Source organism: Hibiscus syriacus, unplaced genomic scaffold (assembly GCF_006381635.1).
Source record: "Hibiscus syriacus cultivar Baekdansim isolate YM2019G1 unplaced genomic scaffold, ASM638163v2 tig00110198_pilon, whole genome shotgun sequence".
Lineage (NCBI taxonomy): Eukaryota > Viridiplantae > Streptophyta > Magnoliopsida > Malvales > Malvaceae > Hibiscus > Hibiscus syriacus.
This window is the reverse complement of record NW_024062623.1, coordinates 1,026,548-1,084,693: the sequence shown is the minus strand read 5'-3', so window position 1 is coordinate 1,084,693 and position 58,146 is coordinate 1,026,548. Positions and strand designations below refer to the sequence as shown.

Sequence of the window (58,146 nt, the reverse complement as noted above, 5' to 3'; positions counted from 1 at the left end):
TGCACAATTTCAAACCAAATTTCTCTGATCCAAAATATTACAATAATATTTCCAACCATTATATAACATCCTTCAAATTTTTGTAAAATTCTGATTCGATCAGAATTTACCGATTCCTTACCGGCTTTAACTCTTTCTTTACTAAATTTCAAATCCAACAATATGATTTCCATAAAACTCTAATCTCAAGAGTAAACCATATATTTATGGAATAAAAATCTTTTTAAGAAATTTATCACTTAATTCCCTAAACTTTTCCCAAGTTTTATACTTTGACCATCAAACTTTTAAAATTTTCATTTTAGTCATTGTCTAAATTTTTTGGGGTATTACACGATCCCAATTTTTTTTAAAAAAAATCCGACACGAATACCAAAAAATTGATGAAGGTAGTATGGTCAAATTTCACATTCCCTCCTCCAAATGATTCTAATTTCATCATGTTATAAATGGAATTTACTTTCCCTCCCTTGAAGGAATTGAATTTCAGTTCCCCCTTTGAAAACTTAAACCAAACATGGGAAAGTGGTGGAATTGGATTCCATTAATTTTTTTAACGACGGTGAACGTAACGTTAAATTATAATTTTAAAAAACAAATGGTTTGATGACTAAAACAAAATCACGAGAATAATTGAATCATTAGATACATAATTTATCCTTAAAAAATTAAAATACACACAACATAATATATAATAAATATATTAAAAATATTTTATAATACTATAACACTTTAAAGAGAATTAAAAAAATATTTTTAAAAAAATTCTCCTCTTCCCACGGATCGTCCCGCCTCCCACCCCAGGAAATTTGCTGTAAATTCCCTTCGCCCCCTCCTAGTGAGTGGAATTGTTGGGATTAAATCTAAGCTAAAACCCCTCTTTAAAATTCAGGGTTAATGATTTAGAGATTTATATATTTAGGGGTTTGGAATGACAATAAAGGTGATGGTCAGTTAGAGAGTAGGTGACGACAGAGTTAATGGCAGGAGTTGGTCGAAGATGGCTGAAAACAGTGTGTAAAATTATGAATTTTAGGTTTTGGCGGTTTTTAATTTTAAAGAAATTTAGGTATTTTTAATTTTAAAGACATTCAAGGCCGCCTTTCCTCTGAGATTGAGGAAGGAATAGATTTCCTCAATTTCTGCTATCGTATCTAAAGTATGCTTAATACAAATATCTAAAGTATGCTTAATAAAAAAAATAAAAAATATATATATATATATATATATATATATATAAAAACCATAAATTTTATCCTCTTTAGGTGTTTATTTTTTTCTAAGTGAATATTGATATACAATGTTATAAACGTTATCATTTTAAGTATTTCGATCGTAATAATCACACAAAATTTATCGATCATGTGTATTTTATTCTCTAATAATAATTTTGGTTATTTTATTTTAATATTATTATAAAATAACAAAAAATTATATTATAAAATATTTATATTATATGTTGACTCTTGACACCAGATCAATTAAAAACTTAATATATAATATAGATATAGACGTGAGTATGTGAAGTAGAGGGAAAAAGGGTGATTAATATGTGCACAAGATAGTGTCGGATTTGTGCATGCATTTAAAATAATAATGAAATCATACGTAATTCATAAACAACCTAATTATGAATGTAAAATATGTATGTTTGCATGTATTTGACGTGAAAAAAAATATTTGATACATTTCAACAACAAATTTAATAAAAAATATAATATATATATATTCTCATTTCTTACGATTAATCTAAATAGTCTATTTTTAATCATCCAACGGTCATAAGTGTGTGTAAAATTAAAAAGTTTTACACTGTGTAATTGGATCATATCACCGGTTGCGGATGTAAGAGGAACTTAGTGCCCATCCTAAAATTCGAATTTCTTTATTTTAGTTATTCATTTTACTAATGATACCTATCTTGAAATTTTATTTATGTCTACCCTCATATGGATTTTTTTTTGTTATTAATATATATGCTTCTACCCTAAAATTATTTATGAATATATATCGTTAAATGATGAGTACAGGTTTTTTCATCGAAACATTGTCAAATCTTTCTCATGTACCATTGAAAGTTAATTTTGGATTCTTTAAGAACTATACATACACGCACATGTGACATTGCACACCAACAACACAATAACGCTATTTACGTTATTGTCCAACTTTCATGAATATGGGGGTATATGCAGATAGTTAAAATTTTACATCTCTCTTTTCATTTCTGTTTTAATTTGCAGAAATAAAAGCAAATGTCTTACGACACGAGAGTGCAGATGGATCACCAGGAATACCAGCGAGCTGCTCGTGCGGCGGCAGACTACAACTCGCAGATGCCTTTCGCGTTCCGAGTGCAGCCGATGCAACCAAACTTACAAGAGAGGATGTAATGGAAGATTGCGAGGGAGTTGAGGACTGCTGCAGTTATCTTATAGCTAAAGTTGCCTATACAAGCTTAGGCTCGGAGCCTGAAATTCTCTAGCATGGAGGGGGTTTACGAAGAATAATAGCTTTCTAGTTTATGAATATTTCAGTGTTTGTCACAATCTTAGTACTATATATATATATATATATATATCGAATGGGAACTCGATGATCTTTATGAACAATCACTTGTCTACTTTGAGACAACTATATACGTGTCTCGATGAATTTAAGTATGTGTGCTATCAATATTAGTTTTGTTTAATGATATTTTTGGCTTTTGAACTTTTAAATATAATTTTCATTATCCGTTTTCTTTTTACCTTTGAATTTATATTTTTATTAAATTAAAGGGTAAAGTACATAAATGGTCTCCTAATTATAGGACATTGCTCTATTGAGTTCCTCGATTATTAAAAATTACAAAATGATCACTAACTATTCATATATTCCAAAATCATCATTTTCCGTTAAAAATTTGACGTTCTTCTTAGCTGAACATTAACCTGGTGATTGAGATGTGATAAAATCTCATCCCATAATTGTTTGAACCATTATAGTCGTTTAAGATTCTGTGATCAGATTTTATCATGTCTCAATCAACAAGTTAATATCTAACTCAAACACCCATCAATTTTTTAATGGAAAAGGACGAGTTTGAAATATATGAATAGTCGGGTGATCATTTTATAACTTTAATAGTTGGTGACTCAATAAAGTAATAATCTATAGTTGATGGACCATTTTATAACTTTTAATAGTTGGTGACTCAATAAAACATCACCTTCAAATAACCATTTATGTACTTTATCATAAATTAAATTAATTAACCAAAAATAACGGATTTATAATAATTTGCAACTTTTTTAATAAATTTTATACTTTTTATATATAGTTTTTACATTTTTATAAATATATTTGTATAATTAACGGATTAAGTTAAACTCCCAGTCACCTTGAATCCTCTCAACCCCTCAACCATTTACTATATCAGTGTTTGATTATTCTTGCATATTCATGGTGTATTTGTATGAGATATTATTGCTTTTTTTTTTCTGGGATAGTGTTGTGTACTTCATTCTCCTTAATTTGTTGTTCAATGAACGGACTTGCAGAATCTTTTTATTGCAAAGAGAAGAAATGCTTGCAAAATATCCCCCAAAATTAATATAGCTTATTCCATGTAGCAGACTCTATAGATATGGAGAGAACTTCAAGAAATAGGAACTGAAATTGTACCCCTCGCAAAGAGCCTCTCAAACATATGAAGCACATCTTATCGTGAAAAAGTGAGTGAGCAAACACGTACTACTGCTGCTGTAATTTGTTTCAAGAACTTCATTGCTAGTAATGAATCTTTGTGATGTTTTTTCTTCAAACTTTCAGATTGACCGTTCTGGTGTTGCTGTCGGAGAGGAGAAACATGAGGGAAACATTCATGAATTAGCTTGTAGTCTGCATTTGCATGCTTGTATCAGCATAATACATTACTCTAACTGCAAATTTCAGTTATAGGTGCATTTAACCATATGGGACATTTTGCATAAAAAATGAAATAACGTGTTAGGTAGTTTTGTGTTGGGGGGATTCTAAAAAAAGAATCTTAATTCTTAAGGTGAAAATAAGGTAAGATACTTGAACGGTTACCAAAATAGGATCTCCGCATGAGGACTGTGTGGTGTATGAGAGATTGAATGTCCCGAGGAACCTCTACGATGATGTTGCTGATGAAAATCATAGTGGAAACTGTGAAACATTTACTGACCTGGGAGAAAATTCAAACTGTAGCATTGACCAGGGGCCTCAATTGCAACGACAGAGCGAAAACCAACACAATTATAAAATTTGAGGATGTGTTGTTCAACGATAGTAGTCTTAATTTGTAATATTTTTTAATATTTTTTTATTGTCCTTTCAATTTCGAGATTTTCTTTTAAACATTTTTAATATTTTAATTAACTATCGAATAGTAAATAAAATACTAACCTTTATACTTTCTACACCACACATTTACTAATATTCTAATCCATACTCCAAAGTATTTTCATATCAACACATTTTTTTCATTTTTCATTGCCTTGTTTTCTCTCTCATATTCCTTTCCCCCAAACAGGTTTATTAAAAAAAATCCATTTTTTTAATAAAATAAAAAAATAATAAAACGACTTTTTTTTCATCCTTTCTTCAACGGCCTGGTTTATCTTCTCTCTAACAAAGTATGATGCTTTTCTTCACTTCTGTTTTGTTAAATTTATTTTTTCTTCGTGGTTAATTATTTCAATGTTTTATCCCTTTTTTAATTATGTTTTCCCCCCTATATGCATTAGTGTTTAGATTCTGAGATGAAGGGTTTTTGGATTGTGCAGAGAAAAGGGATTCTAGGGTTTTCTCCGGGGTTCTTCTCAGAGAGAACTTTGACAAGGTATGTTTTCATTTATTTATTTTATTAAGGTTTTATGGGAAACGATGTGATTTTAGGGAGATAGGGATTCGTTGGCGGTGAATTTGAGGGTGCATTGTATTAGTGAATGGGATAAGCTTGATTTTGATGATTGGGTCAATTTTCTTTTTTCCTTTTTTTTCCACTTCTTATCTAGGTTTGGAGTAATGAGTTTGCTGCATTGTTGATAATTTGTTTGGAAACAACTGGATCGGGTTCGTTTGGGAAGATGACTTTGGTTAACGAACCTTCGCTTGAAGTTGCTGCTGCGGAGCAACATTGCTGCCCCGAGTCAATGGAGAAACTTGTCTCTGAGCAACGGGACTGTGTTGTGATTGATTCTAATGGGGATTGTGCTGCTGAACCGGGTGAAGATGAAAACACTGGTTGCAGAAGCTCTGGTGATATTGATTGCAGAGTTGGAATAAAGTGTGAGGTCCAATTAGTTGGTTCGGGTATGAAGGAATTGATGGGTGGTGAATGTTGTGAAAACTCAGTCAGTTTGAAGAAAAATGGGGGTGGAAAAGCTGATGCCTTTTGTTCCAAAGAATTGATGAGTTATATGTGCAGTGATAGTTTGGTTTGTGTGGGAAATAATCAGGGTGAGCTTATGGGTGATTCTGGTTTGAAGGAATTGATGGGCAACAGAACTGGTGATACTGTGGTTTGTTTGGAAGATAAGGGCGAAAGTGTGAATGATTCAGATTACTCAATTGAAAATCAAGATGAGAAAGCGGATGCTTCTTTTCCAAAGGAGTTGAGGGGTGATACATACGGTGATAGTACAGTTTGTTCCAATGGAAATCAGAGTGAGAATTTAGATGGTGCTGGATCAAAGGAATTGATTGGTGATATTTATGGTGATACTGTGGTTTGTTTAAATGCTAATCAAGGTGAAAATCTAGATCGTTCTGGGCCAGAGAAATTAACGGGTTATTTGAATGAAATTCAGTATGGTTCAAATGAACTTAAGGGTGATAGGATTGGTGATCATGGGGTTTGTTTGAATGAAAATGTGGGGAACATTGATGTTCATGATTCAAAAACTGATGTGTGCTTGGAAAAAAGTGGATCTTCTGGAGTGGATTGTACAACTGCTATGGATGGATCGTCGGGCTTGTCTCAGGATGAGAACACTGCTTCTTTAAGCTGTGGCAATGATGAGCATATGGTTGGCTTGATGTTAGAAGAAGGTATGGGCAATAAACAAGGTGGGGTTTGTTTGACTGATAATCAGGGTATAGTTGATTATCATGACTCAGTAAATGATGTTTCAGGAGGCGGCAAAATGCCATCAGAACTGAACACTGTGTCTGCTTCACCTAGAAATTCCATTATACAGGATTATCAGAAGGATGATGAGAAGGTTAATGGTTCCATTCTGCAGGGGACTGTGGAATATAGGGAAGATAAGTGTGAAGAGAAAATTGATGCGGTAAAGAGTCAAGGGACTGATGTTCTGAACCAAATATTGCCTTCACGGAAGTTTGAAGTGCCCTTTGACTTAATGGATGCAACTAGTGAACAGAGGAGTAACGATGATACAAGTACCTATTGTTCCTCTTTGGAAGTAGCCATGGAAGAAAAACGAGAGATATTAACTGAGATTGAGACTAATATTTGCAACCAAATGCCATCTATTCAGGATAGTAACTTGGTTCCATTATCAATAGCCATTAGTGGTTGCAGGAGTGATTGTCCTGAACAAAATAACCTGAAGGATAGTAACACTATCACTGGTCCTTCTATTGATGGGGAAAGTGGTGCTTCACCCATTATAGAATCTGATTTGTGCAGCAAGATATCGTCTTCATGTTGTGCTGAGACAATTTCCAACTTACAACGAACAGGTGATTCATTGGGTAGTTATAACTGGCATAACCGGAAAGATCTGAGTAGCAGTGATATCTCATTGGTAAGTTCTACCAAACCAATGGAAATTAGAAGTAATGATGATTTATGCATTGAGTTGTTGGCTTCAAGCATATCATTGGACACACAGCAGAATGAACAAACTGATTGTGAGAATGTTAATAGTCCATCAGGAGATGGCGTTGCAGAGGTTTATGAGGGGACTGATGTCCCTGCGGCTACAAAGGTTGAGACATCCAGTGAAACAATTAATGCTAAAGGAAAGGTCTGCAACTCGAGCAGGAGTTCTTTTGAGCTAGGTGCAAACTGTCTTTCTGATAAATCAATTTCTTTGTCATGTCAACCCATTGAAGTTGGTGAAAATGGCTTGGCTGGGAGGTTGGATACACCACATCTTTTGACAAAGGAGGCTTGTGCTGCAATTAGTTCTAGCAGTTCAATTGACTGTTTTGGAAAAAGGGAAAATGAAAGAAAGGATATTAATAAGGTTGATTGTGTTTCAGAAACTAAAAATTGTCCAACTACATCTTCCTCTTCTCGAAGGAGAAAACAGAAAAGTAAATCAAGCCGAAAGGCTCCTGCAAAAAGGGGTGCTAGGAACTGCAGTAGCAAAAAGCTGCGGCTTCCACATGAAAGTATTGAATTCCATGTCAAAGCTTCAAGAAGGAAGAGAAGCTGCTTGTCAAAACCAGCTCGTTCTTCCATTTGGGGATTGTTCAATAATATTACAAAATTTCTTGAGCCATGTCCTGATCTTTTGTGTAATGAAGTGCAGAACCAAGAACCTTCCAAAGGTAGGGGTAGCAGGAAACAAAACAAAAACCGGGCTGGTCAAAAAAGAAGAGATCAAAGTGGGCTAAGTAACCCTTCAACCAGTTGCTTACGTCTGAAGATTAAAGTGGGCAAGGAAGTTGCTCCAAGTAATCTGAATACTTTGGTTGCAGAAGTGCTTAATCCGTCAGTTTCTGTTGGTGCTTTTAGTAATTATGGTAAGGAAAATGTTGTTGAAGATAAAGCAGGAGAACCGGATAGTGAAATGCAGTTTCATTCCAAGGAAGACCAGGAAATGGTGAAAACATGCTCAGGTGCTTTTATTACGGAAATAAAACTAGCAAATAAGGTTATGGGGAGTGCTGAAAAATGTTGAGAAGTTTGCTGAATATGCTGTAGATATTTCTCTTCTAAATCAGTTTGATCCAGTCAGTGAAGCATCTCAAGAAGCAATAGAGAACAAGTGCATGGATCCTGGAACTTCACCAGATTCAGAAGTGATCAATACGATTCCTGATTTACAAGTTGGTTTAATACACCAAGAAGAGTCGCATGATATGGCTTTGAATGCTTCTGGAGCTGTTGCTTCTCATGGAGGTGTTAAGACTAGTAAGGGTAGCAAGAGGGGAAAGAAAAAGGACAATCATAGATCTCCTGGTGCAGTCAGCATCAGGAAAGCTAAATCATCAAAGAGTCGCCGAGGTGGGCAAAAAACAATAGATAATGGATTTGTCTCCTGTGAGGCTGTTACTTCATCCTCTGCTGCAAATGCTTCAAGAGAGAATGGGCTTGGAGTCCCCAAAGACGTTACAGAAAGTATGGATAAAGGTTGTTTCAGTCCTGATGTTCCAGATGCAAAGAACCCTAAGCATATCTCTTCCTCTAATCACAAGCGTAATCAAATTCCCAAAAGTTCAAAATCTCAGGGAATGAGCAAGGGAAAGTCCAGAATCTCTGATTCTGCAAGGAGCAGGAAAGGAAGTGCTTCTAAGAGGAGGGAAGATGAGTCGAAGTCAGTTAGTAAGAGCGAAGTAAAGGAGAAAGGTTATGATGAAGAGATTGTAACCAGAGGAGGAAAGAGCCTAGTAACAGGTACTGGAACTTTAAGGATATATGTACCTATTTCTTCCCCTGTTCTCTGTTCTTATCCTGTTATTATTATTATATGTTATTTGTTATTATTATTAATCTATTCTTCAATTTTCACATATCAGTTGTCATTCTTATTCCGTGCCATTGGGATAAATTGATTCATGATAGAAGTTGGAGAATGTTTTAATTATTTTTGCAATAGTTGGTGCTGCAGGAAATCAGATTTCAGATGATAATAAGGACTCAAATACTGGCAACAATATTGTACATGCAGACGTGTTTAATGTTGACTTGGTACAAAAATTGTGTCATGCAGCAGTGTACACTGCTTGATAATGCTTGGGTGCGTTGTGATGATTGTCATAAATGGCGGCGAATACCAGTTTCACTTGTAAAGTCAATTGATGAGGCATGCCGTTGGTATTTATCATTTCATACATTTATCATCTTAGAATGCAATTTATGTGAATTATTTATATTAAATGCTGGTTTTTCCAAGTTTGTTTGGTTAGCTCTTAAATGTTTGAAAATAGTCAACTGCATGTCCAAACACATAATACATATTTGATACAGCCATTCAGGAAGGATTGGGTGTTTAGTTATTATCCACATATCTTATGAACTGCAACGATCAGAAGTGTGGTTTACCTATGGATCCTGCGAATTTTGATTAGTTGATTTTTACTTTTCTCAGCCTAGTTCTGGTATGATGGTATTGATGCAATTTGGTCTGGAATCTTGATTCCATCCTGGTTCTGAGTAGGTTTTGGAGGCTGTTTTGTTCCCAAGTTTAGTGAATTTATGGACATGACTGGCCATCTTATTTTCTTTCACAGAAGATTCTAGGTTCTAACTGTTGAATATTACTGCCAGAACTCTTAAGTCACATTTTAATTGAGCTAAATCAGGATGATTTTGAAATTTATGGTTGATGCATTGTTATTTATTATTAGTTTTTCTAAAAGTAAAATGAAATATGAGAACCATATCACCATTCATGGCTTTGGAGTGTTGGACCCTATGCAGTCAGGTTTTATTTTGAACTACTTTTCTATTGAAGCAATTGCCCTCTCACTGGATTTTTTCACTTCCTTTAAAACTTTTCATGGTGGAAGCTGTATGAGTAGAAGTTTCAGGTGATCTGCATCATGCTTATTGTTTGGAGTTGGAAGTTCGGATGGTTTTAGCTGACAAGACGAATTAATGTGGTGGAAAGGCGGCTATGTGCGTGTTTTTTTTGTATTCTTATCATGAGAAAGCTAAGTGGCTTTTGAGTTAGAAGTTGGCTTCTATGGTTTTAGTCAGCTGTTACCCTTGGCTTTTATTATGGTTGTTTTGTTTTGTTTGGGCGTCTATCGGGCCACGTTTAGGCTTTGAGTTGACCAGTCTGTTTTTAGGCTGTTGTTGTTGCTTTGTTCGATTAGGCTGTTCTGGTAGGATTGTTTGATGTTTGTTTTTGGTGTTGTTTTGCAATCTTCATCAACCATGGCCTCTTACTATCTGATCAAATGGTCTCTTCTGGTTGAGATATATTGTATAATATGTTCCCCATTTTAAGTGTGTTCTCATTTTGTATCTTTTTGTAAGCTTAGACAGTCTGATCCCTAATATTAATTCTGTTTTCTCATTTACTTGGAAGGGTCTGTGGCGACAACGTGGATAAAGCATTTTCTGATTGCTCAATCCCACAAGAGAAGTCCAATGCTGATATTAATGCTGAGTTGGGCATATCAGATGCTGAGGAAGATGGTTGTGATGGCTTCAATTATAAGGAATTGGAAAAGGGAATTGAAGCTAAATGTATGACAGGTATGATGTTTGTTATTTATAGCTAAACTGCATGAATGAATTGTAGACAGAGATGTAGTTTTAGTGTAATGACCGTCTTTTTGCTCTCTTTTCTCCTTTTTGATCTTCCTTCCATACTCACTTTCCAATTTATTGCAGTAGCGCCGCCTTCACATTTTTGGCGTATTGATAGTAACCAATTTTTGCACCGTGGCCAAAAAACGCAAACCCTTGATGAGGTTTAATTCTGAATCTCACTTGATTTCATTATATGTTTACATGCTATTTAGTCTGCAGTTGGAATTTCATCTTCTTACCATACTCATTCCATCTTGTTGTAATGGTAATAATGACTAGAGGCTCTATAAGTTTATCTGGGAGTGGAAGCTTATTAATCTTTTCAGATCTTGTAAACCTTGTTTATTTCCACCTTTTCCTTCCTATAGATTTTATGCTGACATGATGAATCATATGATTTTTTTTAATATTGAAACTACATTAGAATTATCATGAGTTCACTGTGTCAGCATATGTATTCCTGATAGGTGGAATTTTCTATTGCTTCTTCTTACTGTAGGGGTAGGGGGTTGTGTTGGGAAGTCTTTCCATTGTTTCAACTACCTTGGCACCTTCTTCAGTTATTCTTGTTTAATTTCTAGGGCTCTAGGTCTAGACTACAAATAAAGTTAGAGTTTTTGACTTACTTAATGCCCTCTCCTAATTCCTTATTGAAGGTAAAATTTGATCCCATGTCTTGGATAATACACTTTATAAGTTAAACTGGCTGATTCCTCTATTTCCTTGCTTTAATTTTCTCATTGTATCACAAATATTAGCATATAATACACACTTTAGTTGAACCGGAGAAAAGCGGAATTTAAATTAATTTTTTTACATCTGATTTCATTGGCAGGTTGATAGCTTTTGTGATTATTTTTTTTGATAGGAATAGAAGGCCTCAATAAAACCCCCTTTGTGATTAACGGAACTTAAAAATAGCTCCTTAATCCGCACAAGGAGGAAAAGAGTGCCCTAGGATTTCATTAAACTCAAATATAACAAAGTAATACAAACTAATCTCCCTCAAGAGATACAAAACCAGAAAGAAACAGCCCTTAACAGAACATAATTCAACCAATACCAGCCTTAGCTAGGACATCTGCCTCTATATTGGCTGTCCTACTACCAACTAATAAAACCTTCATAAACACTAAGCTTTTGAATAATGTCTTTAACAATTTGAACATAAACAACAGGACAAGAGACCACATCCTTAACCCAGCCAACTGCCACCTTACTATCACTCTCAATAATCAATCTATCTTTAAACCTATGACAAATAGATTCATAAAAATCTAAACCCTTTAGGATAGCCTTCAATTCCATTAAAGTTGGGGGCCCCGGACCAGCAGGCTCTTTGAAGGAGCCAAGAATCGAACCAGACATGTCTTTCCCATTATTAATATTTCAGTTATTTTAAGCAGGTAATGGTTTGCCAGTGCGAAAGACCTCCAGACGGGAAGCTTGGTTGTGGGGATGAATGCCTAAATCGGATGCTGAACATTGAATGTGTCCAAGGCACCTGTCCTTGTGGGGACCTCTGTTCAAATCAACAGGTTCTTCACTGTTTTTAGTACATGACAACGTACAATATATATGCAGTTTATATTCTGTTGTGTGTTTGTTTCCAACTTCTAAGAGGACTTTTTTTGAAGATAATGTTATTTTATTCCAAATGTTTATTTTTGCAGTTCCAGAAGCACAAATATGCAAAGATGAAGTGGGACAGATTTGGTAAGAAGGGTTTTGGATTGAGGATGCTAGAAAATATATCTGCTGGACATTTCCTTATTGAATATGTTGGAGAGGTAATATATGATTTGTTTTCTTGTACTTTATGCTTTTTGAGATTATGATAGACTTGTTGAGATTATAGTGGAATTCATGTTATGGCTCTTTAGATTTGATTTTTATAATTGTTTAAGTAAATGTGATTTTAAAGTAAACCAGTCATAATAAACACTGTTGTTGAGGCTTCCACCCCACTAAACTTTTCAGGTAAAAGCACCTAATGTATTGTCAAATAAATTTGCTGAATCAGTATGCTTAAAGCATTGTTCTGCCGTGTCATGGATTAACATTATTTAGTTTATTTAATTCGTGTGATATAATCTAAGGAAATAAACTGTATAAGAGGAAAAGAGTAAAAGAGGTGATGAAAGAGAATTTTGATTATTTAATTTAGGAGATTACAGTAGTTTAAATAAACTGAGTTGCTAACTTGTAATAGGACTTTTCTGCTGAAGATAAAATTCTATCTAGAGATAAAGATTGCAAAGACTCCTACGACTTATCCTTTCTTATCATAAAAGGAACCTAAACAAACAAGACTTCTAGATGGCTGATTCTAACAGCATGCACTGCACTGCACTGCACTGTCTGAAGCAGTAAAGTTTGTTTCTTTTGAACATTCTTCAATTGAAATTAAGCATTCATATCTTAGAGGAAGGATAGAGTGGGGTGTATCTAGTTCTTATTAGGATCCCTTGTTCAAGTCATATCTTATCATGTTGACTGTTTGCTTTTGTGCAAGCCATTTTCCAAATCCAAATAGCAAGTTAACTGATTCCTGTCATACTCATCTGAAAGTTTGTCAAAGTTTTTATGCATTCAAAGGCGGCATTTGTTGTCATACAAAAAAGAAAACTCATACTTGTTGTAGGCTAGTTGTTGTGTAATCCATAATTACTGTAGAGTGGGGCTATATATTATGCTGATTGTATATTTGTGGACACTTTATTTATATATGTGTAACTATTGGTGGTATTTGAATTGTTTGGTTCATCAGGTGCTTGATATGCAAGCTTATGAGGCTCGGCAAAAGGAGTATGCTTCTAGGGGTCAGAGGCATTTCTATTTCATGACATTGAATGGCAGTGAGGTTTGGATAATATCCTTTACCATTCATATTTTACAAAAGTTATGACTATTAAATAGAATATAGCACAGATAGTGCAAAAGGCTGCAGCAATTGAAGAAAGTTTAGCTGTCTCCTGCCTGTCTTTGGTTTTGTTATTTAATTATTAAATGCTACTACATGTTTGTGGACATATCTAGAAACATAAGTTTATGACTTATTTACATAGTAGATTTTATTTATTGTTTATGTTGAATGTTTTAATCACTGAAATTACTCTGGGGAAACAGAGGATGCTTCCTTGCTGCTTTAGCTTTGCCTTTTCAATTCAAACTTTATTTGCTTTTGCATCCCCTTGTTTGTTCATATTTGTAATTATCCATCTGTCCTGAATAATGTTTTCATTTAGTTTTCTCAGTTTCTTTTTTTTATCAATGAAATCTATCATGTTTTATATTTTTTCTGTCAATTTATTACTTTGATTGTTCAGTTTCAAGGGTAATTTTCCTTTCTTCCAGGTAATAGATGCATATGTCAAAGGAAATTTGGGGCGCTTCATCAACCATAGCTGTGATCCCAATTGTCGTACTGAAAAGGTGAATTTTCCATTGAGTTTTTTGTTATCATATTGGTTAATAAGAAAACATGATTTCTTTTCCAATAGAACTAAATTAAGTAGGATTCTCTTAATGTGTGTGTTACCGTAATTAGGATAAGAGCTGAATGATAGAATCTCTTGGTGGAATGTCTCCTTTCCACCTCAATGTTGTCAAGGGCTCAAGGCGCACTCTAGGTGCTTAAGCCCTTATATTGGATGAAGTGCAAGATGCAAAAAAAGCGCTAGCCTAAGTGAAGTGAAGCACAATATGTATATGTGTGATTTTTTGTGTGTATATGTAAAATCTTAAGATATATAATAAACTCTAAAGTGGAGTCTAGTTTTCCTACAAAACATATAAAAAAAGTATCGGTCAATATGCATCATATTTGTTATTAATAATGTATATGTATGTTAACTATTTGTCTGATACAGCCAACTACCTTGGGTTTGCCTGCATATGTCGTTTGATCAATCATAGTTTGATGTTTTTCTTGTTTATGTTTCCTGAGTATAAATATGGCTAACGTTGTTTCCATTGTTTTTGTCTTTCTCATGAGCAGTGGATGGTGAATGGTGAAATTTGTATTGGACTAATTGCATTGAGAGATATAAAGAAGGTGAGTTCGCGGAGTATGATGTTTATGCCAATCATACCTGTTATATGGGGTTCTTGCAATTACTCTTCTTTTTTCTGGTTTGGTTCTTACATACAACTCGAATATCATTAAACTGATCTGCTCAATTCCTTTTAAATTGAGATAGTTGAGACTTTAAGCTCTCCTAGTCCAAGTTGCTTTCTCGAGTCTTAGAAAGTATGAACTTTTTTATTTTGCCAAACAGAAACCCCAAAAATGTAATTTTGTTCAGCCTGCTTCCTGAGGCCTCTGCAAACCCTGTTAATAGATTTGTGCCATATATTAGCTGGTTATCCTTTTATTGAGATTTATGATTAGTTCATGCTGCAGTATTCAGTGGAGAGGGGACGGGATGCTGGGGGATCCTACACTTGCTGATAAGCATTATACTAGTGAACCGAAAAGGAAGAAGGTTCAGGGCTGGCTTCCTCCTCTTCATTTCTTTGAAGTCAACGTTGATGGGGCAGTTAGAGGGGACGGGATGCTGGGGGGAATTGGGGGTATTTTAAGAGACTCAGAAAGTAAAATTCTTGGTTCTTTCTCGCACGCTGTTGGCCCGGGTCTTCCTCCACTCGTAGAGTTGAAAGCCATTGAGAAAGGAATTGATTTTTCTCTCTCGTCAGAATGGGCGATGAAAGGAAGGTTAATTATAGAAAGTGATTGTAAATCAGTGGTGGATTGGATCTTGCTGTCGACATCTTCTCCTCGTTTTGTTAGTTCGTTGGTTCAGAAAATTGTTTCCTTAATTTTGGACAGGGAGATCATTGTTAGACATATTCCGAGGAGTTGTAATTGTGAGGCTGACACCTTAGCTAAGCAGGGGATTGGATAAATATTTTAAATAGCCTTAGAGATTTTTTAGTAGTGTTGTTGGTTTATTGAGATAGTTGGGGCTGTGATAGTTTCGTTGTTGGGTATGGGAGGGCTGGTCGTATAGGGGAATTTGTTTTTTTTTGTTCTGCTATTTTTAAGGTTTTGTTTGCTTGTCTTATGGTTGTATCTTATGTACTTTGGTTATGATCAATAAAATCATAAGGCACTCTTTTTCTTCTTCCGCTGATTAAAGAGCTTCTCTAAAAGATCCTTTAATCAAGAAGGGGGTTTTTAACGAGGCCTGTAATTCTTATAAAAAAAAAGTATTCAGTGGGGAGCAGAACACAAAGATTAATGCTAAAATGCCTATTCTAGAGGCACATACTCATATAGCTAGATAGATAATAAGTTGATCGATATACGTCAGAGTAGCCATGCATCATTTCTTGAACCCCCCAAATGTCCTATAATTTATTGCATTTACAGCATCCTTTCTGTTGGATATTTAGATAAACCAAAAACATAGGGTAAAACCTCAAGAGTCAAGAAATTAGTCTTAAGGATTAATTGGAGCAAGCAGAATCTGATGTTCAGGCAGAATTTTTTTGGAGGGTATAGGGCACATGAACTGACCTTCAAGAAATTATTTTTATGCAATCTCAGACATACATATACACTTGCATATATATGTATTTATGTATGGATATCTCTCTGTGTGTGCCGTCTTTCTGTTACATGCATGAGAAATCTTATTATAATATATTTGACAAGCTTGGTATATTTGTTAGGGTGAAGAAGTTACATTTGACTACAACTATGTGAGGGTTTTTGGAGCTGCTGCAAAAAAATGTCATTGTGGTTCACCTCATTGTCGGGGTTACATAGGTGGTGATTCACTTAGTGCTGAAGTCATTGTTCATGATGATTCAGATGTGGAATCTCCTGAACCAATGATGCTTGAAGATGGTGAAACCTGGACTGTTTCTAAAGATGTTATATCTAGATCGAGTTCCTTGGATGGTGCAGGAATGCAATGCGTGGAGAGTGTAATAACTGATGGTGCAGTAAAGTTCGAGAATATGCAAGATGCTGAGGACTCTGTGAATCATTCTTCTTCTGCCACTTCTCAATTGAACAGTTCAGTTGAAACTGAAGATCTGAAGGGGAAATTCCAATTAGCCATTCAGCCAGAAGAAGCTTCGCCTGTGACAGTTTCCAGTGAAGCTGTTCAGCAAGATGGTACTGAGGAACAGAAGGCTACCAACAAAATCTCATGTTCCATTCAGAAATTAGATGCTTCTCTAAATTTGTCAGATGGCAAATTATCTGCTGATATTATTGATGCTAATAAGAAGTCCAAGTCTGATACAGCAGAAGACAAAAAGGTTCCTGCAAAATCACGCACCCTGATGAAGACTTCTCATTCATCCAGCTCTGTTAAGAATGGGAAAACGAGTAGTAATTATCTGAATGGAAATAAGGTTCAGATAACATCCAACAAATCTCAAGTGCCGACAATCAATCCCAGAAAATTCTCAGAAAATTCAAGTACTGGTCGTTTTGAATCAGGTTAAGAAATATCTTGTTTTAAAATGAGGCTGTTTTGTAGTTTTCTATTTTTACCGATGTATGCAACTGGATGCTTGCAGTGGAGGAGAAACTTAATGAGTTGCTGGATTCTGAGGGGGGGATAACAAAACGAAAGGTTAGTGATTCAATGTCTTGCACTTAGTAAGTTTTTAGATTAGAAAATTGTTCTTGTTTTTCATCATTTTTTTACTAGCTTTTTGTGTGCTTTGGCATTGTGTTCAAGTCATGCTAAGATGACACTTATTTTGATGAGTAAAGTATGTGGATTTTTGTGTTGCATCATACTTCTTATTTCTGATCTCTATACCTAATCATGTTCGTTGAACATTCTGATTTGTGACAGGATGCTTCTAAAGGCTACTTGAAGCTTCTACTTCTCACAGCTACTTCTGGTGATGGTGGCAATGGTGAAGCAATTCAAAGGTCAACTTAGTTTCTCTTGCTTTAGATGCCTTATAACAATATATTTTGTGCTCATGCTATATAAGTTTCCAATCTTTGATTCTAGTTTTCTTATTGTGCAGCAATCGAGAGCTTTCAATGATTCTTGATGCACTTTTGAAAACAAAATCAGGACATGTGTTGACTGATATAATTAACAAGAATGGTATTCTTACAAACTTTTGCTGCGCAGCATCAAATGATGAACGCTTCATTGCAATTGCATCTCTGTTGGCTTTCAAATAAACAGCTGTTGATTTCATTTTCAGGTTTGCAGATGCTACACAACATATTGAAGAAATATAGAAGGGACTTCAAGAAGATTCCAATTCTTCGGAAGCTTCTAAAGGTGCAGTGTGGAAACTGTGTTGTTGCATTGTTATTTTGTAGAGATATTTGTGAATATGCATGTCATTTCTGGTATCAATTCTTGGAATATCAGGTGCATCATACTATGAATGGTAGTAGAGAAGATAAGCTTCCCTTTTTCGTATTTTCAGGGGGAAAAAATTAATATCGAGGAAAACATTCATTATCATGGGTCAAGTGCTTTGTTTAATAGTTATATATTCAACAATAGTATTTGAATTAACTGCATTTTAATGCTTATGAAATGGTGTCGATGCTTAAGTTGGTTTTGAAGGAAAAATGGAAAATAGTTTTGGCAGCAGTCGGTTCGCCTATAATTCTAAATTGTGTGATTAAAATCTGCTACTGCCTGTTTAAGTCAGCGACAATGCAGTTAGATTGACTTTTTAGTGTACCTCTTTTGCATTATTGTCTTTTGTGGATAGTCTTTGCCTTCATTTGAGCGCAAAGTATATTAAGCTGCTCTTTCAGGATGGTAAATGGTTATCCCCAAGGGCAAGGTTCATTATATAGGAGGAAAACTGAAACAAACATAGGGCAATATGAATCACTTTTGTCTAGTCTGCCACTACATTTCATGGCTGAAGCATCGTATAGATTCATTGAATATATATTTGCATTTGTGTATCTCTCTCTCTCTGTGTGTGTGTGTGTCAGCATGATTATCTGATTATCTAATTTTTTTCGGACAATACAAAAGGTTGCTTTTAGGTCCAGCACAGAGTTGTCTTTCTTAAGCTGGTATATGGAACTTTTAAGTTATGACAGGACTATGGCTTGCAATTTACTTCCTCTGCAGGTTTTAGAGTATTTGGCGGGGCGGGGAATACTTACTCAGGAGCATATTAATGGAGGTCCTTACTGTGCTGGAAGGGAGAGGTTAGAGGATATGACTGAGTTCTGTTTGATTGAACACACTGTTCTTCTTTTCTATATATTTACATGGAAACTATGCTTTCTCTCATGCAGCTTTAGGGAGTCGATACTGTCATTCACAGAGCATGATGACAAACAGGTATCGACTGACATTTCATCTAACATTCCCTTTTATTAATTACTTAATAGTATAGCTTCTTTAATTTGTTATCTGCGGACTATATTTTTTTCTTATTGCTTTTTCTTGGATGAATTGTGTATCTAATTGGTCAAACCTTACAGGTCCATCAAATAGCCCGAAATTTTCGTGATAAGTGGATTCGAAAACCTGTCAGAAAGTATAGCTACAGGGACAAGGATGAGGGCTGGATGGAGTTTCACAGGGTTTCAGCATCTAACAATCATTGGCGTGACCAGGCCATACGAGCTACTGAAGCAATTAATTGCGGCACGCAATCTGTGGCTGGAACATCAACAGATACTTTCACCAAGGAGGGCGGTTCTTCACCATCAGCTGGCATTTCCCAAACCAGTGGTACCAGAATTCGCAAGTGGAAAAGCCGTTGGGATCAGCCTGCGGATCCAGAGAAAATTGAATCACGGTCACCAAAGAAATTCAAATGTAGCACGTTATACACTTTAGGTCAAGCAACATCAGATCATACAGAGAAGATGAACAGTGTGGATAACGAATGGCATGAAAATTTTTGCAAAGGTGGAACTAATAATTTTGACAATGGGAACCAAAGCTTTCAGCAGGATGGTCCACTAGGGTTCCTATCTCCTCTCAATACATCTTTGGTTGCATCTGCTGCTCTTTCAACTGCTACAGGTTTCCCTCAAGCAAAAGTTTGTCCGTCGAAGTTTCCTGCTGCCGTTGTTGCTCATCCACAGAAGAGATTCATTTCCAGTTTGTCGGTTTCATTTGGAATTCCACTTACCATTTTGCAGCAGTTTGGATCACCACAAGGTGAAAGTCTAGAAACTTGGAGGATTGCCCCTGGCATGCCTTTCCACCCATTTCCGCCTTTACCTCCATGCCCCCCTGATAAGAAAGACACTCAACCTGCTTCTGCTGCTAACTCCATCAGAATTAGTGCTGACTTAAAGGAAGGGTAACAGGACCTGCCACAAGTTCTCCCGATGAAAGCATTCCAAGCACAGCTGGTGGAAACCACCCAGAGTTCGACATTTCAGGTACTAGCATCCAACAGACGATGAAAAGAATGAGAGAATCCTCATATGATTTGGGTAAGAAGTACTTCAGACAACAGAAATGAAAAGGGCCACCATGAGACATGCTGCATAGACGTAGGACATGTAAACAATGAGCCCGAAAACTCACGTTATTCAGATGATATAAACCAGTAGAATTGAAGGTCCCATTGGTTTTTTTATCTGCGCCCAAAGAAACATGATTGATTTACAGAAAATTTTCCGAGAACTGAATTTTCTTTAACTTTCATAAAATTGATGTATTTACCCTCAATTCTTTGTTTCCTGGGCTCAAGCTCCAGTGGAATTGTGTAACTTTATTCAATTACCAAGTTGTGAAGGTAATTTATCTCAGGTTATTTGTGATAATGGTGTTTCCCTTCTTGCTCATGGATACTTCATGCAACAGCATTTTTTTGATTAAAGGCCACGGACAGGGACACACCCACATTTTATATATATATATATTACTATTATAATTTTGATTTGTGTTGTATTTTAAAAAATTGCTGTCACTTGTTCCCATATATAATGAGATAAGGGGAGGTAAGATAGTAGGTTGTCCCTTGTATTTTAAGAAATAAAAATAATTATTAAAATATTGAAATTTGAACATCTTTGACATGAAATCTCACATGTCAATTCATGTATACTTTATATTTTTTAATTATATAAATTTTATTTTTTAAGTATTTTTATATTATTTATTTATAAACGGTCATATGAACTGTTACTTTAAATTTATTATAAAAATAATATTTTCGTATTATTTATTTATGGTTTAATGAAAAAAATTGCTCAATCACGTCTAATATTTTTTCCGTTATATTTTTAGATGCTTAACATTTTTCTTCTGTTACTTTTTTATGCACCTATGTAGTAACGGCTGTTAAAGAAAATGTTAAGTCACATATGTCATGTTTATATTTTGGCTAAGTGTTTCAATTATACCTAAGTTTAGGTACATAAAGAATTTCTCGTTAAGAATATATTTTTAATGTTTTCGACTTTACACTTTTAGGTACATAGATTTAACGATCATTAAATTTGGTTATTATATGATATGTGTCGTTTTTATATATATTTTTAAAATTTTATTTTTTTTAAAATGTTAAAATATTATGTTTTAAAAAATTTAAGAATTTTTTTCCTCCCACCTACGTAAAAATTCTCCCCTCCCCATATGCATTCATACCCTCCTCCACCTTCCCCATAAATCTCTAAAATTAATTTAGGGTGTAAATGATAAATTTGGTATTAAGACTGTGGATTTGGGTATTAGGTTTAAAGATTTAAATTTGGATTAAGAATTTAAGAGGATTGAGACGACATCAAGAGGGATGGTTGGTAATGAAGGCTCGATGACAGGTGAATAATCGTTCGACGATGGCGAAGGCAACCGATGATAATCGACGACAAATGATAATGGGATTGAAATGAAACATTTTAGAGTTGCATGTTTTTTATCTGTAATTTCAGAAAAAATGAATTTTATTTTAAAATTAATAATATTATTAAGTTTTTTAAAATAAAATATTTTAAAAATATAAACATAACAATGTCACTTAATGATTTTTTAATTATCATTATTGCGTAGACACCTAAAAGTGTAACGTCGGAAACATTAAGCGCCTATTTTTAACAAAAAAAAATCTTTAGACACGTAAAGTAACTTTAGATATAGTTTATGCACTTATTTTTGCATAAGCAAAAATATAAACATGACATGTGTCGTTTAACGATTTTTTAATTGTCGTTACTGCATAGATACCTAAAAGTGTAAGGTAAAAATTTTACGCACATAAAAGTATAAAGTTAAAAATGTTAGACACCTATTTTTTATAATAAATTCTTTAAACACCTAAAATTAACTTAGGATATAATTTAAACACTTATTTTTATATTAAATCTTTATGTGTAATTTTTTTTGAAGTACTTTATGTATAAATTAACTTATAATCATATGAGACTATTAGAAAAAACTTTGAAGAAATTTTGACATTATTTTATACTTCTTTTATGCAAAGAGTAAATGATCTATTTAATAGTAAAATGATTAATTAAAACCAATCCCTATCCTATAGGGACTAATATAAATTAATCTCTACAATCAATGGATTAAATTGATATAATCCCTATAGTTAAGAGACCTGACACACTCTAGATTGAAGCCCGGAGAATTCGCGGGCAAAACATTCTAGGTTCCTTTAAAAATTCCGGAGCTAGAGCTACTCTCCTCTCTCTTCGTACATCGCCGCCGCGGGACAATCTGTCCCACCCTAGTTTTGGTCTTTTGACTAAAGCCTTCAAGTTTGGAATTAAAATAAGGTCAGTTTTGATACCCTAAATTTAACGTTGAAGAATGATTTATGTTTTCGACTGTACCGCTTGTTACTCTCTTTCATCGATTTTTCTTTATGAAAGCAATCGCTTTAGCGGAAATTTACAGCCGCGGTTATCCTCTATGGGCTGCGGAATAGCGGCCGCTACACCTCTACGCCACCACTAATTGATAATCCACTTCTGATAGAAGAATAAATGATATAATCTCGGTTTATAAAATTTATAATGCAGGTACATTATTGATTACTTCATAGGCTGAGAGCAAAACAGATAGTATTTTGGTGAATTTAGGGTTTGGTAATCCGTTCAAGAATTCTCCCACGGATAGTATTATAGTGTGATTGACATGGAAGAAGATCTGGAGTTAGACGCGGATTATGAACTGTATATGAGTAGTAATAGTGGGGTAAATAAGGAGGGAATAAACAAACATTATAATGTAATTGGCATGGAAGAAGATTTGGAGTTGGACTCTGATTATGAACTGTATATGAGTAGTTTAAAGCCTGGCTATGATGATCATGTGATTGGGGAATCATCCTCAGTTGAATATATATCTAGCTTGGGCGGCGGAGTTATAGAAGAAAAGGAAGAGAGGTCCTTTAAGAATGTGGAAAGGAGGAGGGATTTCAAGAGTGATTCCCAAAGAGTAAAGGCTAAGTTTACTGGAACTTCCGATGGGTTTTTGAGGAAAGCAAACACTAGGATGCCGAAAACCGTGAAGAAATGTTCGAAGATTAGAGTTGAAGGAAGTGAGAATAAAGAAAGAAATGCAGCCAGTGGAAAAAGAAAGAGTCTAATCTATGGGAACAAAGTAAGTGGAGAACCTTTTAAGAAGATGGAATCTGGAAAGGATATAGAAAGTTTTAGCTATGAAAGTGATAACACAAGTGTACATCAGACGGATGATGAAGGTGGTTCTGATTTGGAGATACTTGCATTTGATGATGATACTTTTCATGAAGGACAAGATACACCGTTTGTATCATCAAAATGTTATCGATCATTGGTAAGCATATTTTCTTTTCAACTTTTTGTTTCATCTATTCTAGTTTTTCTCTCTGCCAAGCAGTTTAATAGGTTCTAACCTTATCTATATGTCATTGGAAGTTGCTTTTTTTCAAAAGTATAATTGTTACATGATTATAGTTTAATTCTGTATGTTACTGACCCCTTTACTGTTCTTCTGGTTTTATGTGCTTGTTGTCGGAAAAAGGTTGATGAAGATAGTTGGGATGGCAACAGAACCTCTGCTCAGTCTCAGTTCAGGGAGAAGCTTATGGATCTTCTTAAACTTCCTTATGACCAACATGAGTTTGAAAGTCTATTGCAACAAGTAACTCACAAAAGACCAGTGCAAGGTGTTAGAGAGTTACGTCGTGGAATATCGAAACTATATTCAACTAACACCGATGGAAAATCGTACCTTGATTGGTACAAAGGTAAGTGATTCTTTTGTGTCTTGCATCATATTCATAATTATGTATACATTGATTGCCTCTATCTAGAAGCATCCTTTTATAGGTTGTGTGGTTCTATCACAAGGCTGATGTACAATTAATTTTACTTGTCTAAGAAGAGTAATGTGATCATGTCCTTTCTTGGTAATGCTACTGAGTGCTAGATGATCCGGAATCTCAAATTCGTTCTCCTAAATTGCTGGTGATGTCTTCTCGTTTCTTTGGTTTTGTTATTTCCACTGCCGTGTAATAAGATTTTATGTTTGCCGGTACAAGATTGCTCTCTGGTATTCCTCAAAGTGCAGCTCTCATAGAATAGATTGTTTCTGCAAGTAATTTGAGTTGTACATTTTACTCTTGCAGACTTAAAAGCGAAAGTCGATGAATTCAGTTGCGATCAACGTAAAGTTTTGTATCTCTTACGTGGATTTTTCTTTTGGTTGATGGTGAGTATTTCATATCATTGGTGCATATTCTCATGCTCATTTTCATCTTGCCAAAATGTCCCTCTCAGATGCTAATATATTTTCCTAGAAAAAGCAGAGCTGGGGAAAAATAGGGTGGATTTTGAAGAAGGAAAAAAGGGCATAATGCAATCTGATCCCAGTTTCAGACCCTGGTTCTTCATTTTTCATAAGTACACATTTGACATGTTAGACATATATTCAAAAATGAGTATGGGATATGTTCTTATAAATACAAGTACAAGAAAACGTAGAAAAATCAAGTATACCCTATTGACAATTTAATTTCGCACACCCTAAATTTTTAGTATGACCTTTTAAGTTTGTACCTCCTAACATAAAATCATGCATCTGTCACTGAGTATATGTGTCTTGGACACAATCATATCCGACATTCACCTAAGTTCGAGTAAAATAGATCGGTTCCTTGGTGTAATGGCATAAACTACTAAGCTTGTATATTTCTAACTATATAAAAGCAAAGCTTCTGAAAATGTTTTTGTGCATGTTTGTCAGAATACTGCCCATGAAGGTGCATTCAAGCCTTGGAAGGACTCTTTGTATTTGAATGCTTTGGGATGACCAGAGATTTTGTATGAATCTAGCAATATATATACCTCAGTGTTATAATCCTACTATTGACAATTGCAGCATTGGGTACACATTTTGTTTTATTTTTGAATTTGATTCGTTTGGAAACATGAATTTAAAAATTTGGATGAGAATAGTCCATCAAATGGTCTCAATGGTTAAGTGAAATATCGTTCTTCTTAAAGGACTTGTGTTTGAACAGTTGCGTATGTAGAGTGTGTGCTTGTTGGTTAAGAAAGATTCTAAATATATATTACATTGTGATCACTTCAGACTAATAAAAAAATTAGATTAAGATGTTATTTGTCATGAAAATGGTAAGACTTGAACGACTTAAATAGAATTAAAAAATTATTAAAGTTATAAAAATATTCTTTAACTGAAATAACTTGAATTTTTTTAATTCGACTTGACTCGAACGAATACTCTTTTTACAACATATGCAAAGAAAATAAAAGAAAAATGTCGGCAGCCGCAGTGCACGTGACCGTGTCTTCTATTCTTCATCCTTTCCCCAATCGGAGAATCTCAGCGCATCTCGTACGTAACGTTATTTATTAGTATTGATTTTATTACTGATTTATTAAATATTTCCACTTTGTAAGCGTGAGTACACGCTCTCCCTGTTCACATATCCTCTCTCTGCCTCCGATCTTTTATTTTCTTCTGCAAATCGAATTTGTCTCTTTCTCTCGAAGGTTTTTCCATCACTTTCCTGAGAAAGTTTGACGAATAAAAACTAGTTCCCCACTGAGTTCAAACAAAATGAAAACGACAGCTCCAATAACCAGTACTGCAACAACCGCCACCGCATCTTCGAGGAGGATAATTGATGTCCTTAAAACTCCAAAGTTTGTTAAATTACTAGCCGTTGTTCTCCTCTCTGTTTCACTCGTTTTCCTTGTTACTCACTTATCCTCCTCTTCTTTTCCCTTCTCTTCCTTCTCAACCGATTACTCCTTACCAACTCCGCATGCGTCGCCTCCGCTTTCCCCCCCTCCCCCTCCGCCGCCGGCAGTGCGAAGGACGGGGATAATAGACGAAAATGGAACAATGTCTGCTGAGTTCATTGTCGGAGAATCAGATTCGAACTCCACGAATAATTCTACAGAGTTCGGTGTTGGAAACGAGGAAGGAAGAGAAGAAGAGAAAAGGAAGGGTGAGAGCGATGATGAAGTTAGGATTAAGTTTGAGAAATATAAGGTGTGTGAGAAGAGTAAAGTTGATTATGTACCGTGTTTGGATAACGAAGAAGCAATTAAGCTGTTTAGTAATAGTGAAAGGGGGGAGAAATACGAGAGGCATTGTCCTGGAAAAGATAAAATGTTGGATTGTGTGGTTCCGACACCGAAAGGGTACCAAAGACCTATACCTTGGCCTCAGAGTCGTGATGAGGTAAATTTTTGCCTGAAAATTCTTTGATTTTATATACTATTTATTTATTTTTTTAAAAATAGTTGTAAAGTTGTAATTGGACTTTCTAGTAGAAAACTTTGATGATTTTAGTAAGGTGTAGATGGGAGTTCGATTGGGTATTGGTTTCAAGTAATGGCAATTTGGGTGTTAAGGTTGCTATTGTTCTGTTGATGAATGGTTAGCTAAGGAATTATATATCCTGTGCAAAGGGCTGCAGTTGAACTAGGTAGAAAAGAGCCATGTAGTGAACTTGTGCGATGGCCTAAGGTAATGAAGTGGAGACAAAATGCTCCGTAGGTAGTATGTTTATGCAAGAGACCTTTTTTCTTTTTTCAAGTATAGTGGAGTTTAGTACCCTAAGTGATAGTACTCTTGGTAGAAAATTATCAGGAGATTATGTTTTTAAGTACTACCATTGGATTGGTGTTAACATCTCCCGGGTGCATCTAGATTTGCCACTGAAGTTGTCTGATATCAGTTTTAGTTGTAATGTTGCCCCCCATAGGAATTCAAGCGGGTTGGTGCCGTGATGGAACTTCAATATTAAATAGTTAATAGTATATGATTTCTCCAAACTTTATGACATAGGAATAATGGAATTAGTAACTACTATTTTGATGAAAGATGATAGCTACATCACAATGAAATTGGTAGATAAAAGTTAACTTAGAGATGGGAGCAGGCATCCCTAGCCTCTGAGCTGGTTTCATTAATGATATTTTGATAGTGGTTGAATTCATCAAATATATGGTCTTGACTTTGGCCTATTTACCAAGAACATAGTTGTCACGAGACTTTAATATCCCTCTTTAGGAATTTATAGTGTTAAAGTCTTATCATTTTCTGTTAGCTGCTCAATCTGCCTATCTAGTTTTCTTTGCTGCTGCACATGCCGCTATGAATACTATTTGGATATAACAACTTTCTTTGGTGCTATATTTCAAATTAACTATTTCACCCTGGCGAACTCTTATTGAAGGTTCTTTTGTCTACACTTGAGTTATAATTGCAGGTTTGGTTTAGCAATGTGCCACATACTCGTCTGGTTGAAGATAAAGGTGGGCAAAATTGGATATCAATAAAGAAAGACAAGTTCATTTTTCCAGGAGGTGGAACACAATTTATTCATGGGGCTGATCAATATTTGAATCAGATTTCACAGGTCGTCTGCTTTAACAATCTCTTTTTGGTAACAGTACTAGCTTTTTACATGGGATTGATAATCATCTTTCTGTTTGCAGATGGTCCCTGAAATTTCTTTTGGCTGCCATGTCCGTGTTGCATTAGATATTGGTTGTGGAGTTGCCAGTTTTGGTGCTTTTCTTCTACAACGCAATGTCACCACTTTATCAATAGCACCGAAAGATGTTCATGAAAACCAAATTCAATTTGCACTAGAGCGTGGGGTACCTGCCATGGTTGCAGTATTTGCTACTCATCGACTGTTGTATCCAAGTCAGGCTTTTGACTTGATACATTGTTCAAGATGTAGAATTAATTGGACTCGTGATGGTACACTATATTTTCTTTAACATGTCCAAAAGAGCTGCTATATCTTGAAATATTTGAGAAGTATTGGCATTTAATTAAGGTTCAGTTGTCTTTAATTGACTATTGCAACCTAATAATGAAATTAAATTGTTCCAAAAGCATTCTTTTATGGTTATTTGAGCATTAAATCTTTTAGTGGTTAGGATTGCTCATGTGCAAGTATTTACCCTCTGAATGTGCATATATATGTGAGAAAACATGCTTAGTAGGTTGAGTTATTAATTATACACAAATATAAATATATGTTGCATGTACACCAGAGCTCTTTGATCTTGATGCTTCTTTCTATTTTTGCCTATGGTGAAGATGGAATTTTGCTTCTCGAGGTCAACAGGATGCTTAGAGCTGGAGGCTATTTTGTCTGGGCTGCACAGCCTGTATATAAACATGAAGAGATTCTACAAGAGCAGTGGAAAGGTACCCCCTCATGTCAAGTTTTTTACAGCTCTCTCTCTCTCTCAGCACACACATACAGACATTTTTTTATGGTGCTTGATATCCTGATTCAAAGTTTTAGATGCTTTGAATACTTTGCATCACTTAATCGTTTAAATAAGAAAGAACCAAAATGTCAGTTGTATGTATCACCTTGATCACCTATGCCTTCATCCACTTTATCATCTTTTATCGTGTTCAATGAAAATAAGATTGATACATTGAAATAGCTCAGATTTATTTGTAAGCTAATTTATCTACAGAAATGGAAGATCTTACCTCTCGCATTTGCTGGGAGCTAGTAAAGAAGGAGGGATATATTGCCATATGGCGGAAGCCTTTAAACAATAGTTGCTATCTTAATCGTGATACTGGAGCACTACCTCCCCTTTGTGACCCTGATGTTAATTCAGACAATGTTTGGTATGTCCTGCTTCAATACATGAAGGTTCACTGCATTTAAATGACAATAAAAATCTTATGCAATTGATTTCAACATATTTAGTACTGGGCCGGTATTTTGGGACTTATTATCCTGCATTTTTTTGTTTGTTAAATTGCTCTTCAGAGTTCAGACCATGTCCTTGGTGTAATGAAGAAGCAGTAACCTGAGAGTTAGACTTTGGAAACCACCTATAAGTTGAAAAATCTGTCTGTTTTCTTTTACTTGTGCCAAATAGGCAAACCTACATCTTAAGGTTTTAAAAGATTGTGGCCAAACATTGATACCTGTAGTTTGTGTTTCAGAGAATAAAAATAAATAAATTGACTTCCTGTGGCCATTTACATTTCTTACAAACCAGCAAGGAAGCCTTATAAAGTCAAACACATAAATTAAGTACAACAAAGAATAGCATAGAAGAAAGATTAGGAGATCCCTGCTTAGGCTTGACAATTAAAAAGTTGAGGGTGGGGTCTTGGATAGGGGATTTCTCACCATTATTTTGCTTAGGCCTCCAGCAATTAAGTATAGAAGTTGCTGGTAGAGAAAAACCATTGCCTCCGAAAACCTTGAATTGTATCAGTCTTTTAAGGAGTATTTTGTAGTTGGTTGCTTCCTTGTTGTCTTTGTTTGCTCATATTTTCTGCTCCTGTAAACTTTGGTATGGCAGAAAAGCTCAAGGATGCTTTACTAGCCAAAGTTGAACAACTCATAACAAGCTGCAGTGTAACAATGTTTGCAGGTATGTTGACTTGAAGGCATGCATCACTCAATTGCCAGGGAATGGTTATGGCTCTAATGTTAACACATGGCCTGCACGTCTTCATGATCCACCCGACAGGCTTCAAAGCATAGAAATGGATGCCTATATTTCCAGAAAGGAAATCTTGAGAGCTGAGTCAAAATACTGGAATGAAATAATAGACAGTTACATACGTGCTTTTCACTGGAAAGATATGAAACTACGTAATGTGATGGACATGAGGGCTGGACTTGGAGGGTAACTACTTATATACCATGCTGCAGCATAGACTTTTCTGATTTTGAAGTGCTTTTATGTTTTGTTAAGAATGCAAAAGAAATATTGCATTATTTTGATTATTTTGTTTTTTCTTACAATGCAGGTTTGCAGCAGCATTACATGATCTCCAGATTGATTGCTGGGTTATGAATGTTGTTCCTGTTAGTGGGTTCAACACATTACCTGTAATTTATGATCGTGGACTTATAGGAATTATGCACGACTGGTATAGTCAATACACACTTAAAAATCTGGATTTTATATTCTTCTTCCAACGTCATGTGCATGGTGGTATTGTAGCATTTATCCAGATTGTCTTTACCCATGTATATAGTGCATGAAGCTAATTATCCGGAAATGAAGCTACTGTTTTGGACCATGATAGTTCAAACATGCACCTTTTGTGATCGATGTGGTCATAATGGTAAAAAGTATCTAAATGAGAGAGGACATCATTTATGTTATAATCAAAATTTCTACTTAGATGTACTTTCTGGAAGCCATCATGTTTGTTTCGAGGAAAGCTGAGCTTCTTTGAGTCAATCCGTGTAGCAGCACTTGGCACATCCGGTAAATTGGCTTGAACTAGGATGAGCCTTAAACTAAGTCAAGCAGCTGTTAAAAATAGCGCATACTTAAAACCAACATGTGAATCTTCTAAACCATTTTGGCCGGGAAAGTAAAAGGATCTTCCACCAATGTTTGTGCTAGTAATAATACTTGCAAACTTTCAATTGCTAGTTTTATCATGGTTAAAACTGCATGGTCTTCCATTGGTTTATTTGTAGCTCATTTGTGATTGAGTGTTTTTGAATGCTTTCAATCTCATCTGTAGTATTTCCACATACTTTAGACTTGTGATTCTTAAATTCTTTTCCAGGTGTGAACCATTTGATACCTATCCAAGAACATATGATTTATTGCATGCTTCAGGCCTTTTCTCCGTTGAGAAGAAGAGGTATTATTCATTCCTTTTTCCCTCTTTTGTGCTAGTTTATGGTAATGATGCACATTCTTCAGATGCAGTCTATCATGTTCGATATAGGTGTAATATGTCAACCATCATGCTTGAGATGGACCGGATTCTGAGACCTGGTGGACGTGTATACATACGGGATTCAATCTCCATTATGGGTGAACTTAAAGAAATAACAACTGCAATGGGATGGGTGGCTGCGGTACATGACACAGGTGAAGGTCCACATGCAAGCTGGAGAATTTTAATCTCTGAGAAACGTATGTAACTCGCTTGTTTGATGAGCATGGTGAAACCATGTTTTATATGTCCACGTCTTGTGCACCTTTTGGACATGCATGAAATCTCACACAGAAAGAAGCTGCAACTCTCCGAACAAAAAAGTGGTAAGAGCTGCAACGCGTTCCTCATAATTTAGTATAATCTGTTGTCTTATGTACTCAGTGAACATTACAGGTCGATATTACTATATTTAGCGAACATATACTAGTGGATTTCCTTTTTCTCTTTTGTATTCCAAGTGTAATTTGTACATTACATAATTTGCCATTCAGCATATGTTGAAAGTGTTAATGCAACCTGTATGCCTTACTGATTATCTTTAGGAAACTATTCCATGTTTCAATTGAGGGAATATGTGATTTCATTATACCAGGTTATGTTTTCCCCAACTCTTATTTCTTGAAGAATGTTCGACACTCGGGCACATATCTTGACATAAGTTTAGGGATATGATCCTCTAAGATCTCGTATTTGACACGTATATGTGTTTGGCACACATTCGAATCGAACTTATAATGGGTCAAAAAGATCCATCCATTGACAACTTGTAACATAGATTTCACCAATCAATGCTCATCAAACTTCTTTTTATATAATTCTAAGAGTTCATCCATTAACAATGATCACAAACATAAACTCTCTATCCAAACAATCCTTGGACACAATTAACTATGATTTCAACAAAGCATCCTTGAGAACAGCAGTATTAATCTGTTTAGAGAGATAAGCTTCATAAATTTCCACAACAAGTCGAGCATCCTTTTCCACGAGTTCCATGTACTCTTCCTTTTTCGTAAGCTTATCCATGTTGTCAGTAATCAGACTCAATGCCGCATCAAGCACGAGCTTGGCACCATGCTGGTGAGCGAAAGCATAGGTCATGAGTGAATTATCCCAGTTCAATTTGGACACCAGGAACTTCTCGCAGAAGCCTTTGAGACGCTTCACCTGGTACTTTTCGGCCAAAACCAGAAGATCACAAGCCATCTGCTCATCGAGCCATGCTTCTGCAGTGTACAAATAGTTCACAAAGGCTCGCAGAGCATCGTATGATACGTCACTGATCTTAATTGTTCCACTTCTGCTTTCTTCCATCTCATTTTCAAGCATTGCTTTGAACACTGGTGAACGATTCACCTGGAAAATATTCATATATATATATATATAACATTCAACAACAATCCAACAATAAATGTTTTCTAAAAAACACATTTCCTAGTTTGGGTCTAGTTTTCTACTGTAAAAGCGAATATCCATGATCCAAATAAAAATTTCGAAAATTCAGAGTTTGGGCCGCATTAAAAATTAAATTATTTGCATTTTAAGTTGAAATTCGAAGCAAATGGATAGTACCAAAACGGCTTTATGGGCGGGAACAGGGGGCAAGCCGGGGGAGACATCATCGGAAGCGACCAAAACGACGTCGGGGAAGACGGGACCGGGGGAGGTAGGGGAGCCGCGGTGGGCGTGATCGAGCGGGGACCAAAAGCGTAAAAAGGCGACCTTGGCTTTGAGATCTTCGATCTCGCGCCTGAGTTCTTCCTCGGTCTCGCCGGCTTCCTCGTAACACTCCTTGCACGTGCCGGCGTCGCGTGCGGCATACTCTTCCTTGCAGGATATGCATCTGAGCGTCTCGGCGTCGCTCTCGCTCTCCGTCTCGGAATCCGATCGGACCACCTGGTGACACCGATGCCGTCGCATGTTTTTGCTCTATGGGAAAGAACGTGCGGCTTTCGCTACTGGTGGGTTGTTTTTAATTTTTTTTTCGATAATTCCTACCCTTTTAAACCTTTATATTCTAAAATTTATTTATTTTTTCTCATTATTTGAAAAATAAAATATTTTTTATTAAAACACGCAATAAGTGACCAAATATTCATACTTCAACTTTTATTTTTTTAATCAATCACTAATATCTAATTTATTTACCAACTAATTTAAATTAAATTTTGTAGAGGTTCATTATAAGGTTGACTATATTAATCTAACTTGCTCCATTTATAAATATTAAGATTCGAAACTCTTGATCTTATTTAAATAATTTAGTATTTCATCCCATCAAACTAACTAATTATTGGTCCTTATATTTATTCTTTTATTGAACCAATATGATAGCAAAAAGGGAAAAAGAAAAATTAGTTGTACAATGTGGCAATTTGAGTAAAATGTGTTTCCTTATTGATCGAAATCAGCAACGTTGAGACTTGAGAATCTAGAAGTCCGACACAGAAATTGACCTGAACTTTTGGATTAAGCACACTATTTGCTCTAAACAACCGGCACCTGTCATTTTCAATGTACTATAGACCGGAATCATCCGGTGCCGATGCGATCCAACTACACAAACTAAAAGATAAGGGTAAACTACATCTCACGTCACTCAATTATTAGTTCAATTATAAACAGGTCATTTTTTTCTTTCTAAAAGTTTACAAACAAGAGGACATGGAACACTTTTGGTCCCCAAAACTTATACATTTTACCAATTTGGTCATAATCTAAAAGAATTCAAGAAACTTAACCATTCATATTAAAAATCCTATCAATTAAGTTTCCCCCCCTTATGAATTGGTAAAGTCTTTCATATGAAATCTGGTTTTAGTTGTGCAATAAGAGGACATCTTCTTTCATATTTTTAATGCTTTTGAAGTACCAAATGCAGGTTGTATCGATCGTCGATCAATCTTATCTTTAGATAATATGTTTTGTTATACATGTACTTTGTAAATGGATCAATCTTATCTTTAGATAATATGTTTTGTTATACATGTACTTTGTAAATGGTGCAAGACGAGCTTATTCACTCATATAAATTGATTAATATTAGTCGATGGTAGACTTTTATCAGTAACTTATTGTTACTTATGATAGAATACAATTGTGCAACTACTTTTTTTAATTCAATGGATTTGTTTGACTTGATATTATCGTAAAAAAATAACAAAATAGTGATTTTTTAAATATGACGAGTTAGATTTATTGAATTAGGACTAAATTTATAGGACATATAAATTTTGAGGACTAGAAATATTATTATATCAGATCACATTAAACTTTTTTTTTTAATTTTAATGACGAGGTGACCTGTTTGTAATCATATTTTAATTAAGTGACTAAATGGTAACTTTTAGAGAAAGGTGACATGTCTGTAACTGAACTAATAATTGAATGACATAAAATGTAGTTTAACCAAAAATAAAGGGTAAAGTACAAAAATGGTCAATAAATTATGCTAAAATAATCTTTTTGATCAATAAAAATTTGGAAGTTACATAAGGATCATTAAATTTATCAAACTATTACAAAATGATTACTATAAATTATAAAATAGTGATGATTTTGTAATAATTTTAAAGACAATTTTGTAATAATTTTAAAGACAATTTTGTAATAAAATGACAAGTACATTGATCATTTTGTAATGGTTTGATAAGTTTAATGATCATTTTGTAATCATTTGGGATGTTTAATGACAATTTTGTAACTATAAATGACCAAAAAGATCATTTCAACATAGTTTATTGACCATTTATGTACTTTGCCCATAAATAAAACAGTAAACTAAAAAGTCTAAAATTCTTCGGTGGAGTCCTTTTGTTTTCAAATATAAAAACACAATCTAACGAAGTGGAATAAGACGAGAAGTTGCAGAGGACGACAAAGTTTCCGAGAAAAGTAATAGTAAAACCTTCTTTCAATTCGTTTAGGGTTTCAAATTTTCATCTCAGGTGAACTTTCTTTATTCTCTTTTCATTTCCATTAAGAGTTTTCCTTTTGTTGTTTTCTGTTTGGTTCTCGAGAAATGTAGGTAGGAAAAATAGAGAGAGAGAGAGAGAGAAGACGTAGTTGTTTAATGATTCAAATTTCTAATTCTTGAACCTCAAATTATTTAAAATTAGTAAATACTGAAGTTCGGTTAGTTACATTGCTTAATTTGATTAAATTTCTATGTTTACGCCTTCTTTTCGTGGAAATAGAGAGCAGGCCAGCAGGGGATAGTTATTTCCAGTTCAATTTTCTTTTGGTTTTTTATTTGATTTCCTAGTTGCATAACATATTTTTTCCCACTGAATTTGATGATTTTAAGATGTTTATGTGATAATTTTATGTTAATTTGGAAGATGACGCTGGTTTGTTACACCGAAACCCTAACTCTGGGGGTGAAATGCTTTGCAAACTAGGGTTTTGTGGAATGGTAGAAATGGGTCTCGAGGAAGGGACAAGCAATGGTGAAGGAACAGAGAGAGGGGAGAAAATTAAGTCCTCCAAAAGTAAACCAGTGGATAATGGGTTTGGATATGAATGTATGATTGATTCTGGTGATGGAAGTTCAGGAGCAAGTGAGAGTTTCCGAACATATAAGAGACGCAGGCAGTTAAGTTCGAGTTCAAAGGTCAAAGTGCAAGATGGTGGGAAAGCATCGGCAAACCAGGTAGCTTTTATTGATAAACATGTCTGAATACGTATGTTTGCAGTTGTAGCTGTTAACTTTCTTTTGTTATTGTAATGTATAATGTTGAATTGGCTTGGGCTTATTTCGGTACTTTTCTCCTAGTTATAAGAGCTTACAGATTGTGCATTTGGGTCATTGAGGAAAAGTTTAATTTGTTTGCAATCAGATTGAAAGCTCTAATTTGAGACTATACTATGGATACAAGGAGAAGATTTGACTGGGTTGTTGGGTACTTCAAAGAAAAATTCAAACTATTGTATTAGGTTTATAAGTTTATAGCTATCGTGCATAGTATGTCATAAATATGTGAGCTTGTAATGCCTAGAAATTCACAATAATGGGTAGTTGTTACTTGTTGATGGTATTTTGGAACTCATGTGGTTTTTGGGTGGCTTTGTTGGTTGAACGAAGGTGGTTCTTTTACATATATTCTTTCTCGTGCAATGAGTTTAGATACTGTTTGCAAGTGAGTTGATTCTACAGATATTCCTAAAAGTTGGCTTTAGCCCTCAAGCATTGTTCTACAAGGTTTCATCAAGATGTGTGTTGCACTTGAAGCTGTGAAGGGGCATGGGATGTAAAAATGTCAAATTTTATTTTATGGCAACTTCAGTGTATTTCTTTCATGTCGGTCAGATGAATAGGGGCTGATGTATTTGAGAATTTTAATCCTGTTATCCTGTATCATAATGATAATCGAAAGTGATAGTTGTTTTTACTAGTTTCATTGTTCTATTTCTTAAGTATCCCACATCTTTAATGAATAAAATCTTTTCAGCATTACATATAAAACCACAGAAATAGATTCCTGTGTTATGGCTGTTAGCTACCTTTAGGTAAATAAGGAAGCAAAAGCTTCTGAAGTTAGTGAAGCAAGCTATGATACTGTATGCCACCCTTCTGTAGAACGAATGGACGATATAAAAGTGGAAAAGTTCTGAATTATCTACAGCAAGATTTTATAATTTGGCCCTATGTTATCGAGATATATGTATTTGCTGTGTTCTTTTTCCGTGAATACCCGATATTCTTTTTGAGCTGACAAGTTCTTGTCTTTGTTGTTCTTTTAAACAAAGATATTTGGCTTTCGAGACCACAAAGTACAGTTTGACATGCTAAATGATTATACTTACTGTGAGCAGGTCAGTATTCCTGGGACTGATCATTGTGGTTCTTTAAATGACAAAAATTATTGTCCACAAAGGAAGTGGAGAAATGTTAATGTTGTATTGGAGCACATGCATCAGTTATTAAGTGGTGATGAAGGTGGTATACAGCGTTGCATTCAAGATGCACTTTTATTTCTCCGAGAAAATGGTTGTAATGTGACATTTAAGGTTTATGCTTTTATCTAAACTCCACGTGGTCTATGATGTCTTGTACTGATCTTTCTCTTGTCAATTTTCATTCTGATATATTGGAATATTAATTTTCTGATTCATCTACAGGATTCTGAGGAGCTGGAGGCTGTCATATCTAATGGGTCCTTTAAGGAGTCAAAATCTCAAACCACCACTGAGATGTGCCAGCGTGTTTTCTCTGAAGTTATAATTTCTGAAAAATTCACATCTTTGTGTAAGCTTCTATTTGACAATTTCCAAGGGATCAAGCTTGATAACCTTTTTCACTTAAGTCTCATGAACTCAAAGATGAAAGATGGAGCTTATGAGCAATTACCTATGCTTTTCTCCTCAGACATTCAGCAGGTAATTTATGCAACCATTTTTATTTGCATGAATTGCTTGAATGGACTTGCTTAGTTTAAAGCTGAATATGTTACATTGATTGAATTAAAATTTTATAAGCTCAATTTTCAGGTACGTTTAGAACAGTTTATTACATTCTGGGCCCTTAGCTAGATGATGTTAGATTCTATATTGCTGAACTTTTGTGAAGGATATCCAAATGAAATATATTGTTTTCAGTCAACTAGTTTGCTCATTTCTTTTTGTAGGACATTCTAGAAGTGAAAATTTATGCTTCATGTAGCAGTTTTATTTGGATTTATTTGTAAAACCACATTAGTATTGAGAAATTGGATGGATGTGGGACCTGAGATCAATTCTTATAGTTGTATATGGAAAATTTGCAATTCTTTTGAATGATTTGAGAATCTGCTGCTTATTTTTATAGAGGCATTTACTAGATCTGTGTGTCTTTTTTCTAGTTGATTATTCTTGCATATACATGGTGTATTTGTATCCGATTATTGCTTCTTTTTTTCTGGGATAGTGTTGTGTACTTGATTTTCCTTAATTTGTTGTTCAATGCAATGGACTTGCAGAAGCTTTTTCTTGCAAAGAGAAGAAATGCTTGCAAAATATCCCCCCAAAATTAATAGCATATTCCATGTAGCAGATCCGGTTATTTTTTCAGTAGTAATTATATATTTACACAAATACTTATATATGCCTTAACCTAAATTTCTCCTATAGATATGGAGAAAACTTCAAGAAATAGGAACTGAAATTGCATCCCTCGCAAAGAGCCTCTCAAACATATCAAGCACATCTTATCGTGAAAAAGTGAGTTAGCAAACACATACTACTGCTATTGTAATTTGTTTCAAGAACTTTATTGCTAATAACTAATCTTTGTGATGTTTTTCTTATAATTTTCAGATTGGCTGTTCTGGTGTTGCTGTTGAAGAGGAGAAACATGAGGTAAACATTCATGAATTAGCTTGTAGTTTGCATTTGCATGCTTGTATCAGCATAATGCATTGCTAACTTCAAATTTCAGTTATAGGTGCATTTAACTATATTAGATATTTTGCATAAAAAATGAAAGAACTGTGTTAGGTAGTTCAGGGGGATTCTAAAAAAAGGAATCTTAAGGTGAAAATAAGGTAAGATACATAAAATGTTACCAAAATATACTCAATTTATGTACACACACAAAAATTGATAACCTTTTGGATATGTACGCAAAATGTTACAATGTTTATAACAATTTATGTATCTTACCTTATTTTACCTTAAATTAAAGATCCTCACCTTAGAACTACCTGGTTTAGAGTGCTTAGAGAGTTAGATAAAGTTGATTCAGGATAAGACCTTGGAGTTTCTAATGTTATGTTTGGACAAATTTCAATGGAGGTACTGCTTTGTATAAAAATTGATGGGTGTGCTATCTGAAATTGGTATTCGTAGAGCATTTTGATGAATATTTGAATTTAGCATTTGTATAGCACCTTGGTTTTAAAGCAGTAGGAGGATTCTGACCTGAACTGTTTTCATCTAGCTTTTAATTTGTATTACATGCAAGCTATTTCAATTTATATGCTAAGAATCTGCTTTGAAGGTTGAGTTTCCTTTATGAGATATATTATTTCTTTTTTTATTTTTCAATGGAAAACAGTTCCGTACTCGGGAGCTGGAATCTCATGTTAAACTGCCGCAAACTGAAGCTTGTGGTGTGTATAAAGTTTGCACTTGCAGGCATTGTGGGGAGAAAGCAGATGAGAAGGATTGTTTAGTTTGTGATTCATGTGAGGTAATGTACCATGTTGCCTGTATTAACCCTGCTGTGATGGAGATTCCTCCAAGAAGTTGGTATTGTGCAATCTGTACTGCGAAGGGAATAGGATCTCTGCATGAGAACTGTGTGGTATGTGCGAGACTGAATGTCCCAGGGAATCTCTACGAAGATGTTGCTGATGAAAACCATAATGGAAACTGTGAAATGTTTACTGACCTGGGAGAAAATTCAAACTGTAGCATCGACCAGGGGACTCAATCTCAACAACAGAGCAAAAACCAACATGATTGTAAAATTTGCGGAAGTGTTGTTCAACAAGGTGAGGAGTTAAGGAGTTGTGAGCATCCCTTCTGCCCCCATAAATATTATCATGTGAGGTGCCTGACAATGAAACAGTTAAAATCATATTGTTCCCTTTGGTACTGCCCTTCATGTCTCTGTAGAACTTGCCTCGTCGACAAAGATGATGATAAGATTGTTTTATGTGACGGCTGTGATGCTGCATACCACATTTATTGCATGAAACCACCGCGAACCTCAATCCCTAGCGGGAAATGGTTTTGCAGAGAATGTGATGCTGGGATCCAACTCATACACAGAGCTAAAAGGGCGTACCAGAATCGGGAAAATAAGCTAAAAAGGAAAGGCATAGGAGGCAAACTGGCATATGATAATCTGGAAACGAGTCAAAATCTGGAAAACAAAGAGGAGACGAATAAAAGTAGAGGCGGAGTGGACATGCTTCTGACTGCTGCCGGTACTCTACATTTGGAGGAGAAGTTGAATGCTATTCAGATGAAGACATAGAAAGAGCCTTGCACTTGGAGGACATAACAAAATTTAGAGTTGTTGGTTACGGGCAACTCCGAACGACAACTTATTCTTCATTTTTTCCGGCTGGGGAACGGATGTTCTGATATGTTGTAAAACTTCATCACATTTTGCTGGCACCACTAACAGGTGATTGATGAAGTAAAATGATAGACTTGTAATATGAGAAGAATTACACAGTTTAGAGAGGAGAGTTATGTGAAGCAATGGTTTCTCAGCAAATGTTTGTATAATTGTGTAGAAAACTGTGACCAAACAACCTGTTTTTATTGATGAAAAGTTCAGTTTTTTCCTTTTTTCATAAATTGCTGGTTAATTGACTTGTTATCATGGGTATCAATAGATGTTGGCTTTGAATCATGGCTATCGTTATCATACCGATATCGATCGAAAATTGTATCAAGTAATTTAAGTATCGTTTTAATTAAAAAATTATTATGTTTAAGCTATTTTAGTCTACAGGGGTGTACATTGGTCTTTTTAATATTTTATCTTAATTTCAGTGGTAAAATTTAATATTGTTCTCCATAAAAGTCTTAAACTCGAATAGTTACGTCTGCAGAGTATGTCTTCTTTGGTTAAGAAAGATTTTGAATATATATTATCATGTAATTCACACTACCATTATATTCAAAAAGAAAATAAAAATATGATTATTAAACCTAATTGATTTTTGTATATAAATATATTTATCTGTATTATGCATATATATATATTTATCATATAATCTATTAACATAAGGATTAAAATATGTGTAAAAAATATTTTAAAAAAATTGAACAAATCGAAAATGTTATATTAAAAACATCAATGACAATACATATCATTATCATGCAAAAATAATATAATTATATATAATAATAATTTATTTTCGAAATAATATTCAGAATTGGTTACTTTTAAGACTTTAAGGTTCGAAGGTTTTTAACAGTAGCAAATTACGTTATGTACCGAACATATATATGTTCTAGGTAAACATCAATCAATAGTTAATGACGAACCCACCTTTAAGTTCAAGATGAATACATGTTTATCTTTTAAGTTTAATTTTTCTTTTAGTTATTTATTTTATTAATTATGTTTACTTTAAAATTTTATATATATTTTTTTATATTATTAATATATGTATATACTTTAAAAAATATTTATAAATTTGTCGCTTTCGATATGGATGATTAAGTGATAGGTGAAGTGAATGTGATGGCAACTGTGAAAACAATCTGATAAAGACTAAAGAGAATCTGCAATGTGTCAATATATAAACACCTTCCGGGAAGTGTAAGAAAACAATGAGGCGAAGCTTGTTTGCTTATTGCCTCTTCCCTCTTCCCTATTGGCCATTGCTTCCTGTTTTCGACTACATTTAATTCCGTGACTTTACAACATCCTTTCCTAGTTCTAATTTTTAACCGTCAAGGAAAGCCCGTTGAACCCATTTTGGCTTGGCGAAAGAAGAACTAAGGTGGGAAAAACTGAAGCGGAAAGAGAGGAGAAGAGATGGGTGTCAGAATGTATTCAACGGGGTTAACGTTCTCACCTGAAGAAGATGAAATGAAGCATGGGAGTCTGTTTCCAAAGATGAGAAAGCTTGTTAAAATGACGATCATGGAGTTTATGCTTAGGTCTCTTCATCTTCGTCTTTTTCGTTCGTCTGTGTCACCAAAAATGTCAGGTTCTGAGTATAGTCTTAAATGATCTGGTAAAACGAATCCGAGTGTTTTATTTTTAGTTAAAGGCTCTTTCGTTATGTTCTCTAATGGTCTTTTATGCATATGTAGTGATAAACAAGGTTGGTTTCTGGTTTTGTGTATTAATGATGTTTGTTGCATGTTGTGCTTACTCTTCTTGTTTCTTCGATTGTCCATTATACCCGTAGATTAGGATTAATGTTATAATATATATATATAATCTTTTCCTCATATAATTTTGCTAATCAAAGTCTTCAGAATAAAAAATGACCTAACCGTACATTATGAACTCAGAATTTTTATATCTTTATAAGTCACTTGTAACCATCGTAATCCATTCTTAACAAGATTGCAGATAAACCTACGTGATTTTTTAGAATCAAATTTATTATCGTACATTTTTATCAATTCAACCTATTAATTTACGAATAACTATTAGGATCCCTTTTTGATACTAACACTAAAAGTATTATAAATTCTTTTAACTAAAAGAAGAAAAAAAAACTCTTCTCAAGTTTTTTTTAGCGCTGTCATTAAATTTAGAATTTTTCTCTATACGAGCGAGGTTGACTTTTAGAAAAAATAATATATTAATTGAATGATATTAATGTTGACAATAAATCACATTTGATGAATATACTTATCAATTTTTAATTTAAAATTACATTTCATTCAATATTTAGTAAGAATGGAGCTTTTGAACTATTGGGTAAGGAAGAAGGGCAAGGTGAAAATGAAAAATTTATCAACTTTACTATTATTTTGGCTCGTTCTTTTACTTGTTACTTTTTTCCCGGTAAGCTCTTTAAGTCCTTCCTTGAACAGAGATGTTTTGGGACTAATAGTTTCCGGAGCAGATATGTTCAAGGCCCAAGCCAAAAGCTTTCGTCTTCGAACGAAAGACATTGACACACCTAAAAGAGACGGACGCGTGACCTTAAGTTAGGGAGATTAATTTTTAAAATTTAAGAGAGGAATTTATAAAATTTTAGGGATGAAAATAGATTATCAATTAAAAATATAAAAAATCTAAAATGTATACTAATTTGAAATATTCATAGGACAACTGTCCCTACCTATCTCCTTTCGGTCCATCTCTGGCTTCATATAATTGGATTGGATTCAAATGTAATCCAAGATCGAACCAAGCTAAAAAATAATTCATTTCATCGCAGAGTGATCAAAACATGAACAATTTCAAAGATAAATAATTAAATTAAATTTTTTTAAACTTCAATGACCAAAATGTAAGTGCTAAACTAGTTGAGTGATGAATTGTGTAGTTTAACAATTAATTAAATAGCTTTGATTCTAAAGCCGGCAACGATGTGGTCTCAGAAATAATCCCAGGACAACAGAAAATCTTAATTAGAGAAGTCCAAAGTGGATCGATTTTATCCCAAAAGATAAACGCAAATGGTACAAAGCCGGCACAGAATTCATCGTATTTTCCAAATAATTACACTATTTGATTCTCTCTTTTAATCAAACTTTTGGTTTCATTTTTTGAATGAGAGAGTAATGGATCCTCGTACGAGATTATCAGTAAACATCCTCGTATCGTTGGTAATGGCCGCAACTGTAATACCGGTGACAAGAACTCGAGTATTGCACAAAAATGGCTGCCCTTCTAAGTGTGGGAATCTAAATATACCATTCCCATTTGGCACGAAGGAAGGCTGTTTTCTAAACGAGAACTTCCATATCAACTGCAGTGAATCAGCCACCTCCTCCATAGCCTACTTAGCAAACACTGATTTTATCGTCACCGATATCACCATGGAAGGTCAGTTGCAGATCTTAACCACAGTCGCTCGAGATTGTTACGATGCTTCCGGGGACCAAGCGATCCCACAGACAACGTTTTTGTCTCCCTTTTCGATTTACAATGTCTCAAGCACCCGAAATAAGTTCACTGCCATCGGATGCGACACTTACGCATATCTCTATGGATTCATCGGAAACAAAAGTTACACTGCCGGATGTATGTCCATATGTAATCGGTTCGAGGACTTGGTCAATGGATCTTGTTCGGGATTCGGATGTTGCCAGATTCAGATTCCTGATGGACTGAAAGCTGTTTATGTGGAAGCTTATAGCTTTAAAAAACATGTTAATGTGTCGGATTTTAACCGTTGCAGCTATGCTTTTATCGTTGAAGAAAGTGGATTTCGGTTCTCTTCGGATTATGTTCGATCCATACCTCTCGATCAGAAATTTCCGGTGTCCCTCGATTGGCTTGTAAGCAACGAGACATGTGACGAAGCTGCTAAGAATCCATCTTACGCATGTCATCAGAGCGAGTGTTACGAACCTGTCATTGGTTCGGGATATCTTTGCAAATGTCCAGACGGTTTCGATGGGAATCCATACCTCCCTGAAGGATGTTTAGGTATGTCTCTTAGTATCTGCTGTCACCTGCAACTCGATGACGCCTTTTACCAGTTTCGGGATAGTTGCTAATTGACCTGTTTTTGCAGATGTCGATGAGTGCAAGATTTGGAGCCCCTGTGACGAAAATGCAATATGCTACAATTTACCAGGAAGTTTCAACTGTCTTTGTAAAGGTGGATATGAAGGAGATGGAAAAAGATATGGAACAGGTTGCAGTCCTATTGATGAACAAGGCTTTCCCTTCCTTGTCATCGGTCTAGGTGTAAGCATAGGCCTTTTAGTGGTCATATTAAGCATTTCCTGGACATATTGGGGACTTTGGAAAAGAAAACTCATCAGACAAAGAGAACAGTTCTTCCTACAAAATGGTGGAATTATCTTACGACAAGAATTTTCAAAGCTTAAAGGTCCTGTTTCAGCCAAGATTTTCACGTCAGAAGAGCTCAAGAAGGCAACAAACAACTTCCATGAAACTCGAATTCTAGGCAAAGGAGGCCAAGGAACGGTTTATAAAGGAATACTGCAAGACCACAGAGTTGTCGCCATTAAAAAATCCATGATTGCAGATCGCAGTCAAGTCGAACAGTTTGTTAATGAAGTCATTGTTCTTTCTCAGGTTAACCATAGAAATGTGGTTAAGCTCTTGGGATGTTGTTTAGAGACCGAAGTCCCTTTGTTGGTTTACGAATTTATATCCAATGGTACCCTTTACCAACGCTTGCATTGTCCGGGCAATGCATCTTTGTCCTGGGAATGTCGGTTGAGAATCGCAGCTGAAACTGCCGGAGCACTCTCGTATTTGCACTCGGCTGCTTATCCTCCTATTATACATAGAGATGTCAAGTCTACTAATATTCTTCTAGACGAGCATTACGTTGCAAAAGTGTCAGATTTTGGAGCTTCGAGGTTAGTTCCTTTGGATCAAACACAGTTAACCACATTGGTGCAAGGGACGCTTGGTTACTTAGACCCGGAGTACTTTCAATCGAGTCAGTTGACTGAAAAGAGTGATGTGTATAGCTTTGGAGTTGTACTTGCAGAGTTATTGACTGGGAGAAAGGCACTTAGTTTTCTAATGCCGGAAGAGGAGCGGAATCTAGCAATGCAGTTTGTTTCTGCACTGAAGAAGGATCGATTATTTGGGATTATAGATCATCATGTGCTAGCTGAGGGGAACACTACACAGATAAAGGAAGTTTCCATGTTGGCAAACAGGTGCTTAAGAGTTAGAGGAGAAGATAGGCCTTCAATGAAGGAAGTTGCAATGGAATTGGACAGTCTAAGAACAATGCTAAAGCATCCTTGGATGAAAAATTATTCGAAGGAGACCGAGTCTTTGCTCGGCGAACTTTCGGGAACTAATTCTCAGAGTAACAAAAGCAGTCCGTCCGACTATGACAGTAGGCAGCAAATCGTATTGCATGGTCGGTAACAATGTTGCAGATGTTTATGTCTATTCTTATGCACTAACATGGTTTCCATTAACGATTTCTTATTCTGTGAAAGGATTTATAAACTTATAAACATATCCACTTGTCATGGCTAAATCTCAACAATTAAAAAAAACCTCAAATCACAACAATAAAATATAATTCTATAATTACGCATAGAAATCGTTAACCTAGAGCAATGACTCATCGTTTCACACTCGTCTATATCTGGAAATTGCAGAGTATATGGGTGTAAAATAACACAATAATTTTAGCAATAGAAATTACAAATACACTGAGGCATGCATATAGTTACCTTGACATCCATTGGAGAGGAAAGGGTTCCCCTAGTTGCAACGCAAGCGCAACGAGAGAAGGTATGGTTATCGTTCTCTGCAACAAATGCACAGCTGCAAGGTATGGTCATTTTTCAATGTCTAGAGTTTCAAGACCTTCATTTCATCATTCTTTCAAGCCAATTTGACAATGTGTATATTTTTGGCTTATATACGAGCTCTTTTACAATGACAGTAAAATAGTAAAGTACCAAGTTCTATAAACCGATACAAACTATCTGACTACATAATCAACGAGCACCTTGTAGTTCAAATGTGATTTTGTTATTAATGCTATCGTACCCCATCGAGCTGCTCGTTGCACCATCATCATAAGTGTTGTTCAAGGCACCGAGCAAGTATTCGGCTTCTTCTCCCATTAACTTACTTTCACTCCAAGGATGTTTAGGCATTTCTTGCAGTCCTGCTAATTCATGGGCAACTTCCTTCATTGTTGGCCTTTCCTCTCCCTGCACTCTCACACATCTCGTTGCTAAAGCTGCAACTTCCTTAAGCTGCTCGATGTTCTCATCGTTAAGCACCCAAGGATCGAGAATGTCGAGCAGGCGGTTTTCTTTCATCAAAGAAACAAAGTACATTGCCAAAACTCGGTTTTGTTCTGATCTTTTGAAACAGACCGCTTTTTGTCCTGTTAGTAATTCCACAAGCACAACCCCAAAGCTGTATACATCGCTCTTTTCAGTCTAAGCATGTATTCAGGGTCCAGGTAGCCGAAAGTTCCTTGTACAATTGTAGTTATCTGTGCCTGATCCGATGGATTCAATCTTGAAGCCCCAAAATCAGAAACTTTTGCGGTGTAATTGTCATCTAACAATATGTTTGCCAACTTGATGTCTCGATGAATGATCGGAATTGAAGAGGCGGAGTGTAAATAAGAAAGGGCTTCCGCCGTTTCGTTGGCGATTCTAAAACGAGTCTCCCATGGAAGATAAGAGGCATCATCATCAGCATGCAAAAAATGGACCCTGTGTCTCCAAACAACATCCTAGGAGTTTGACAACATTCCTGTGGTTGATCTGGTAGAGAACCGTGATTTCATTAATGAATTGTTCAACCTGGCTCGAATCTCCGATTATGACTTTTTAATGGCAAGAACTCGATTATCGGCTAATATACCCTTGTACACTGTCCCATGCCCTCCTCGTCCTAAAATTCTGCTTTCATGGTAATTGTTTGTGGCCTTCTGGAGTTCCCCTGCTGCAAATATTTTAACATCTTCTCGGTACCCTTGTCGCTTCGAAAGCTGTTCCCGCAACAAAATGCCACCATTTTGCTGAAAGTATTCTTCTCTTAGTTTGGAAATCTGTTTTCGCCTGAGCATCCAGTGCAGCAATATTATCCCCAAGAGGAGACCAGTGATAGGAAATAAACCGAGTACAAATAATTTTCCTATAACCAGATTAGTGAGAATGCGAAATAAAAGCGGAAAAATAATACCCGAAATTGATAACGGAGTTCAGCCAATTGTGCTTACGTCTTCGAACTGCTGCAGATCTTTTACTAAGAGAGAAAATTTACAGGTGTTTACAAAACACTCACTACTCACAAGAAAGCTCTCTAGTATTGGGAGAAAGAAAATGATTTTTGGGATGGTTTTGAAGCTAAATGAGCTAGGGTATTTATAGTTGAAACTTAAGGACTTAATCTTGTAAATACCCTAAAACTTAGGGATTAATTGTGATTATCCCATTATTATTTTTCAACAAACATCTACCAAACTTTGAAAAACTATTTTTCAAAGAAACACTTACCAAACTTTGAAAACCATTTTCAAAGAAACATTTACCAAACTTTGAAAACAACTTTTTCAAAGTTGGTTACCAAACTTGAAAACCATTTTAATACTTTCAACAATCTCCTACTTGAAGACTGATTTTAATCTGTCTTCACACCTCGATCAATGCAACAGCTTTTCTAGTCTTGTTACTCTAGCATGCCAACTGAAGTTAAACACAACTTCAGTTTGTCTATAGTCACCGTCTTTGTCAACATGTTTGCCGGATTTTGAGTTCCACTGATCTTTTCAAGTTTCAAAATCCCATCTTCCAGAAGAGACCGGATAAAATGATATCGCAATTGTATGTGCTTTGTCCTGGAATGAAAAGATGGATTCTTTGCTAGATGTATAGCACTTTGAATGTCGCAATACAAGACATTGTTTTCTTGTTTCTTGCCTAACTCTTCCAAGAAACTTTGGAGCCAAACCATCTCCTTACTGGCTTCCGTAACAGCGACATATTCTGCTTCAGTTGTGGAGAGAGCAACTATCTTCTGTAGTTGAGAAACCCAACTCACTGCGGTTCCTCCTAGAATATAGACATACCCTGTAGTGCTCCTTCTGATGTCAACATTTCCGGCTAAGTCAGCATCTACATAGCCTGTCAGTATCGTATCTCCACCTTTGAAACAAAGTGTTTTGTTTGTGGTACCCCGCAAATATCTGAGGATCTATTTGACTGTTTCCCAGTGTACCTTGCCCGGATTATTCATGTGCCTGCTAACAGCTCCCACTGCTTGAGCAATATCTGGTCTGGTACAAACCATGACATACATCAGACTTCCAATTGCTGAGGCATACGGCACCTTCACCATGTGTGCACGTTCTTCCTCCGTCTTTGGTGACTGTTCTTTGGAGAGTCTGAAATGAACACCTAAAGGTGTACTTACTGGTTTAGCATCTTGCATGTTGAACCTGGAGAGTACTTTGTTGATGTACTCAGCCTGTGATAATATCAAAGTCCCCGACTTTGTGTCTCTCTTGATCCTCATCCCAAGAATCTTCTTTGCAGTGCCCAGATCCTTCATAGCAAACTGCTTTGACAATTTTTGCTTCAAGTTTATAATCTCTTGCATGTCTGAGCCTGCAACGAGCATGTCATCAACGTACAACAATAAAATAATGAAGCTATTATCGAACCTCTTGATGTAGCAACAATGATCTGCTTGGCATCTGGTAAAACCACTGCTACTCATGAAACTATCGAACTTCTTGTACCACTGTCTAGGAGCTTGTTTTAAACCATACAAGCTCTTCTTCAACATGCATACCAGGTTTTTCTTGCCTACCTCTATGAAGCCTTCTGGCTGCCTCATATAGATTTCTTCCTCCAAATCACCATGAAGGAAAGCTGTCTTTACATCTAACTGCTCAAGATGTAAATTCTCTGCAGCTACAATTTTCAACACCAGTCTGATTGTAGATAGCTTCATGACTGGAGAGAAAATTTCATTGTAATCAATACCTTCTTTTTGTTGAAAACCTTTGACAACCAATCTTACTTTATAGCGTTTGCTCCCATCGTGCTCTTCTTTGATCCTGTAAATCCACTTGTTATGGAGCGCTTTCTTTCCTAGTGGTAATTCAGCTAATTCCCACGTCTGATTTGACAAAAGCGAGTCCATCTCATCTTTCATGGAAGACTCCCACTTGACTGAATCCTCCACTTGCATTGCTTCATCATAGCACTCTGGTTCACCGTTGTCAGTCAGCAACAAGTAGTGCAAATAAGGAGAATACCGTTGGGTTGGTTTAGTAATTCTGGAGGAGTGTCTTAGTTCCGGTGTGCCTGGTTCTTCTTGAACTGCTTCAGGACTGATCTGAATATCATTTCCAGAAATCTCCTCAAACTCAGCAAATTCCTTTGTTTCAGCTTTGGTATTGGAGCTGTTTGATTCTACAGTTGACATGTCTTTGTACATCACATTCTCATTGAAAATGACATCTCTGCTTCTAATGATCTTTCGATTTTCATAGTCCCAAAACCAGTAACCGAACTCATCACCGCCGTAACCAACAAAGGCACATTTGTTGGACTTAGCATCAAGTTTACTTCTTTCAGCAGAGTCTATGTGTACATAAGAAATACAACCAAACACTCTTAAGTGTGAAAGGTTTATTTCTTTCTTGCTCCAAACTTCCTCTGGTATTTTGCCATCCAAAGGAACTGAGGGCCCACGGTTGATCAGGTAAGCTGCAGTGTTAATAGCTTCAGCCCATAGAAATTTGGGCAATCCGGCATGTATCCTCATGCTTCTGGCACGTTCATTCAGAGTTCTGTTCATGCGCTCTGCTACGCCATTCTGCTGCGGTGTCATGGGAACTGTTGTCTCCATCTTGATCCCATTGTTTGCGCAAAAATCTCTGAATCTCCTATTTCTGTACTCTCCTCCATTGTCAGACCTCAACCGCTTGACTTTCATACCATTCTCATTTTCCACCATTGCCTTCCATTTTCTGAAGGTATCAAAGACTTCTGATTTTTTCTTCAGAAAATAAACCCACACCTTCCTTGTAGAATCATCGATGAAGGTGACATAATATAATGAGTCTGTAAGAGATGGAACTGGAGATGGTCCCCATACATCAGTATGAACTAACTCTAACTTTTCAGCCTTGGGTGTCTTACCAATCTTTGAAAAGCTGACTTTCTTTTGTTTGCCAAAGATGCAATCCTCGCATAGTCCGACATCTACATTCTTTAGATCCGGGAGCTTCCCCTTTGACAAAAGTGTCTTCATCCCTTTCTCGCTCATATGGCCAAGCCTTTGGTGCCATAGGTTTGATTTTCCATCAGCATCTGCTACTGCAATGATATTCTCTAAATTTGAGGTTACATAGAGAGTACCAGTCTTCTTACCACGAGCAATGACGAGTGCTCCTTTGATAATCTTCCATTCACAACCTGAAAAGGTTGTACTGTATCCTTCTCTATCAAGCTGTCCTACAGAAATCAAATTTCTTTTGAGATCAGGAATATGTCTCACTCCTGTCAGCTTCCAGGTGGTCTGGTTTGGCAGCTTTAGTCGGATGTCTCCTTTTCCGATGATCTTCAAGGTTTCATCATCAGCAAGATGAACCTTCCGAAAATCACCACTGACATAGTTCTCAATTATTTCTTGGCATGGCGTGGAGTGGAAAGATGCCCCTGAATCCAAAATCCATGATTCAATCGGACTGTTGACGCTTAAAATCATGACATCACTTGTCTCCTCCGTCATGTTGGCAGATTCCTGTGCGCCGGTATTTTTCTTCAGTGCTCGACAATCTCTTTTGAAGTGGCCCTTCTTGCCGCAATTATAACAGGTAAAATCTTTATTTCTTGTTCTTGATTTTCCCCTTCTGGATTTCGATCTGCCACGATTTGAATTTTTTTCTGAAGTTCTCCCTCTGGACTCCGTGTGCAAGGCTGAGGAGGTTGATGCTTCACCCGATTCTCTCCGTCGAATTTCTTTGCTCAGTACCAGATACCGAACATCGTCGAATTTTAATTTGCTATTTCCCGACGAACTGTTGACTACTGTAATAGTAGCATTCCAACTGTCTAGTAAAGATGATAAGAGAATTAAAGCTCGAACTTCATCATCAAATTCAATTTCCACTGAACTCAACTGAGTTGTGATTGTGTTGAGTTCATTTAGGTGTTGTGCCACCGATGCCCCTTCCGTCATCCGCAAATTGAATAATCGCCTCATCAAATGAATTTTGTTTGAGGCTGATGGCTTCTCATACATACTGGAGAGAGCCGTCATAAGACCCGCCGTGGTCTTTTCCTTTGCTATGTTGAAAGCAACATTGCGGGATAACGTCAGTCGGATAACTCCGAGGGCTTGTCTGTCGAGAAGAGCCCAGTCTTCATTCTTCATGCCCTCTAGTTGTTTTCCTGAGAGGGGTTGATATAGATTTTTCTGGTATAGAAAATCTTCAATTTGCATCTTCCAAAATCCAAAGTCCGCACCATCGAACTTTTCAATTTTCACATTCCCTTCGTCTGCAGCCATCGCTCCCACTTGAATCTGGCTTCGTTTGGATCGTTTCTGACAATTTTTACGAACCACCGTGTATTAGAACATCTCCGTCGACAAACTCGTATCGCCGACCGAATTTCACTATTCACGAAATTCACTATTCACATGAATAGTAACCCGAATAGTAACCTCGCAAAAAATTGACAAAATTCACAACCCAAAAGCTCTGATACCAGTTGTTGGGAAATAAACCGAGTACAAGTAATTTCCCTATAACCAGATTAGTGAGAATACAAATAAAAGCAGAAAAATAATACCCGAAATTGATAACGGAGTTCAGCCAATTGTGCTTATGTCTCCGGACTGTTGCAGATCTTTTACTAAGAGAGAAAATTTACAGGTGTTTACAAAACACTCACTACTCACAAGAAAGCTCTCTAGTATTGGGAGAAAGAAAATGATTTTTGGGATGGTTTTGAAGCTAAATGAGCAAGGGTATTTATAGTTGAAACTTAAGGACTTAATCTTGTAAATACCTTAAAACCTAGGGATTAATTGTGATTATCCCATTATCATTTTTCAACAAACATCTACCAAACTTTGAAAAAATATTTTTCAAAGAAACATTTACCAAACTTTGAAAACCATTTTCAATGAAACATTTACCAAACTTTGAAAATCATTTTTTCAAAGTTGGTTACCAAACTTGAAAATCATTTTAATACTTTCAACAATAAGACAAATGCTAGTTCCTATGTTCAAATGATAAAATAATAGTTCCACTGATTTACAAAATATGCATAGAAATCACTAACCTAGAGCAACATCAATAAGGGTAGATCTCTTGGACCAATCCTTGTAGGGTAAACTGCAACCCGTTCCATTTTTCCGACCGTCACCTTCATAGCCCACTGGACATGAACAATTATATGTCCCAAGTAAATTGATACATCTTGCAGTTCCATTGCAAGGACTCATGGTTTCACACTCGTTTATATCTGAAACTTGCAGAATTGCAGATAAAATATCAGTGAAATAACAATATTTGTAGTGAGAGAAAATACATGTGTGTATATATATATATATATATGTATGTATGTATAGTTAACTTGGCATCCATTGGAGAGGTAAGGGTTCCCTCGTAACCCTGGATACACTTGCAGAAATATCCAGAGTTATTTTTTGAATCAATGCAATCACTATTCTCCTTGCATCCAAAATTTGTCGTATCGATCTTCGCTTCGTCACAACTCGTAGTCCCGATTTTCCAATCGGGAGTGACAGGAAACTCCCTGTTTCGAAAACCGAAACCACGAAGGTCTGAACTAGAGAAGGTATAGTTATCATTCTCTGCAACAAACGCATAGCAGCAAGGGTTTTCGGGCAATACATCGACATGGTTTTCATAACTTTCAAGAGTGATGTTATAGCTCATCACACCCTTTGGGATACTCGTCTGACAGCAGCCGATCCCGGAGCAACATCCGTTCGAAACATTGGTGATGCTATTACATAACGACAAGCAACCGGTTGCATAACGTTGTCCGAGGAAACCTTCCACCCGAGCATAGGTATCGCAACCGATTGCGGTGAATCTGTTCTTGGTATTGTTTATCGAAATTCCAGGAAGTTGGAGCCAGAGACGATAGTAAAGCCATCTCCTATATCCTCTGGTGTTGTAACAATCATAGCTTGCTCTACTGAGGACTCGCAACTGACCGTCGAGGGATATGTTGATGACTTTGATGTTAAAGGTGAATAGTAAGGGTTTGTTGGGTGTGAAACTAGTGTTGCATGTGATGAAAAATGTTTCGGTGACGTTGCAATCGCCGCCGGTACCGAACGGGTAAGGGATGATGACATCCCCACAGCGGCTCGGGCAGCCGGGTTTTGCCATGGCTGGTGTTGAAGCTTTTACAGTTAAAATATAACGTTAAACAAGATCATAACCTGCAGAAGCACTACTGATCTGATCGAACTCATCACCGTTTTTCCTAGATATGCATGAAGCTCGATGGATACTTCAATAAACTCTTCCACGGCGGCCACACATTGAGCGGAAGTTTCATATAATGGGGAGGCTTTAGACTCAGTCTGCAAAGAGCAAAATGCCCAATCTTACCAAGTCTTTCCTTTTGAATTTTAGCTGTTGAACTCCGCGGGAGTTACTAGAAAGTTGGATCTTCTTGTGTGACGAATGCAAATTTTTAATATCACCCATTTTTTTAACACCAGTATTTTAGTTATTAAATTTTTTTTTTTTTAATTTAATCACCTAATTTTTAAATTATTTTTATTTTAACATGAAATACATAAATGATCCTCGACTATAGTATATTATTTTTATTTTAGCGTAAAGTATACAAATAGTCCTCCAACTATAGGATACTATTTTGTTTAGTCCTATGACTATTAAAAGTTACAAAATAGTCTCCCGACTATATTGTGTCCCTTTGTTATGTCCATCAACTATTAAAAGTTACAAAATGATTATTAAATTATTTATTGTATTCCACACTCTTCCTTTTTCGTTAAAAATTGACGGCGGTCTGAGCTGAACGTTAACAAGCTGACTGATATATGATAGTCATTTGAGATTATGAGATTATATTTTATCATATCTTAGTCAACATATTAATGTTCAGCTTAGACTGTCATAATTTTTTCAAAGGAAAATGGTGACCTTAGAATATTATGAACAGTCAGGTGATCATTTTGTAACTTTTAATAGTTGAGGGACTCAACAAAACAACCCCTTATAGTCGCGGTATCGTTTTGTAACTTTTAATAATTGAAAGACTTAACAAAACAATATCTTATAATCAATGAACTATTTATATACTTTACCATTTATTTCAATCACTCCACCATTAAATCATAAAAAGATGAAATGGCATAATTTGTCTTATTAAATATTTGACAATAACATAATTCTATTTTGACAATATTTTACACCATATAATATTCAAACTAAGACGAAAATTAAAATCATTAAACCCTAATCTTCCCAAAAACTCCAACACTCGCCGACTATCCCAAACTATTAATGGTGCTTTTAGCTTACGGGAAAATTTAATCTTCGTTTGGATACGACCGAGGGGTGTTGACAACTTTAAATGCTTGAGTTAATGAATTGATTAATTGTTAGTTTAATCGAATAACCGAATAATATTAAGAGAAGTATGAATGTTAGTTTTAGAATACTTTTGATGTTGGTATATTTTCTCAAGAATGTTTCGGTATCTATTTCTTTTTGATGATACGATGATTGGCGTGGTAGATTTTAATATATTAAGTCTCATATTAATTTTGGGGGGAAATACATTAGATACCACTAAACTTTAGGTGGTGTATCGTTTATACCATTGAATTTTTAATTTCTCCAATTATAGCATTGGACTTCCATTTTAACTTCGATTATACTACTGAGCCATTAAAATTCAAACGGTGTGATGACATGGAGAAAATGATATTGTTTTGGTGTGAGTATTGATGCCTAAAACGACATTGTTTTATATACTGAATTTTAGGAGTATATCGATTTTGCTATTAAACTTTTAAACAGTTTTATTTTTGGTACCACACCTTTTCAACTGTCTTCGGTGGGTAATCGTTGTCTGTCATCGGTCATCTTTTGCAGCAAGATCGATATCACAAAGTTTACATTTCGTTCATCTTTCTTCTTCTATGATTGATTTTCTACACAACCCAATCAAAATCGACAAATTAAACAAAAAAAATCTACCATTTTTAGGGGTTTTGGGATTTTCTTAGATTTGAGGGGTTTAGGGTGTTTGTTCAAAAATATAAACGGCGAGAAACACTATTTTAAGAAGGCGAATAACATACCTCAAAACTAGCCTCACCGGACGGTCATCGAATGATATCAGAGCATTAACACGATGAACTTTGAAATAGTTTTTCACCGATTTTGAGTGGATTTCATGAAAAATTGATCCTAAGAGAATAAAAATGAGTGAAATGTGAACGTTTTGATACTAATCTTGTTACGGAATACGAACGGTGATAGGTGGTGATTAGCTGTCGGTTGCGACCGGGGAAAGTGCAGTGTCAAAAATGAAACTGTTTAAAAGTTTAGTGGCAAAATCAATACATTTCTAAAGTTCAATGTCTAAAACGACATCATTGTAGGCATCAATAATCATTTCTAAAACGATGTTATTTTGTCCACATCATCACAATGACAAAAAAAAATTGTCCACGTTATCGTGCCATTAAAATTTAACATCCCGGTAGTATAATCGAAGCTAAAACCAAAGTTTAGTGTTATAATTAGATAAATTAAAAGTTCAATAGTATAAAGAATACATTACCTAAAATTTAGTGTTATTTGATGTAATTTACCCTTAATTTTATTTCTGTACTAACTGAGATAAGTAAAGGATAAAAAAAATTCAGCCCCAGAACTGGAAAAAATTATCAACATGCATGATATGTAATTCATGGAAGACGAAGAATGGAACCTCGGATAATACAAACCAGACTCCAGTTTATCAGAAATCCAAGCTCTCATTTTCAAACATGGAAGAACAATGAACTAGAAAATTGGATTGAAATCATTCTACTTCAGCATACACAAGCAAAATTTATCTCTTCTCTTTGGTAAATATGAGTAAATTATATAATGGAAATGATACAAAAATTATTACACGAGGAGAAAAAAAGTTAACTTTTAGCTGTAATTGGTTATTTATCCTCGTAAATATGAGCTATGCATCATATGAAGACTAAGTTATCAAATCTACTTGAGTGTATGATCCGGTCCTTGAGCACAGCAGACTGATACAAATAAATTGTAGAAGATTTGTTCACAAGACCCCGTGTGCTCGTTTTGGATCGGGGCAGTGTCGAGATACATACGCTACGGTTAGCACAGCAGCAAGTAGAACTAGACCTTTCCATCTGATGAAGGCCGGCTGGTATCGGTTTTAACCGCTTTCGGATTCGATGTTGTTACCGAATTCGTACCTTTCGAGGGAGATGAGGATGGTGTTGGGAGCTTCTTGGGAAGCCTCTGTTCCCAGTACTCCTTAGGCAAGCTCGATGATTCCGAAAGAACGACGAAAGCAAGAAGAGTGAAGATCAGCAAGCACTTGTGCCTCCAAGAAACTAGCATGTTTGATTCTTGGTTGTGGTGATGTTCAAGAGATGCCTGGAGCTTCCCCTGACTTCCAAAGATGGCTCTTTAGAAGGTTTGTGGCAGCAGACATGTTGAGGAATACAAGGAGACTGCCAACTTGTCTGTAAGAGAAAAAACATGTCGATGGCAGACAATGGGGGAATTACTGAATTAGATAATACTAAAAGTCTAAAACTTTTTAAGCAGCTCATGGTTGTTGCTTTCATTGTCCAATAGGAAGTAGAATCTTGGAGCGTTGAGTGAGGAATTTGAGGGATTTTATATATTCATCTGGGACCAGACAATTAGCTGGGGGTTTTGATTTGTTTTTATGTTCGATCTTTCCAGGTCTGGTAACAAATCTTTGTCGTCAGAGCTGCTCTTGGTGCTGTAACCAGTAAAGCCACTGACAATAAAACACTACAAAAAGTAAAGAAACAATTAAGCAACTAATACATATGTATAAGCTAATTTAATACAATACATAGTCACATGGTATACCATGCATGCATGACACCCTTCATGTTGCCATGCGTGCACATATATATTTCTTATTATTCTACCTCCGGGTTATACCCTTAAGATAATGTCACCTAGAGCAATAATTAACGGAACCCTGGAAGACCCTTCATTAATGACAAGTTACCGCAGGAATTACCGTCTCCAAATGGTCACTCGAAGCTCCCCTTCACTTCCTTTTAATCTGACGTTGATAACCAAATCTAATGGTTGACTGTTGTATCTGTATAAACTGATAGTCTGTTGGCAGTTATGATGAATGTATTGATTGTTATTGTGATCCTTTATTTCTTATATTCTACTCCGGGTTATACCCTTAAGATAATGTCACCTAGAGCAATAATTAACGGAACCCTGGAAGACCCTTCATTAATGACAAGTTACCGCAGGAATTACCGTCTCCAAATGGTCACTCGAAGCTCCCCTTCACTTCCTTTTAATCTGACGTTGATAACCAAATCTAATGGTTGACTGTTGTATCTGTATAAACTGATAGTCTGTTGGCAGTTATGATGAATGTATTGATTGTTATTGTGATCCTTTGTATGTCATCTTACGATTGGAAAATTTATACCCGGAACGAAATTAAAAGGGGAACTTTTTCTCTAAAATCGTTCTTCCATCTAAAAAAAAAAGTCTCTTCTTCATCCCATGATAGACACCACTGTCCATGGTTGGTATCTCACCAACTACAACTTTCCGCTCTAATAAAAAAAGATGAACCACTTGTGACCGACGAATCAAACTTATTCCCATCAACACTTATCAATCCTTAATTAATATTAAATCATTTTCTCAATGTTTAGTTCATACTATATGGATGCATGTATGGAAGGACGGAGTTATCAAGGGCATGAGAAGGATTTATGTTTGTCTAATGTTTTAGTCTCTGCTAATTTAAATATTGTTAAATTCAATTTGTTTTTTTCTCAGATTTTGGATTAAATATTTCTTAAGTCTCTATTCATTTTAAAAGTAAATGATTAAATTCCTCTTATTATGTAATTCTAATTTCATTCATGCATGTATGGATATTCTTTATATAAATTAGACCCCATAAAAGTATCTGCCTAGAAGGTCCTCTAAGCCATATATTAATATTAAAGGCTGGGCAACCAACCCTACCTAAACCATGGCGTTATTAATCTTGAAGTTCAATCATGCAAGCATGAGGAGAGTGGCCTTTTCCTTTCTGCAAAACATTAGAGAAAAAGTGAGTCCAAGAGAAGCATCTTAGACTCTTTTGTGTGCTACTTTACCAACATTCATAGAATTTGATGCA

The 58,146-nt window shown here is 35.7% G+C and overlaps 7 protein-coding genes and 1 pseudogene across 9 annotated transcripts; 6 read left to right on the top strand and 2 right to left on the bottom strand.

The window, feature by feature from the left end:
* The first annotated feature begins 4,783 nt into the window (after window positions 1-4,783).
* Window positions 4,784-7,949, top strand: LOC120218568. Its single transcript, XM_039215497.1, has 2 exons — window positions 4,784-4,849; window positions 5,025-7,949. The coding sequence occupies exon 2, from the start codon at window positions 5,097-5,099 to the stop codon at window positions 7,884-7,886; it is 2,790 nt and encodes a 929-aa protein (XP_039071428.1). The 5' UTR covers window positions 4,784-4,849; window positions 5,025-5,096; the 3' UTR covers window positions 7,887-7,949.
* A 28-nt stretch (window positions 7,950-7,977) lies between these two features.
* LOC120218407 (histone-lysine N-methyltransferase ASHH2-like) lies at window positions 7,978-20,121 on the top strand. Its single transcript, XM_039215347.1, has 18 exons — window positions 7,978-8,602; window positions 8,805-8,866; window positions 8,919-9,022; window positions 10,242-10,411; window positions 10,550-10,629; window positions 11,875-12,006; window positions 12,142-12,258; window positions 13,239-13,331; window positions 13,826-13,903; window positions 14,469-14,525; window positions 16,145-16,925; window positions 17,006-17,061; window positions 17,290-17,369; window positions 17,471-17,553; window positions 17,657-17,736; window positions 18,556-18,635; window positions 18,726-18,771; window positions 18,915-20,121. The coding sequence occupies exons 1-18, from the start codon at window positions 7,978-7,980 to the stop codon at window positions 19,749-19,751; spliced, it is 3,561 nt and encodes a 1,186-aa protein (XP_039071278.1). The 3' UTR covers window positions 19,752-20,121.
* Window positions 20,122-22,161: 2,040 nt separating this feature from the next.
* LOC120218566 lies at window positions 22,162-24,784 on the top strand. Of its 2 annotated transcripts, XM_039215494.1 has the most exons (5): window positions 22,162-22,194; window positions 22,632-23,199; window positions 23,407-23,632; window positions 24,014-24,096; window positions 24,631-24,784. In XM_039215494.1, exons 2-5 carry the CDS (start codon window positions 22,639-22,641, stop codon window positions 24,694-24,696), a joined length of 936 nt encoding a protein of 311 aa, XP_039071425.1. In that variant the 5' UTR covers window positions 22,162-22,194; window positions 22,632-22,638; the 3' UTR covers window positions 24,697-24,784. The 2 variants fall into 2 exon arrangements, with proteins under 2 accessions (XP_039071425.1, XP_039071426.1); XM_039215495.1 differs by lacking the exon at window positions 24,014-24,096 and having other exon boundaries at window positions 24,631-24,777.
* A 568-nt stretch (window positions 24,785-25,352) lies between these two features.
* On the top strand, window positions 25,353-31,117 carry LOC120218563 (probable methyltransferase PMT10). Its single transcript, XM_039215490.1, has 9 exons — window positions 25,353-26,100; window positions 27,134-27,283; window positions 27,363-27,633; window positions 27,979-28,089; window positions 28,371-28,530; window positions 29,292-29,549; window positions 29,674-29,796; window positions 30,451-30,528; window positions 30,616-31,117. Exons 1-9 carry the CDS (start codon window positions 25,471-25,473, stop codon window positions 30,812-30,814), a joined length of 1,980 nt encoding a protein of 659 aa, XP_039071421.1. The 5' UTR covers window positions 25,353-25,470; the 3' UTR covers window positions 30,815-31,117.
* A 283-nt stretch (window positions 31,118-31,400) lies between these two features.
* LOC120218567 (BTB/POZ domain-containing protein At4g08455-like) lies at window positions 31,401-32,599 on the bottom strand. The gene is made up of 2 exons (XM_039215496.1): window positions 32,182-32,599; window positions 31,401-31,965 (listed from the first exon to the last, which is right to left on the bottom strand). Exons 1-2 carry the CDS (start codon window positions 32,527-32,529, stop codon window positions 31,498-31,500), a joined length of 816 nt encoding a protein of 271 aa, XP_039071427.1. The 5' UTR covers window positions 32,530-32,599; the 3' UTR covers window positions 31,401-31,497.
* A 1,894-nt stretch (window positions 32,600-34,493) lies between these two features.
* Window positions 34,494-39,893, top strand: LOC120218565 (PHD finger protein EHD3-like). Of its 2 annotated transcripts, XM_039215492.1 has the most exons (7): window positions 34,494-34,556; window positions 34,950-35,260; window positions 36,424-36,618; window positions 36,730-36,987; window positions 37,717-37,806; window positions 37,903-37,944; window positions 38,642-39,893. In XM_039215492.1, the coding sequence occupies exons 2-7, from the start codon at window positions 34,994-34,996 to the stop codon at window positions 39,566-39,568; spliced, it is 1,779 nt and encodes a 592-aa protein (XP_039071423.1). In that variant the 5' UTR covers window positions 34,494-34,556; window positions 34,950-34,993; the 3' UTR covers window positions 39,569-39,893. The 2 variants fall into 2 exon arrangements, with proteins under 2 accessions (XP_039071423.1, XP_039071424.1); XM_039215493.1 differs by lacking the exons at window positions 34,494-34,556; window positions 36,424-36,618 and having other exon boundaries at window positions 34,995-35,260.
* Window positions 39,894-42,849: 2,956 nt separating this feature from the next.
* Window positions 42,850-45,106, top strand: LOC120218406 (wall-associated receptor kinase 2-like). Its single transcript, XM_039215345.1, has 2 exons — window positions 42,850-43,672; window positions 43,761-45,106. The coding sequence occupies exons 1-2, from the start codon at window positions 42,850-42,852 to the stop codon at window positions 45,104-45,106; spliced, it is 2,169 nt and encodes a 722-aa protein (XP_039071276.1).
* A 580-nt stretch (window positions 45,107-45,686) lies between these two features.
* LOC120218562 lies at window positions 45,687-53,117 on the bottom strand (annotated as a pseudogene).
* Window positions 53,118-58,146: the final 5,029 nt, after the last annotated feature.

Excerpts from the sequence above, each read along its gene's own strand:
- LOC120218406 (XM_039215345.1), top strand. The coding sequence starts at position 42,850 with ATGGCCGCAACTGTAATACCGGTGACAAGAACTCGAGTATTGCACAAA. Across the intron at positions 43,673-43,760 it reads CCTCCCTGAAGGATGTTTAG|ATGTCGATGAGTGCAAGATT; the intron begins GTATGTCTCTTA and ends CTGTTTTTGCAG.
- LOC120218566 (XM_039215494.1), top strand. The coding sequence starts at position 22,639 with ATGGAAGAAGATTTGGAGTTGGACTCTGATTATGAACTGTATATGAGT. Across the intron at positions 23,200-23,406 it reads CAAAATGTTATCGATCATTG|GTTGATGAAGATAGTTGGGA; the intron begins GTAAGCATATTT and ends TGTCGGAAAAAG. Across the intron at positions 24,097-24,630 it reads GATTTTTCTTTTGGTTGATG|AATACTGCCCATGAAGGTGC; the intron begins GTGAGTATTTCA and ends CATGTTTGTCAG.
- LOC120218567 (XM_039215496.1), bottom strand. The coding sequence starts at position 32,529 with ATGCGACGGCATCGGTGTCACCAGGTGGTCCGATCGGATTCCGAGACG. Across the intron at positions 31,966-32,181 it reads CCGCCCATAAAGCCGTTTTG|GTGAATCGTTCACCAGTGTT; the intron begins GTACTATCCATT and ends AATATTTTCCAG.
- LOC120218407 (XM_039215347.1), top strand. The coding sequence starts at position 7,978 with ATGGATCCTGGAACTTCACCAGATTCAGAAGTGATCAATACGATTCCT. Across the intron at positions 13,904-14,468 it reads CCAATTGTCGTACTGAAAAG|TGGATGGTGAATGGTGAAAT; the intron begins GTGAATTTTCCA and ends TCTCATGAGCAG. Across the intron at positions 18,636-18,725 it reads TACTGTGCTGGAAGGGAGAG|CTTTAGGGAGTCGATACTGT; the intron begins GTTAGAGGATAT and ends TCTCTCATGCAG.
- LOC120218568 (XM_039215497.1), top strand. The coding sequence starts at position 5,097 with ATGACTTTGGTTAACGAACCTTCGCTTGAAGTTGCTGCTGCGGAGCAA.
- LOC120218563 (XM_039215490.1), top strand. The coding sequence starts at position 25,471 with ATGAAAACGACAGCTCCAATAACCAGTACTGCAACAACCGCCACCGCA. Across the intron at positions 29,550-29,673 it reads ATGAGGGCTGGACTTGGAGG|GTTTGCAGCAGCATTACATG; the intron begins GTAACTACTTAT and ends CTTACAATGCAG. Across the intron at positions 29,797-30,450 it reads ATAGGAATTATGCACGACTG|GTGTGAACCATTTGATACCT; the intron begins GTATAGTCAATA and ends ATTCTTTTCCAG.
- LOC120218565 (XM_039215492.1), top strand. The coding sequence starts at position 34,994 with ATGCTTTGCAAACTAGGGTTTTGTGGAATGGTAGAAATGGGTCTCGAG. Across the intron at positions 36,988-37,716 it reads TCTCCTCAGACATTCAGCAG|ATATGGAGAAAACTTCAAGA; the intron begins GTAATTTATGCA and ends TTTCTCCTATAG. Across the intron at positions 37,807-37,902 it reads GCACATCTTATCGTGAAAAA|ATTGGCTGTTCTGGTGTTGC; the intron begins GTGAGTTAGCAA and ends TATAATTTTCAG.